Here is a 55,166-nt window from a genome sequence, read left to right on the forward strand (position 1 = left end):
AAAATTCTACACAACAGTTGGACTAGGAACAGGAACATTTCAAGTCCATTGTTTCCCAATCTCAACAACTTTTAAGATGTGTGAACTCAATTAATCTAAACAGAAATAAATCCTCAGCTACAATGTAAATCTGAACAAAAACTGTAGTGCTTTAAAGAGCACTTAAGAGCCAGTTTGGTACAGTGCTTAAGTCATCAGGCTAAAAACCAAGAAACCCTGAGGGGTCTAGTCCTGTCTTGGGCACAAAGCCACTAGGTGACCATGGGCCAGTCACTTTCTCTTGGCTCCAGAAAGAAAGAAATGGCAAATCGCTTCTGAAAAATGTTGCCCAAAAACTGCAGGGACTTGTCCAGATATCGGAACAGAAGGGGAAAAAAAACCCATGTGTAATTAAACTGTTTTTAATTAACCCAGTTGTCCACTTTTTAATCCAACATCTTGTTCTCTGGCTACAAGAAAAGCCCTATGCAGGGTATTTTTATACCCCTTGTTATGGCCACCAGGATTTTTATTGCATTAATCCCGCTGTCTCCATTAACACAAAGGAATCACTCAGGCTGGAAGTGTGTAATACCTAAACCTAAAAGCAGAGTTGGCTGGCCTGCGGGTCCCCGTCTCTTGCAAACGTTTTATGAAAGCTTTTCTTCCCATTCTTTGAAAAACCATTGTTTATATGGCTTATCACAAGACCCCAGGCAACGGCGGTTTGTTCGTGGCTTCCCGAAACGTCCGAATCCAGCTGACGCGTGCCTTTGGAAGCCTCCACACCCCCCCCCTCCCCAATCTTGCGGCAGAGGATCAGGATGGGACAACACACGCGGGGAATTTCCCTTATTCAATCTTCCCCAGATCCTCAAGAGAGCCAGGAGAGGAGAGAGAAAAAAATCCCCATCCAGTTTTCCCGTCATCTGGAAGAATGACAAGCCTAAGCGGGCTGCAAAAAAAAAAAAAAAAAGCCCTCCCCGCCCCTCCCCCACCCTCAAATCGGAAGAATTCAGGACCAGGACACGGGAACGGCCCATTCACACGCGATTCCTCCCCCTCGAAGCGTGTCGAGCGCAACCTCCCGGCCGCGAGGCGCGTGCGCGCTGCCTCCCTGTGAGGGAGGCGAGAACATGGCGGAAGCGGAGTGAAGGGTTCGTACGCCGAGCGGGTGCGTTTCTCTTTCGCGCGGGAGTGGGGGGGGCGCGAGGGGGGAGGGAGCGGCCGCCCGACGCGGGAGGGGCTCCTGGCCGGCGGGGAGAGTGGGCTGGCGCAAAGCGATCCTCAACGCGTCCGGGCTGTGGGGATGGCAGGAACGGGCAGTGGAAGCCGCTGGGCCCCGGGCTTCTCTCGTCTCTCTTTCCCCAACCTGGCGCCCTCCAGAGGTGCGCGCGCACTCCCTGGCTCGGGAGTTGTTACCCAGGTGCCGGTCTGGATGGAGAAGGTTGCATTGGCTCAGCCTTGCGTGAAGGGTGAACCCCAGGCCAGAGGTTGGCCCGGGTAAATCACCTGCGTAGAGAGAGCTATGCCTTGAGCCGCGTATTTTATTTTATTTTTTAATTCCCTTGTGGGGCTCAATCTCCTTTCTTAAAGGCGCTGACAATCCCTCCTGCTGTGCAAAGTCTATTATTGGGGACCAGAAATGAAAGTTGCCCCATGTTTGAACAGCCCCACGTGCAATGATTTAGCTAAGCAAAGCAGGATGCCCTGGGAGAGAGAGAGAGAGAGAGAGAAAGAGAGAGAAAAACCCTGCACACACCTATGTGCACCCCTTCATCTGAGTTGCTAGATGGATTGGTTTGATTTGATTCCTTTCCCTGGAATCAAAATGAAGTGTGCTGGTTAAAAATCAGAAATCCGTGTCAGGCTCATTCTCTAGATCTCACTGATGAGATAAAATAGCAGCTGTTAAATTTATATTTGCTGGGCTGGTGGTGAAGTGAAATCGTTCACTTGCTGGCTTTCCTACAATCCCGTTAGGTTTAGATTACTATTGGTGTAACGTGAATGACAAAGAATCTTGTGGCATCCGAAATACCATTCATTTATTACTGTTATTGTTTGTTAAAATTTGTAGGCTGCTGACTCTGACCATCTGAATAACACACATGTTTTAAGGTGCCACAGTGCTAGATTATGCTGTATTCATGAACATGACATACCTTCTCCTCAGTGCGTTTAATAATGTTTCCTCCCAGGTAAAGTATAGACCAGTGTTTCTCAATCTTGGCACCTTGAAGATGTGTCGAACTTCAGTTCCCAGAATTCCCTAGCCAGCAAAGATGACAATGCCACAAGTTGTTGAGATGGTAGGAGTCAGCAGCCTTCAGTTCTAGAGTTGAAGTCCACACATCTTCAAGCTGCCAAAGTTGAGACATTACCAGGATAAAGAATGCTGAGAGAGCAATCCAATACTGTATTTCTGGATTGCAAAATTTTGCATGGCCACTAAACGAAGGTAGAGAGAGTTTTGCAGAACAGATACAATCTGCTAGCAGCAGATAACCTGCAATGCTTCTGCTATTATTGGACTTAATTTCCTGTCATGCCTGATCATTTGATATGATGGCTAGGCTGGTGGAATTTGGAGTCTCACATTATCATCTGGATGGCTGTATGATGCTACTCTTGTATAGGGTTGCAACCTAATCCAGATTATTAAAAAATTTCAACCTCATTTTCTATCTGTAATGTGGGTGAAATACTTTTTACTCAAATGGTTTCAGTAGGGATAGAAAATACATAATGCAGGTGAAGTGTTTTTGAACCCTTAAAAATATCCAAATGCTAAATATGACTGTAAAAATGACTAGATAGGTGGCAGTTGAAAAATGACAATGATAACAACAGGTATCTCAATTGTTTTAACAAATAGCTGCTAATTTTTGCAATTCACAAGTCAAGCAGCATGTGCCACCTGCAATAAAAGTTGCATTTTCTCTAAAATGTTGTGGTTCCACAACATCTTTGATTCCATAAAGGTTATCTGAAAATATAACTGATTTATAAGATTCCTGTTTCAGGTAACTAGTTATATGTTCATTTTGCATAGTACAACACACAGGAGAAATGGATCAGCTAAACATTGATGATATATAGGTCAGAGTGATGCAGATACGATTGCTAGTCTTACATAGTAATCCCATGCAGACTTCTTTGAAAGTAAGCAATATTAAAAACAGAGGGATTTAATTCTGAGTGCATTTGCATATTTTGTGCTATTAAACTTGGAGATCTGAGTTCAAATCACATATCAAACATACATTTTAATTAACTTGCTAAAGGTGGGCCATTTGTTTTCGTTCCCTTGAAAATAAAACACTATATGTGCAGTCTTGAGTATGGTTTGTTCCCAAGGCAAAACGTATTTGCCATTTAAATTGTACTAATACGTCTGGCAGCCTTCTGTATCAGCTGTATAAAATTTTCAGGGGCAACATCAACAGCAGAGTATCTACAACAGGTACAGCTATTTAAAATAAAAGAAATATCACCGTTTCAGTCCTGAAACTCTTTATTTTTTAAATAAAGAACCTAATGCTGGGAAAGATTGAGGGCAAAAGAAGAAGGGGACGACAGAGAATGAAGTAGCTGGATGGAGTCACTGAACCAATAGGCATGAGCTTAAATAGACTCTAGAGGATGGTAGAGACCTGGAGGAACATTGTCCATGGGGTCACGATGGATTGGACACGACTTTGCAACTAACAACAACAACAAATTTTAAATGATATCTGCAACAGTATTTTGAGATAGACTATTATTCTGGTTCTCTAAGTATGAAACTTCAGGCATGAGATTTGGACTTGCATTATTGAATGTTGTGGAATTTGATCTTGTTTTCTATATAGAATCCTACCTACATGTGTGTTTCCTTTAGAGTCTATGTTGAAGAATATGGTATTCATTTGGTGTGTTTTTTTTAAATATTTTGTTCAGAGGCAGAATCATTCCACAGCTATGGAGAATGAATCAAGCACAACAACTTCTTCTACAGGCACAACAACCATTGCTACTACATCTTCCCCCTCCCGTACACAACCACCCCAGATATCTGTCTACAGTGGCTCAGATCGACATGCTGTGCAGGTATTTAACTGAGGAAACACTGTTAATATGTATTGCAATTGAAAACCATTGCTAAAAAGATTCTGATTAAGTGCAGCTTCTATGATTTCAATAATAATTCTTGATCAGCCCCTCCTATTGCTTTTCTTTTCTTTTTTTTTGCAACCAGTTTAGAGTTCTGGAGAGATTAAATGCTTGCAAACTATTTTGGGAAATGTGCAGCTTTAAGAATATTTATGTTCTGATCTATAGCAATCTAGGAACTGTTAGTTCATTTACTTAAAACCATAGACCAAATGAAGGTCTTTGCTATCCTTTGTTGGAGTCAACATTATTTCTGGATTTAGCAGCAGGGGCAACTATAGGGAGAAGTGAGGTAATTAAAAAAAAAGATAGTGACTGTGAATACACATGCAAAATAGGGTAGGTTTCTATTAGATGGTTGTGGCCATTGTCTTGACTTTTTTGACTCCATGTGGATGCCTCTGTTTACAGGGAAAATAAAGAATAATTAGCTTAGCTTTTAAAAACCTCATTCTACCTGTACTCTTTCATCCTTTTCTATCACATTCTTTCTTTCTCTCATTTTTAATGTTCCTCTTCTATCTCAGTGCTTCTCTTCTTGGTTCTTTAATTCTTTCCAGGCTCCTTCTAAACACCAATTTATCTTTGATCCTAATTTTGCTACTGGTAGCTTTATTTGGTTCATATAGAATCAAAGATTTTGAAAGTTATTTAATACAGTTCATTTCTATTTGGCAAGTAAATGCTTGATCGTTACAAAACTATGGTGTTGTGTGGAATGTTAGTAAAACAGCCCATTGCAACCTGATACCTTCCAGGTGGGTTAGATCAAGAATTCTTAACCAGGATAGCCTGAGGCTGAGAATTCTTGGAATGGCAACTCCCATGACTTAGTCATGAGGACTGGGGAAAAACCATTTAAAATATGCAGTTCAATTATTTGAGAGAAGCCATGTTTATAAAAGTTCAGTTGAGGGCACTGCCACCAAGAATTTGGCCCTTGTTGAGCAGTGGAGCTAATATTTTGTCTGAACTGCCCAAAATTTCAAATGGCAATTTTTTTTGCCAGTTCAGATGCTGAAGCTCCTTGAAAGCCTGGGGGTGGGCTAAAATCCTATTTGGCAGGAATTCCTACCAATCCTTGCTTCCCAACTGTTTGACATTCCCCAACCCCTAGAGCGTTGTTTTTCAGACTTGCTGCCTGGGGAATTCTTGGAGTTGAGACCCTCACTTCTTAAAGTTGCCAAGTTTGAAAAACACAGTCCTAGACACATCAGGCAAGCCACCATTGTGTTGTGGTAGCCTACAACACAGATTTGGGGGCTTCTAGTTGGCCAATGATAAGTCAGGCTACAGGGGAAGGACATAGAGCCTTCCAAAGGGAGACTGACTTTGGCATTCCATCGATGGTCCTGGAAGGAATATGTTTGGATGTAAGTAAAACACTTGCACTGCAGTGACTGTTTTGGAGATAAGCATGGGCTGTTAGAAAACTATACCTGAGGGTTTGGGGGAACATCAGATACAGAATAGAATAGAATTCTTATTGGCCAAGTGTGATTGGACACACAAGAAATTTGTCTCTAGTGCATAAACTCTCAGTGTACATACAAACAACAAAGTGATGAGTCACAGATCGGACATCATAGTTGCAATCATTAATCATAAGAGACAAACAAGTGATAAATCATAAAATACTAATAGGAGCAGATAGTAGGAAAGACGATAAAAGGTGAGAAATGAAAAGGTGAGAAAGATGATAAGGATAATAACAACTTAGCCTACTACATGGGTAAATATCTTTGGGCCTGAATTAGTGCTGTGGGAATTGGGTATTCAGCAGAGTGATGGCACGGGGGAGTGGGGGGAACTGTCTTTGTGTCTACTTGTTTTGGCATGCAATGCCCTATAGCAGCGTCCTGAGGGGAGAAGTTGAAACAGTTTATGACAAGGATGTGAAGGGTCTGTAGATATTTTCTCAGCCCTCTTTCTGGTTCGTGCAGTGTACAGTCAATATAGTTGGTTAACTTTAAGCATTGGCATCTGATAGGATAGTCCAGACTAAGACAAGATGTTCTTGGCCTTGTGGCATGGTGACTACGCAGTGACACACCACTTGTCTTGGACTGATGTCTTGTCAAGCTGAGCCCAAATACAACGTTGGACAATTCAAACCGAGTTCAGTTCTTTAATTGTTTACACCTACTGTAGCGAACAGAATTTTGCCAGACTAAACTCTTTACCTCTCCCAGCCTAACAAATACATCCTGAGAGATTCTAGAGAGTGGCTATTCTAATTCTCTTCCTCTGTTTCCTATCTAGACTGTGCTGCCTTTTGTCTCCCTTCCCTTTCTGGAATGTGCTTCCTCCTTCCTGTGAGAAATTGCCATTTCACTATCATTTATCACCTCAACTCCATGGACATCACCTCTCATGTGTCTTCCATATATTTTGATGCTGGACATGGAAGCCTGTGATCATAGAGCTAGCAGTGAACTTAGTGGTCAGATGAATTAATGTTCCTGGTTACAAAGGCAGTGACGCAGTTTCTTAGAAGTACAGGCTATGCTAATGCTTAAATGGCTGTTATGATAGGACTGATCTTTCTCCATCTCTTGTTCTTGCCATGGTTACCGCTACTCAAAACCCCACAGGTCATTCAACAGGCCTTGCATCGTCCCCCCAGCTCAGCTGCACAATACCTTCAGCAGATGTATGCAGCTCAGCAGCAGCATCTAATGTTACAAACTGCAGCTTTACAACAGCAACATTTGAGCAGTACTCCGTTCCAGAGTTTGGCCAATGTTCCACAGGTAAGACCGGGGTAGATTAGAAAATAAAGATCAGGAAGTTGACCTTAATTCTTCATATTATTATTATTATCTCTTTTATTAATTAAACATGAAAGTCAACTGAACATTTTTAAATGTGTCACAAATACAATTGACTGGTGCTAATGGTTGATACAGGTTGCTGCCAGCGTCCTAGGTATCAACCAAGTATCTTCTTAAAATATATGATGTTCTGAATAGTGCAGTTTTTTGCAATTCCACTGCAAGGAAGCAGTGGAGGAAGCTGCAATTTCTCGATGTGTTTTGTAAAATTCTTGGACATGGTACCAAGTGCCCCGATTACAATGGGTATCACCGTTACATGTTCCATTCATAGCCGCGTAGTTTCGATGGCCGGATTGCGATATTTCGTGATGTTTTTTTTCCAGTTCTTTTTCTTCGACTCTGGCGTCTCCTGGTACAGCGATATCAATAAACTGTACACTTCGGCCCTCGACAACCATGATATCTGGAGTGTTATGTTCCAAATTATAATCCTATTATTAATATTATTATTATTATTATTATCTAAGCTAGGATGCTGGCAGCAACCAGTATTAACCATCAGTGCCAGTCAATATTTGTGATACATTTTTAAATGTTCAGTTGACTGAGTTTCATGTTTAATGAATAAGTTATTTGTTTGTTTGTTTGTTTGTTTGTTTGTTTGTTCGATTTATATGCCGCCCTTCTCCAGAGACTCAGGGCAGCTTACAATGCGTTAAGCAATAGCCTTTATACTTTTTGTATATACCTGCTTAGTAGGGCTTTCGCCCCCCGCCAAGCGGTGTTCTTTTTTATACAAAGTCAGCTTATTGCCCCCCACAATCCAGGTCCTCATTTTACCTACCTCAGAAGGATGGAAGGCTGAGTCAACCTTGAGCCTGGTGAGATTTGAACTCGCAGTAATTGCAGGCAGATGGCAGCTAAGTGCTAATTAACAGCACTTTAGTCCGCTGCACCACTAAGGCTCTTTAATTAATAATAATAATAATAATAATAATAATAATAATAATAATAATAATACATCAAGAAATTACAGCTTCCTGCAATAACACCAGCGGAACTGCAAAAAACTGCGCTATTCGGAACATCATACATTTTAAGAAGATACTTGGTTGATACCTAGGATGCTGGCAGCAACCTGTATCAACCATCAGTACCAGTCAATAATATTTGTGATACATTTTTAAATGTTCAGTTGACTGAGTTTCATGTTTAATGAATAAAATTAAATAATAATAATATATTACAATACTTTGATTTTAAGGGAAAGTTTTCCAACCTTCTTCCAACCCCACAAATATTTGTCTGTAGCACTTAAAGCAGAATTTGGTACCTAACAGCAGTGGAACTTTAATACCCAATAGCATAGGCAATAGTGAGGCATGCTGGAAGCTCAAGTTTGGCAATATTAAAAGATCCCAAATTTCCTACCTCTGATATAAATAGATAAGAAAATCTTCATAAGTGGAAGAGGTCATTTTTTTAAAAAAGTAATATTTTAACCCAGTAACTTAATGGTCTGTTGATATAATAATAATAAAATAACTTACTATTAAGGAACAGAAGCCTGAGACTAGAGACTGAACCAATTTGATTTTCATTTTGAAACCGTGTAACAATTCAAAATCATTAGTCGTGAATATCTGACTATTTTAATCTCTTGTGTTATTGACACAGTGAATTTCATTTCGCTCTTTTCACATCAGAGAATGTATTCTGATATCATTTTTGTCTAGTATCTTTCTATAATAATTGCACGTACAAAGATTTCTAAGCTTCCAGCAATATTAAACAAAAGAATGAAAGTGACCTATCAAAATACAGTAAAAAGTTAGAGCTCATTGATTTTTTTATTTATTTGGAAAATATAATCCCATTTTCCCATTTATACCACCCAGAGATTTACTGCTTCATTTCTTCACCCTTACGATCCAAGCAAAGGAAGAGGAAAACAAAATAAGAGAGGGGACAAAAATTGTTCTCACTATTGCAGAAACCATCATTGGTTGGTTGAAGGAAATCACTACGGAATTCCTTACTGGGTGGATGGAGTGTTAGTTCAGGATAACATATGACTCTTTAAGCCAGAGGTCTTCAAACTTGGCAGTTTTAAGACTTGTGGACTTCAACTCCCAGAATTCTCCAGCCAGCTATGCTGGGAGTTGAAGTCCACAAGTCTTAAAGCTGCCAAGTTTGAAGACCTGTGCTTTAAGCTTTCAAAAGAGATAGCAAGCCGACTGGAATGAAAGAGAATGGAGACCACAAATAAAAGTGATTATGAGAATTGTGGCTTTGGGGCTGGCTGCCGTTGAGTTTAATGCGGGTACACTCTTGTTAGTCAAGCATTTTTTCTTGCAATGCAAATGACTCATTTGATAGATATGCTTGCTGTTTAGGCAAATCTTTCAGGTGGGAGGCAGTGTGCTTCTCCTAATGGCAGTGTCAGTCAGCAGTCCAGCATGTCAGAAACCTCGGTAAGTGTCTAGCAAAAGTATTTCTCTTAATCTATAAGGTTTCCATGTTTATTCTTTATATTCACATTGTTTATGCAAATGTTTGAGGAGCAACAACTGGAATTCTTAACCTATTAAAGCAGGGGTGTTAAACTCAAGGCCTGGGGGCCAAATCTGGTCCATGGAGTGCTTAGATCTAGCCAATGAGGCTGCCCTGGAAACAGCAAAGGACCGGCCTGCAGTGCCTCTGCCAGCGAAAACGGAACTCGGGAGGGCTGCATGCGGCCCTCCCAAGCTCCGTTTTCGCTGGCAGAGGGTTGCAGGAGGCTGTCGCAGCCAAAAACAGACCTCTGGTCTCCACAGGCGCCCCCGATACGAGTGACGTCAAGCTGGTCACGGCCACCCTGGCCACGCCCCCCCATCCGGCCCCCCCAAAGGTCCTCAATGAAATCAAGTTTGACACCCCTGTATTAAAGTCTCAGTGCCTTTATGCTGTAAATAGTAATATAGACATTTAAACATTATTTTGCTGTGAAAAAATGGTCTGGTTGAGTTCATTCTGAATGCAAGACTAAAAGAGGTTCAAACCTTTTGGGATGATATATATTGAACTTGCTAGATTTATTTGGAGAAAGAAATTACAAGAGTAATGGGAATCCACTAAGAGTCCTGATTTCACCTACTGAGAACCTGCTGACTTGATATTAGCTTATTTAGGCAACCTTTTCAGTGTTGAAGACTATATGACATTTACAATTTACCAAAAGTTGTTGGACTTTTATTGCAAGGGAGTGTTTCAAGTTTAGAACTGAACAGCAATTCCAGCTTCAGATTTAATAGCTGGCTAAAAAAAATGGGCAAAGCTTACATAAAAAACATATGGCTGTTAATTCCCATGTTTAAGCTTGGAAAATTCTCTTATTATTTGTTAGCAAATGTTAGCATGTAATAGACTGTGTCCAGTATTCTTTTTAACGAAGAAAAACTTCAGGCTAAAATACAGTTTTAAAAGCTGAGACTACTTAGCATTTTACCATATCCAAATTCTGTCCCACGGAGCATAATTTCAAAACAAAAATATTACCGTATTTTTTTGAGTATAACAACGCACCTTTTTCCCCCAAAAAAGAGGGTGAAAATCCGGGTGCGTCTTACATTCCGAATGTAGCCCGGCTCAGCTTCTCACACGGAGGTTTCAGAGGCTGAAAAAAGCATCAGAAAAGAAGCCCCCAACAGAGCTTTAGAGGCTTTTTTTCTGAAGCTCTGTTTCGGAGGCTTTCAGAGGCAGGAAAAAAAGTTTTTTCTGAACCAGAGTTTCAGAACTTTCAGAGGCAGAAAAAAAAGCAGGAAAAAAAAACAAAAAACAAGGCACAGAGCTCACAACCAAGGAACCTGTTGCTAAAATTCACCTCTGGGAAAAGCTGATTGGGGGTATTCCTGGAGCTGATCCACCTGCCAGTCAGCTTTTTTCTTATTTTCCTCCCCAAAAACTAAGGTGCGTCTTATACGCCAAAAAATATGGTATTTCACTGCATAATGTGAATGATACTTAGGCATTTTGTTGTCGTGTTTTCAGTATAATAGACAATTGAATAGAATTGTTGGGTGCACCTGCTTTTAGATGAGTGGACTAAAGATAGTTAATGATAATTTATTTTTCTTCCCTAGATTAATCTTTCTGCTTCTCCTACACCTGCACAGCTAATAAGCCGTTCACAGACCTCCAACACTAGTAGCAGCAGCCTTACGCAGCAGACCATGTTGTTAGGCAGCACTTCTCCTAATCTGACTGCCAGTCAGGCTCAGATGTATCTCCGAGCTCAGATGGTAAGTCTTGCCGATTGATTGTTACCATTTTTGGTGTTTTTGTCTTGTCCTGTCTCTTATGTATGGCTTTTGGCTGCGTGTTGTAAGTGCACTTGCGCTCTATATGGGGCTACCCTTGAAGGCAGTGGTGGAATTCAATTTTTTTTACTACCGGTTCTGTGGGCGTGGCTTGGTGGGCGTGGTGTGGCTTGGTGGGCGTGGCAGGGGAAGGAATATGCAAAATCTCCATTCCCACCCCACTCCAGGGGAAGGAAACTGCAAAATCCTCATTCCCTCCCCACTCCAGGGGAAGGATACTGCAAAATCTCCATTCCCATCCCACTCTGGGGCCAGACAGAGGTGGTATTTGCTGGTTCTCTGAACTACTCAAAATTTCCGCTACCAGTTCTCCAGAACCTGCTGAATAGCACCCCTGCTTGAAGGGTGTTCAGAGGCTCTAGTAGGGTAGTGGCGCAGCTGCACAGACAGTTCTTGGAGCTCCAAGAATAACCCATGTAACACCACTGCTCCATGAAATGCATTGGCTGCTGGTTTACTCCCAGATGCAATTCAAGGTGTTGATAATCATCTCTAAAGCCCTTATGTGTCCAGGTTACTTGAGGGACTGTCTCATCCCACTGGGATTGGTCTGCCCCCCCCCCTGCCAGCAGAGAAGACATACTGAGGGCCCCATCAGCCTGACTATTCCGACTGGTATGATCCAGGAGATGTCCTGCATCTGCTCTGTGGACTATCTTGGCCCCAGGGGTGAGGTCAGCCCCCATTCGCTGACCTTCCAGAAGAGCTTACTGGCTCTCCAGTTAGCTTGGGGTTCCAATTAGGGTATATCACAATGGGGGCGGTTGATTGATTAACAATGGATCCCACCTCCTCCCCCCATCCTGCTCTCTCCCCGCCCATTTTTTAATTGGCTGTAGTGTTTTGGATTTTACATTAACTTGTTTATGTTTTTAACCTGTATAGTTCTATTTTTTTATGATTGTAAGTTGCCCAGGGTTACCTTGAGATAAGATGGGCAGCCTATACATTTTATAAATAAATAAATAGTCTTTGACTCCAAACAGTGGCATCTCTAATTTTATAGTCTCTTATATTTGACATGTTTGGAGAGGTGTTTTCTATCATTCCTATTATTATAGGAATACTCCTATTCCTATTAGTAATGTCTTGGATAGGTATACAAGAAGCATCTGTGCCTCTTTTTGTAACTTTTAGATTGCTCTGTTCAGCCAGAGGTCTAAGGTTCCAAGAAGTAGGCATTCTCTTTCAACTCTGATTTTCTGATACAAACAGCAACTTGCTGAGGACTTTTTTCTCCCCAGCACAATGAAACGATTTTCATTTTTCTAAGTTTTAGTATGGCTTCCTTTATCCCTTACTAGAGCTACTGTTCACGCTTTTAAATTTTACATATTTGTTGCATTAACAGTTTATTTCTAATTTGGCCATAGCTAGGTTTTGAATTTAAAACGCTGAGATAGATACAAATCTAGGCTAAGATGAAATGGTAGATACCTTTAATCAAATTGATATTTGGTTTAATGGAGAATTTAGCCTCAACTTAAATGAGGAAAGTAAATTACGACTTAATGAAAAAACTCAGGGACGGAACAATTTCCATTCTTTCTTGATAATAATATGGAAGTGATTTGATCTTGTCTTCTTTTGGGAGATTTCTTTGATTTCCCATCCTAGTTCTGAACTCTGATACTTCGTAGTGGTGTCTCAACCAAGTACCTACTCCTAAGATCAGCCAAGGTTGGCCAGGTGTTTACGTCTATTTGACAGTTTCCTTTTTAGTAACTTTCAAATACCAATGAAGAACAGCATATAATTACGTTGTTTTGGGGAAAGCCTCAGGCTGCAGACATTCTTCTTCAAAGAAATGAAATAGCAAAGCGACTCAAAAAGTGTGAAGGTTCTTTTTAAGACATTAGAATAAGTATTTGTAGGTCTTGTGCTAAAGGAAAAGACACACCAATTTGTTTTCAGACTACAGGTAGTCCTCGACCACAATGGAGCCCAAATTTTCTGTTGCTAAGTGAAACATTTGTCAAGTGAGTTTTGCCCCTTTTTACGACCTTTGCCACAGTTCAGTGGTGAAATTCAATTTTTTTTACTACCAGTTCTGTGGGCGTGGCTTGGTGGGCGTGGTGTGGCTTGGTGGGCGTGGCAGGGGAAGGATACTGCAAAATCCCCATTCCCTCCCCACTCCTGGGGGGAAGGATATTACAAAATCTCCATTCCCACACCATTCTGGGGCCAGCCAGCAGTGGCATTTGCTGGTTCTCCGAACTACTCAAAATTTCCGCTACCGGTTCTCCAGAACCTGTCAGAACTTGCTGGATTTCACCCCTGCCAGTTGTTAAGTGAATTGCTGCAGTTGTTGTTGTTGTTAAGTGAATCTGGTTTCCCCATTGGCTTTGCTTGTCAGAAGGTGGCAAAGGGTGGTCCCATGACCCAGGGACACTGCAACCGTCATAAATATGAGTCAGTTGCTAAGCATCCGAATTTTGATCATGTGACCCTGGAGATGCCGCAACGGTCATAAGTGTGAAAAATGATAAGTCACTTTTTTCAGTGCCATTGTAACTTTGAACGGTTACTCAATGAACTGTTGTAAGCCAAGGACTGCCTCTATATACATGTGTGTGCTTTGTGTGGCTTTCAATTTTCTTTTTCCTGCCTTCACAGCTGATTTTTACGCCTGCTACCACTGTGGCGGCTGTCCAGTCTGACATTCCTGTTGTGTCCTCATCATCTTCGTTTCCCTGTCAGTCTGCAGCTACTCAGGTGAGGCTGCATGGATTGTGGGGAGTGTGTGTGTCTACCTGTAACCCAGAACCATTGTGAAGGACTGGGACGCGACTTTCCTCTTTGTGTTCATATGCATTGTTGTTGTTGTTGTTATTGCATTAGTGATTTTGTGTGTGCAATTTCTCACAAAAAGCCAGAGGTTCTAAATGCTAAAGAAGCTTCAAACTCTTGCAAACACACATACAACATCTTCTAGATGCGCATTCTTTTTTGATCTATTGTAAATAATTTATAGTATAAAGTTTGTGAATTTGTGTTTTCTAGAAGACAAAATTATTATTTATTTTCTTTTTTTACCATGGAAAGTAGGATGATCACCTTCACAGAACTGATGCATGTAGTCATACTTAGCTAGTACATACTGAGGGAGAAAAACAACTTGGAAAACAATGCATCAAATATTATGCTTTAACCTTTAACATTAATTCTTTAAGCACCCAGTTAATAAATGTATTTACACAGAGACTATGATCCTAACCGTACCTATACTCTGTTAACAGGATTAATTTCTAAAAATGCCCATTGTTTAATACTGTCAGCTGAGTATTCAAACTTCCTTTAGGATAGTTTCCTGGTATAAAATTTAAAGTTACACTGGTATTGTGGTGAAAGAAGAACTAACAGCAATCATTAATGTTCAGATTCTTAAACCTTCTTTAATTCATTGTTGAGCAAATAAGACATGCATTTAACAGTAATGGGATAGACTGCATACAGTGTGATATAATCATTCAGAGTAGCTCCCTTCAGATTCAAGAATTTGATAGAGCAAGTAGGTTGGGTGTCTTTTATACCTATGTGAAAAACTTCCTCGGTTACTTGTTTTTTTAAAAAAATTGACACAGTAGGAAGCATTGGCTAATCACCTGTAACACTTGAGCCATTCTCATGGTTCCTATATATTTGTGTCTTTAATCAAAGTAATAAAAATTGACAATAGAGAAATTTATTGTTCAAATAATCTAACTGTGAAAATGCCTGCTTTCTTGTGTTTGGTAAAATCCAGTTATTTATACAAGCATGAACACAACTTTGGATGAATTAATTATAACAAACAATAAACAACCCCATATCAGAAGGGATTTTATGGTTTAGTGACATGGCAAATTTTGCAGAAGTGTACATAAAATTCTGGGTGTGTAAAAACTTTTCAGAAGAAACAAATCATAACAATTTCTACTGTTGATTAAAATATCCCTCTATATTTGTTTTAGCACTACTATTATGGATTTTTTTAAAAAATGGCCATTATTTAATAAAACAACAAAGGGGAAAGGAATAAAAGTAAAATAAAATTTTAACAAAGACAAATCAGTACAGCAGTGTGTCTCTGTGTGTGTATTAAGAGAAGGGGACAGAGACAGAGTTTGCTTACATGTAAATACATATATGAAACTTTTCACAACAGTTCTAGATCATCAGCAAGAATGACCATATTTCATTAATTTTAGTACAATGGACTGATACCAATGGAGTGACTAAATATCAATAAATATAGTAGCATAATTATTTTCATAAAGATGTTAAAGTTTAATTGATTTTTATGAATACACAGTAAAAATTGGAAATATATATAAAAAAAGGTTTAGCAAGTACAATGTCAACATCCAACTTTGAATTATTTGCTAGAGTTAGTAATGAAAAGAAGAGAAAAGGAACTCTAATTAGACCTAAAGTAGAAGGATATTAACTATGTCCTTTAAACAAAAGAAAAATCAAAGATGATACCATCAGTATACCAACAGCTTTGATAACAATCCATTAAAAACATACTTTTAGGATTTATTTTTACTCTTATAACTTATTTATAATATCTACATAAAAAATAATAAACAAATTAGTAACAGTTGACATTTGTATTTTTTTATTGGTGATTTTACCCAGCTTGTGTGTGTCAGCCTGTGGAACCGCTGTCTCTGGAAAATGAGCTGTATTGTTGTTCCATCTTACAAGTAAGATGGCACTTTGCTGGGTGGAAGCAATGAGAGGGAGGTGGTGTTACTTATCTACAGATTAGCAAGCAACCAGTCAAGTAATCCGCAACGAGGCATATTTCCCACAGCGGCGTCAACCTGTTGTTTCTCGAAATACTTCATTACCTCCTGCAAAATATCCCCTACACTTGCACCTTTCTTGGCTGCTTTGTCAGCCAGCTGTGGAAGCTTCTTCAGCTCGTCATCATTCTCATTCATGAAAGTGAGATTGGGCACTTGGAAATGAGAAGCAGCCATCCACTGGAGGACAGCCTGGAGTTCTCTGTTTTGAGAGCTGGTGTTGGAGCTCTGGTTGTTTACTATCACCTCAGAACCAGCAGGCACAAGCGGTTTTCCAATATTAGTTCGTGGAGGTTTCTGGGATAACATTGAATCTGGAGTTGACATGCCTTTGTTTCTTGCTGTGATGTACGTGCCTTGCTCGTCAGAGTAATCTTCAACAACAAAATCAGGGCTTTTAGTCATGTACATACAGAGCTTCATCACAGATTCCATCAGCTGATCAATGAATTTCTTATTTATCTGCTCCATATTCTCACAATCCACATCTGAACTATTCTGTTTGGATGTAGGCTTTCTACTAGATCTATCATCATACGAGTTTGATTTGGTATTCTTGCTTATTTCACACTCATCTACATTGAAACCAGCCTCTTGTAGGACCTTCTGGATGATTGACAGAAGGGCACTTTGTATTTCCCCCCTCTGGTATTCTTGCTGCTGTGGATCACTCCTGGAATTGAAACTATGAGATTTAGAACCATGTTTGCCTCCTTTTTCATAAAATCCAAATGAAGATGTATTTGACTCACAAACAGGCTCTTTGTACTGAGTTAAGAGATGTTGTTGTATCAACATTAAAGCTGTCAAAATGAGGTCTTTTGCTAGAAACTCAGTGGTAGAGTTACTTTTTTCTGGCCTCTTATCATGACATCCCCTGTCTGAACCTTTGCCTCCTGCTCTTGATCTCAACATGCTAATTCCATCCTTAATTATTGTTTCACCTACTTTTTGTGCTGATGACTGTCCATCTTGCCTTACCTTTTCCCTCATATGGACCCCACCCTTCAAAGATGCAAAGTGCATATTTGGAGAATTGGGGTCTAACGAACATCCTGTTTTCAATAAAGAGTATACAAGACTATGCCCTCTGTCCTTAGTATCCGACATCAAAGCGTTATACATTCTTAATACCATTGCTTCTAAAATCTCAGTTGACTTCTGGGTTCCCGCATTGAAGAGGTTTTTCTTCACCATAGTAACAAAATCGGAGTCTGTCATGAGGACTCCAGTGACATTATGCAGATTTTTCATGGTAGAGTCAATTAAGTCCGATATGACATCCTTTGTGTGTTTGAGAAACACTCTCTTCAGAATCACACAGGCTGGGAGTGGTGGCCTTTTGTGTATCTTGGTGGCATTCACAAATGAAAATGTCATATCCTTAGCATTTTTGTTTGCATATACCATTAGCCCTTTGTTGAAAGAACTAGTACCATCATTGCAAGACATCTGTTTTCTTGGATGTATCAAGTGGGCATGTGTTGGTCTTCCTTCTTCCTCTGGGCATGATTCGCTTTGGTTGGAACATAACTCACCATAAAAAAGTGATGTTTTCTTGGGGAGTCCTTTACCCTCCTCTTTCTTATCTTTATTGGCATCCTGAGCATTTTCCATAACATCATTCACCATCTTGGATGCAACCTTACTTACCGAACCAGAGGGATTAAGAGCTTTCCCATCTTTACTAGCATAAATTGCCTGGCGTATACATTTGCTGGCGGCGTCTTCCAAATTTTCAGAGATCTCTTTACTTGCCATTTGCATAACCAAAGCACACAGCTTTTGGACAGTGCATGCTACTTCATCTGATGGTGTTTTTTGACCTTCCGAAGGTTTGAAAGCTGTATTGTTGTTATTCTGGGACATCTTGTCCGCTGCTGATGGCTTTTGTGCAGGAGGGGCAGTTGAAGGGGACAGTGCATGCTGAAATCCACATGCATATTTTTGCAGGTCATCAAAAAGCCAGGACACAACATTAAGCTCTTCGGTTGAACCTTGTTTGAACAGACAAACTGCTCCTTCTGTCTTAGACTGTTCTGGTGTGTCACTGTCCTTGATTACTATGACCTCTTTGTCCTGCATTTTCCCCAGATCAAGTCCTGTGGCAGATTCACTGCTTTTAGACTGGCCAGCAGCATCTTTATCCGTATCATCTGTTTGCTTAATGTTCAGGCTGGAAACATCGACAAAACAAATCACTTTGCGTTCCTGATCCTTTCCTCCTCCAGGATTATAGAGATCGACCTTACACACACCTGCTTGGCTGTGTAACCAGTCAACTTCCTGAGACATCTTCTGAGGCTTGGAAGTGGAAATGTACCTAAGACTATAAAGTTGTTCCTTATCAGCTGAACTGCTTTGATGACCCTGCCAGACCGAAGATGTTGCCTCCTCTCTCAACTTTCCATGCTCTTCTGCTGCCAGATGTCATTTTCACTTGTGTGCACACATAGTTTCTATGGCAGCAATGACATCACAAAGAAGCATCTTATCACCCTCTGATAATATATATTTCAGCTACTTTTTCTCATTCACCTACCCAGTTTATGAGAAATTTGTCTAGATTAGGAAAAAGTAATGTTGCATTCCTTGAAATAATAGTGGAGAATCAAGAGTAGTTAACTTATTTCTATACCAAACCTTACGGGACCTTTTAATTACAATGTCCTTCAGAGCATCACTGCAAAAGTAGTGTGACAAATTACAGGTAGTTGGAGAAGCACTTACAGTACATTTAGGGAATTCTTACGTTGTTTTCTGCGTGCTCAGCTGCCATATCCATAAAAAAAAGAATCTGCCATCTTTAGCTGCAGATCTGCTTGCAGTGGGTAAGAGCTGGCAGCAAACACTGAGCTGCATTTGGCACATTGTGGACGTGCAAGAAGCAATAAAATTCAGAGAAGACATCCGTGGGAAAGTTTTGACACTCCCTATATGGCATAAAAGCAGTTTAAGGTAGTTTGTCTAGTAGCCCTTGATAGATTTGGAAATTGACTGGTAAAGGATTTGCATTGCAAGTACAGCTTCATTCAAGATGAAGGTGGAGAATCCTTCATTAGAAAGCTTGGACAACTTTCATCAAACGATGCTGACAGTATTGGAATGGCTTCCCATGTTTCTATTATTGATTGTCCAATAGCCTGTGTACATTGTACCTATATTTTTATTTCTGAACAACCTGCAACTGTTACTCTACCAATAATTATTAAGCTCCGTGGAAGCATTCAGAAGTATGGAAAAGTCTAGTGTTACTTTCTTTGTAGGGCATGGAACAGCCATTCTTTGGAAGAACAGCAATAAAGCAATCACTCAGGAGCAGCCACAATCAAGGTTCCAAAGGGAGCCCCTGTCAATCAACAGAGAATAACAACTAGTTGTATTACAGCCACAGAGGTGGGGAAAGAAAAGATTCCCAGGCATCTGACACAACTAACACAAGGGGCAATATGCACACGCAGATTCAACTTTTTGTGTGCGTGTGTGTGTGTGTGTGTGTGTGTGTGTGTGTCTTACTATAGAAAAATGACTGAGTTCTGCAGCTACTTATTAAATAATACTATGAGTTGCTGTTTATTTAAGGAAGAAGTCACGAATATATTTTTTTTAAAACCACCAAAATAAACAGAGCCCTGAAAGTTCAGAGGAAAGAAAGATAGATGACCTGATAAGTAAAACTCAGCGTGGAAAGTAGTTCCTTTTCTCCAATATAATGTTCGAAATTTGAGATCTGATACTGTCTCAAGTTTCTTTTAGGTTAAGTGCTGTTGGCATTTCAAAAATATCACTTGCCTGGAAATAAGTTCCATAAAATTTGGAAATTTGGGGTATGGAGCTTTCACAAGATCAAGAAACACAGCTTTTGATGATATGGTGGAGGACAGATTTTAAAAGGAACAATGCCAAAATGAAGAGAGAAATAGAACTGGCAGAGCAAAAAAAAAAAAAAAATAGAATTAAATATTCATGTTACAATTAATTTATTTAAAATTTTAATGGGTGCACACTTATGATTCTCCCAATTCTCTTGCACTCCAATTGACTCAAACAAATTAAAACTATATGAGTAGAAAAATATGCCATAGGAACATGTCAAAGACTGCATCCATATGTTTGACAGGTTCACATCCATTCTTATCCCTTTAGGGTGACAGGCTAAGTTATTCCATCTCAACCAGAGGTGCCTCACAGTTGTTTTGGGGATGAAATGAATTCCCATGGAAGCAATTTTGAACATTTTGAAGAAAGATAGGAAATCTAACAAATCAATAATTAATGTAGAGGATTTCACTTAAGCTTTTTATTCTCACTGAAGAAATTCACAGTAGTATAAATACCGTTTGTGGGTTTTTCTACAGCAAAAATTGGTGGTAATAAATTGTTTTAGCTTGACTTCCTTATGTGTGCTACTATGTTTTCTGAAGCTAGCACAAAAAATAACATTTCGTACCGGCAGAGAATAGATAAGCTTTATACATCTCATTATGTGAAATTTGGAAACAGAATGTAAAGGAATCTAATAAAAGTTGGAGTGATGTTGGCACATAATTTATTTGCTCAATCAAATCTCCCTATCCTTCCAATGACAACACCATTCAGCTTTAATTTAAATTTGAATATAGGACTGAAAGTAATGGCCTTGTGGTTTCATATTTTTAACAAGGCTTCTTAATTGTTTCCCTTTCTCTTGTGTTTTAAGTGTACATCCCATCCATTCTGTGTATTGATAATTGTCCACTGAGGTGAATTCACAGTATGTCTGATTTATTAGTTATTTAAAGATTAGGTCTGTCAATCTATCTAACATTTTTGTGACTCAGTAGTAATCCTTTATTTACATTAATTTTGCAGAGGATGATAGAAATATTTCAAAAATAAAATTACATGATTCAAAATATGTACTCTTCTACTCAAAACTTTATACTCACTTTTCAATAGATTTCAGCTAGCTTCTAGGCATACAGTATCTTTGGTTTAGCCCAGGGGTCAGCAACTTGCGGCTCTGGAGCCACATGTGGCTCTTTCACCCCTCTGCTGCGGCTCCCTGTCACTCAAAATAGGTATCACAACCGCCAACGTGCGACACCCGCTGGCACACGATTTATTGAGCTTTTCAACCCCCGGTAGGCCAACCATGGATAAATCCAAGAAAAGAAAAGTTTCAGAAGAAAACAGAAAATTTAATTCAACTACATATGCTAGTTTTGTGGCTGCTCAAGAAACAGTCAGGCACAGGAAGGGTTTTGTGGCTCCCAGTGTTTTCTTTTCTGTGGGAAACGGGTCCAAATGGCTCTTTGAGTGTTTAAGGTTGCAGACCCCTGGTTTAGCCCAAAGGTGCTTTTTTCAGAGGCAACTGGACTTTCTTGTTTTTCCGTGAAGACCTTTTGCTTCTCATCCAGGAAGCTTCTTCAGCTCTGACTGGACGGTGGGAGTGTAAAATTGGAACAATCAAGGGAGATAAACTTCCAAGTATATATTTTCCTTAAGATCAAGCCGCCGTGTTGCCCATGTTCATCCAACACAACCCCTAGGTACATTTTATATGGATATAAGCAGAACCAGAAAAGAAGTGTGGCTTGTCAAATTGTGCTTTTAAGATAAACAAACAAACAAAAAAACAGCATCTCAAATAAAAGTGTGTATAAAGGAAAGGAAGGAGACACTTGTGAGTTTTTCTTATTGTTTGTCTTGAAAAGTCTGCATTTTCATAGAATCATGGAGTTGAAAAGGGTCATTCAGGCTATCCTGATTATTCCTAAGTCAATACAGGTAGTCCTCTACTTATAACAATTCATTTAGTGACCATTCAAAGTTACAACGGCATTGAAAAAAATGTGACTTATGACCGTTTTTCCACAGTTACGACCGTTGCAGCATCCCCACACTCACGTGATCAAAACTCAGATGCTTGGCAACTGGTTCATATTTATGACGGTTGCGGTGTCCCAAGGTCATGGGATCCCCTTTTGCGAACTGCTGACGAGCAAACTCAATGGGGAAGCCAGATTCACTTAACAACCAGGTTACTAACTTATCAACTGCAGCGATTCACTTAACAACCAGGGCAAGAAAAGTTGTAAAATGGGGCAAAACTCAACTTAACAAATGTCTCACTGAACAACAGAAATTTTGGACTCTATTGTGGTCGTAAGTCAAGGACTCCCTGTATAGTAATCCAGGTTCAAAGTTTCCGGACAGGTAGTTCTCCAGCCAAGAGTTTGATGCCTTTGGAGAAATGTTTAGCTGTTGTTACCTAGGTAATTGGTAGTGCTGTAAAATTCCTCTCACTGTTAGGAAGCCGTTTCCTTACATTCAAACAGAATCTGCTTTTCTTTAGCTTTCTGTGTCCTGCTCTCTGGAGCAAGAGGAAACAAACTGTTCTGTTGTTCTTGTTCTGTTCTTCATTCTGCCAGGTTCTTTAAGTATCACGAAAAATACTTCTATAATTGCAAAATCTTTAAAACCAATGTTATTATAAAATCTTGGCCTTTCCAAGATTCCAGGGCTTTTCTATATAAATGTTGAGATGCATTATGACAAATCCTTGGCTTACTGGGTGATTTTACAGAAGAGAAGCACTTTTCCTCCCCTGTTAAGTGTTAAACTCTTCCAGCTGGTAATGTTTTCTGTGTTTTCTCTTCCCTTCAAAAAAATAATTAGGGTGTAGGTCCCACTGCTAATTGTACTAACCCAAATGCAAAATTTGTGTTAAGCTAAAAACGGCATTCAAATTACTATGTTCCGGTTTAGCGTTAACATAGTGCTAGTCACAGCACATGGTAGCTAGTCACGTAATCTTAATTTAACTCATTATATTGTTATTGCTGAGTTCCAGAAATGGAAGGTACCCACCAGTTTTGTGTTACATGCTAAATTACTCTAAAATGGGGTTGGGTAGTTTTCAGATCATATATTCCACTAATCCAGATCCGTAGGGATGCAGTGGCTCAGTGGCTAAGACGCTGAGTTTGTCGATCAGAAGGTTGGCAGTTCAGCGGTTCTAATCCCTAGAGCTGTGTAACAGAGTGAGCTCCTGTTACTTGTCCCAGCTTCTGCCAACCTAGCAGTTCGAAAGCACATAAAAATGCAAGTAGAAAAATAGGGACCACTTTGGTGATAAGGTAACAGTGCTCCGTGCACCTTCGGTATTTAGTCATGCCGGCCACATGACCATGGAGACGTCTTCAGACAGCGCTGGCTCTTCAGCTTTGAAACGGAAATGAGCACACACCCCCCAGAGCCGGAAAACGACTAGCATGCATGTGCGGGGGACCTTTACCTTAATCCAGATTCAGAGTATACAGTGTTGTATAAACCTAACCATCGAGTCCTTATTTTACCTGGTAAGCCTGTAGTAAAATCTAATTCATGTTATTTACACTTGAAACTAATGCTTAAAAGCAGGATGCCATGATTGATGGAAGCCAGGTCCATGATTCTCATGATGAGGAAGTCCCATTCTCTTTCTTCTTCTTCTCAGGTTGTTCATGATTGAGATTTTTCTTACTAATTTGTATTTGTTAATGAGCAATAACCTCTGTGATTGAATAAAAGCTACAAGTATGTGACAGGATCTGATGATTCCATCTTTTCCATTATAGCTTGATTGCAGCCAAACTATTTGCTTCTGGTTAAAGAGGAGAATAAATTTCCCCTAAATATCGGAATGAACAGCTTTCCTAATGGTTTGTTAAATTCTTAAGCAACTGGCGGTGTGGGGGGTGAGGCCTAAACAGGATTTGGTTCTAGCCTGTTTCTGTTGGACGACCTGAAATCAGAATGGAGTCAAATGCCTAAACCCAATGAAAGTGCTTGGAAATAAACGCTTCAAAAGCCAAGATGGCTTGAAGGGACTCTTTTCTGAGGATCATGTTTGGCTGTCCTGTGTTCCCTCCCATCATGGAAAGTATGAGGCAACCAATGAATAATAGTCGAAGGACGACACGTCCTACTTTAGATGAGTGCAGGTTACTGAAAGATTTTTTTTTTTTTTTACTATTGGGAGGAATGAAAGATCTTGCGGGCTGCCCTGACCCATTAATTTGGAACCCAAGGGAGAGCTTCTCTATCTCTCTACATTTCAACACAATCTGTTAAATGATTGGCACCATTATTATATTGACTCAAGTGCTGTGGTGGAGATATGGATACTTTCAGATGTTTTCTGATTAAAACCATTAAAGTATAGAAAACCTATTATGGATTTATCTTGAAATGCCACGATCTGCTGTTACGCCCTCTGCCATAACTCTGTAGTAGAAGTGAGTTTTCTGTTGCCCACTGTTTGGAGCTAGAAAGGGTTGTATAAACAAGATTATTGTTAGGAAAATCACATTCCAAATTATATGCTAGAGCTAAGTGGCATTTCAGTCAGTAGATTATGAAAGATGCCAAGAAAAAAATTAAGGAAGTTTATAGCAAAAAGATGTATCGGAATAATCAAAAGGTGCATATTGCAAAAAGATGTCTTATTATACTACTGCAGATTTTCAAACTCTTTTTTTTAAAAAAAAAAAGTTTGCCAAAAATTAAATTGAATGTAATACCATTTGAATACCTTTAGTATTAGCATCTGGTAGATTTATAAACCGTACCTCCCTCCCAAAAAAAATCATCCCAAATTCCCCCCTTCCCCCCCCCCTTCTTTGTTCTTTGCTTTTTCTCATTAGTTTTCAATACCCTTTTATGGGGATGGTAGAAATCTGAACGGCTATAACCATGCCGCACTTCCTTTTTTTTTTTTTGCATAGTTGTTTATTTATTGTGCTTTTTTTTTTTTTTTTCAATCCTTGGATAATAGGATGGTAAAGCTAACTGGGACTTGGCTATCTGTAACGGTTTGTTTGAAGTGATCAATAAACAGCCTGTCTCCCCCCTCACTTTTTTTTATTCTTTTTTTTATTGATGAGCTTGCCCAGCTACCCTGCTTCAATTCAGTGCGTTATTGCTTGCAGTTGGGTTGCAATGGTGGTGTCTGATGCGCCAGAAAAGAATGGTTTAGGCGCCTACGCTGGGGACATGAGAGTAACATGAGAGGGAAGAGTTGGTTCTTACAGGTTACAAAGCAGCCAGTCGACCAGTCCACATTGAGGCCTGCATCCTGACATGGCATCCATCTGTTGTTTCTCGTAATACTTCATTACTTCCTGAACAATATCTCCCACACTGTAGCCTTTCTTGACTGCTTTATCAGCCAGCTGTGGAAGTCTGTTTAGTTCTCCATTGTGCTCGTTCATGAAAGTCAGGTTTGGCACGTTGAATTGTGAAGCAACCAACCACTGGAGCACAGCTTGCAGTTCTCTGTTTTGTGTACTGTTGTTGCAGTTCTGATTGTTCACAATCACCTCGGATCCTGTACCTACTAATGGTCTCCCGTTGCATCTTCCATCAGAGTCATTGCCTTTAGCCATCAGCATGCACAACTTCATCACAGATTCCACCAGCTGGTCAATAAATTGTCTGTTGATCTGTTCCATGTTGTCATACATCTCAGGGCATCCATTTGGTTTTGACAATGCCCTTTGTGGTCTGCTCTCAGCGAAAGAAGGTTGTTTGTAGCCTTTGTCAAAACTCTCGTCTGAACAGCCAGCTTCTCTCAGTACTTTCTGGATGATTGACAAAAGGATACTTGAGATATCACATTTTTGTGATTCAAGGCTATCCTGCCTTCCTCCACTTGGCCTTGAACCATATTTGGAGCCACCAGTTCTGTCATGGACATAGCCAAACGATGTAGTATTTGACTCCCGGCATCCCTGGTCTTTGTTTTTTTCTAATAGATGTTGCTGTATTAACATTAATGCTGTTACAATAAGGTCTTTAGCATACACATCCATTGAACAGTGCTTATCTGAACCCTTGCTTCCGGATGGAAGAGGTCTCATCTGTCCATTTCCTCTGCCACCCATAGGGCCATGCATCTCACCCTTAAGTGATGCGAACTGCAGTCCTTGACCTCTGGAGTCACAATGAGCACCAGCTTTCAGTGCTGCAAAAGCTAAGCTTTGAGATTTCTTATCGTCCCCTGAAAGTGCTTTAAATAAGCGTTTCACCATTGCTTCCAGAATCTCCGTTGATTTCTGGGTCCCAGCGTTGAAAAGGTTCTTTTTCACAGTATTAATGAAATCCGAATCTGTCATGAGCACTCCTGTCACATTGTGTAAGTTTTTCATGGTGGAATCGATTAAGTCCGATATGACATCTCTGGTATGCTTGAGGAGAACTTTCTTTAATACCACACAGGCTGGTGGAGGATGCTTTCCCTTTTGGACTTTCATTGTTTTCATGAACGAGAACATCATATCGGAAGCAACCTGGTTTGCATACACCATCAGTCCCTTGCTACAAGAACCATCATCTTGGGCTGATTGTTTCCTTTCCAACATTTGTCTGTCTGCTCCCTGATTGTAGCCATTTTGCTTGCTCTGATTAGACATCTCACCGTAAAAGAGTGAGGTCTTTCTGGGGTCTTCCTGAGCTGATGGTTTGGGAGACAGCTTGCCATAGTCTTCCCCATTCTTGCCATTAGATCCTCTGATGGACTGACGAATGCATCTTCCACTGCTTTCAAGTTTATCCTTCATTTCTTTGTGCGCCATTTGAACCACTAAGGAACAAAGTTTGTTAACGTAATATGAAAGGTCATCTCCTCTCTGGCTACAAGAGCCTCTGAAAGACGTGTCGCTTCCCTGGGACATCTTTTCAATTGCAGGCGATTCGTAAGCTGATTTACGAGGGCCTGAGGGCCTTAGTGCATGCTTGAATCCAATTGCGTATTTCTGAAGATCGTTGCTGAGCCAGCTCACAACGTTAACTTCTTCAGAGGAGCCTTGTTTGAAAAGGCAGACTGCTCCTTCGGTATTGCTGTGCTGATTGTGTTCGTTGTCCTTAATTACAATGACTTCTTTTTCTTCAAGGTTAGTTAGGTCAAGGCAAGGGTCAGCGGCACTTCTTTTACGTCTGTCTCTATCCTTTATGTTAAGGTTAGCAACATCAACAAAACAGATAACTTTACGATCTTGATCCCTTTCTCCTTCAGAGCTGTATAGGTTTACTTTGCAAAGGCCAGATTGACTGTGTAACCAGTCAATCTCATGAGCCATACTATTTAAACGGAACCAGAATTGAAACCCGGGTCATTGACCGCTCTTCTTTCAGTTTTTGTTGACCTTGACCCTGCCCCACTCAAGATGTTGCCTCCTCTCTTAGCTTTCCATGCTCTTGTGCTGGCTGGTAGCATATTCATTTGTGTGCACAGATTGTTTCTATGACAGCAGTGACATCATAAAGCAGGAATATCATCCAGCAGCCAATCATCCCTTGGTCATGGTTAACACTCAATTGTTTTGCAGTTCCCATTGCCCAACCTGCACTAAAGTAAAACCAACGGATTAAACTCATCTTGTTAAGGATAGGGGACTTACATGAAAAAGTATTCTTTGCTGCTTAAATAAACCAATGTTTAGAACGTTATCCACAAAACAAATAACATTGATCCAAAAGTCGTTTTGTTTCCCCCCAAAAATATATTTTATTACATTTCATGAAGCTTGATAAATACTGCTTGATTTGAATGTTTTTGAAAAGTGAAGCGTAATCTTTGACATCTGTTCTTATCACAGAAAAGGACACTTTATTTTGTCCATTATTATTCCTTTTTTTAAAAATCTGCTCACTTATTCCTGAACCACTTTCCATTATGGTATTACAGTCTTCATTTTTCTTATCTATTATTTTTGTATGATTCGCATTTGCAGTTTCATCATATCATCTTGGTTTGGTTTTGTATAATATATACCCGGAAATAAATGGTACGTGAAATGAATGAGAAAAGAGCCTAAGATGGATGGGATTCTTACCAAAAAAAAAAAAAAGACATAAAGAATATAATAATAAAACATGACAGTATTACAATAAATCATAAGAATAATAGCCAATATTGTTACACAGAATGAGTGAAAATAAAAAGACAGTTACAGGAGTTAATAAGAGGGACCAATCATCAAAGAATTGTATATACAAGCCATTCGGATTTGTAAAAATGGTGTTAATAAAAAAGCGAAAACTTGGTATCAGTTGAGGTGTCCAAGGTGCTCAAAACAGCAATTGGTTTCTTCAATTATGATGCAACGATGGCTGTGAGTCAGCATGAATTTATCAAAAACTCAACTCATTTCATTTTTTGATCCAGTACAAATTGTGGAGGATGCTAAATAGAATATATTTTGACATAGGATATGTAATGATTAGCAATTAGTTAAATAGGGTCTGGATATTATGTCTGATCACTGGATTAGACATAATATTTGAAAAATGGTACTCAAAAGTTTTTATCGATGATTTCTAATCAAACTGAAGTTCAGTATCAAATGGCAACGTAGTTGGACCGTGGGGGCAGTATTCCTCACTATTTTAATTAAAGATTTGGACAAAGAGGTAAAAAAAAAAAAGCTTATCATATTTGTAGATGATCCAAAAGGGGACGAGATCACTAACATTCCAGAAGAAAGACAAAAATGATACAATATAGAATATAGCAGTAAGCTGAAAATAATAGCCAGGAATTTAAACGCAAAGGAACTGGATATATTTAGCCTTAAGAAAAGATTACGGTGGGACAACATTTTCAAATACATGGAGGTCAAAACCATATAAGATTAAGTTAGAAGAAGGCAAATTTACATTGAAAAACTTCCTAACATCAGAAGTTCAATACTGGCAAGAGTAGCCGCCCCTTCCCCTTCCCAAAAATGTGGTTATCCTTCACTGCCTGTATTAAAGTAAGTCGAATTAGTCAACTACGGTATCAGGCCTAATTTAATTATGCTGCTTCATAGAAAGTTGCACTATATACCATAATAGGTTGTAGCTACTCTGAAAAATAAAGAGTCACCTGTTCAATATTTGGAATATTTGGAAATCCCAAAGCCATCAGATTAGACACTGTCCCTGGCAAATATCATTAAAAGTACAAACAAACCCTAGCTGTAATCTCAATGTGGAAGAATCTTACTTTTTTTCTGAATGGGGATTGTTGTCTGAAGTTTTTAAGTAATATATTATAATTAAATAAATGAATAAACAAGATTTTGACCTAAACCAAATTAGTTTCAGGAACACATCTACATGGGTCTGCATTAGATAACATATAGCCAATGGCACCAAGGCAACAGTCACTTCAAAATACAAATCTGAAAGGCAGAAAAAGAGCTTTTTAAAATAAGTTTAATGTTTTAAAATGAAGAAAATAGTTTGCGGAGTCCTTCGTTATTTGCTTACAGGCGTTTCATTCCCCATATAGGTAACATTTTCAGTTCTAGAAGGAAGTGGAGTTTGCTCTCTGTTTATTGGTTTGCCTTTTTTGGGGGGACGAATTTCAATACCCTGCAAATAATAGCGAAAACACTGAAAATGTATTAAGCTCTTTTGAGATAACTTTAAACTTAGGAGATTTTGATAAATGTGGAGAGAGATGAGTGGCGCCAATGGAGTGACTAGACAGTATTTAGGTCACTTCTGCAGCTTGATCTATTAACCCTGACGAAGTCCTGAGAAAAACAAACTGGGAGTTTTTTCCAAAAAATAATAATTAAAAAAACCCTCTTGTAAACATGACACAGAGAATTACCAAGTAGGGAATATGCTAAAGTTTCCATTACACAATATTTTGGTTTGGAAGTTATCCAGTCTCAAAACAAGCCTGTTCTGAGATTGCCCTGTTTATGGACCACTTCAAACTGCCTGATTGGAACAGTTCATGAGGGAACTTTTGTTCTTCCTTGCTACCATTAGCTCTTCCAGTGAGCCAAGAAGTTCCCAAACTACAGGCATACCTCGACTTACATCAGTTCATTCAGTGACTGTTCGAAGTTCCAACAGCACTGAAAAAAGTGACTTATGACCATTTTTCACACTTATGACCGTCACAGCATCCCCAGGGTCACGTGATCAAAAATCAGATGCTTGACAATTGGTTCATATTTATGACGGTTGCCGTGTCCCAAGGTGTTGTGGCTCTGTTACCTGAGCCTCTGTCATCGGCAGGCGAGGACTCCGAGAGTGAAGGAGAGGATTTGGCAAGGCCTCCCTCTCCAGGACCCTCCTCTTTGGCAATGCCTTCGGTGTCCGCCAAAGGGCAAGAGATAGGGCCGGGGCCAAGCACGTCCACGCAGCCACAGGTGGACAGTGATGAGAGTAATGAGTCTTGGCTGGATCCATGCCAGCGTCGCAGAGATAAGCACGCACAACAGAAGAAAAGGTGTGTCCGAGATTAGGCTGAGTCACTGGACCACACCCCACAGGGTATAAAAGGGAGCGTGGTGGCCAGTCAAGCCTTGTGACAAACACAGCTGAAAGTTTCCACGCCATTCTGCATTGCTGGACTTTTGCTATAGACTTTGCTGGATTATCTTTGGACTTGATTTACTCTGTAATTATTGAGCATTTTACTTTGTTGTACCAGAAGCGGAGAGAAGTTATCTCTTTCCGTCGTAAGTAATAAACTCTTGGCAGGCAGCCACTAGGTTGCTGCCAAGTTCCGTTATCATAAGGAAAAGGATTTTGTCGGCTGGTTTGGTCTTTAACTCTTGGACGTCTGTTGGTGTGTGTGCGTGTGGGACGGGGACAGAACACAAGGTCACGTGATCATCTCTTGCGACTTCTGACAAGCAAAGTCAATGGGGAAACCAGATTCACTTAACATGTTACTAACTTAACAAAGGCAATGATTCACTTAACAACTGCAGCAAGAAAAGTCGTAAAATGGGGCAAACTCGCTTCACAAATGTTTCACTTAGCAACATAAATTTTGGGCTCAATTCTGGTCAACTTGAGAACTACCTGTATTTGAAATCTATTCTTCACTGCCAATGCAAGGCTTCTCAGTTTAATTTAGACTATATTCTTTTTCTCATTGTTAAAACAATGCTTTTGTTATTTTCAATGTTTGGCATATCACTGACATGGTGCATATTAAATTCTTGTTATTGTGAAACTTGATCCTGGTTTGTTTTTCTGTCATGTATTAAAAATAGCCAAATTTCTTCAATATTAGAAAAAAAAATCTATCCTGTTTCCCCAAAAATAAGACATCCCCTGATAATAAGCCCAATTGGGATTTTGAGCGCATGCGCTAAAATAAGCTTCTCCCCCGAAAATAAGCCCTCCCCAAAAATATTTAAATGCAGAGCTGGAAATCAGGTAAGATGGCAAGAGGAGACCCATCTTGCTCCATGGGCCCCAAAATAATAAGACCTCGCTGAAAATAAGGCCAAGCTCTTATTTCAGGGTTGAAAAAAATATAAGACAGGGTCTTATTTTCGGGAAAACACGGTAGTGTGTGTCTGTGTATTTAAACCATTTATAGAGCTTCCCATCTCACAACAGCAACTCTGGGAAGCGTACAAAGATTAAATCCATCTAATAATATGTTCCCCATGATGCCCAGATTAAAACAATAACCCTCAAAACAAAACAAAACCCATCACAACAAAACTCACTTAACTTCCTAGCCTAAATGACTGCCAGTACTTAAAACTTACGAAAAGTGAAAAGTAGTGTATATGGGAGGTGATGACCCTTTGGGAGCGGTATGCAATGAAATTTCATTTTAATGTATGCCAATTAGTGTACAATCAAAGTGACAATAAAGTTATTCTATGTCTATGTCTAAGTCTAAAAGCTAAAAGAAAGAAAACCATCTAAATCTCTGCGAGGGATTGATGTTCCTCAGTGCAGGCACAGCTCTAGAGAATGCATGTATTTACACGAAAATATACCTTTAAAAATATTTATTTGCCCTTTTTTATATATATATAGGTCCAGAATTTGACTTTGCGGAGTCAGAAGCTGGGTGTATTATCTACTTCTCAAAATGGAACGCCCAAAAGCTCTAGTCAACCCCAGACATTAGCTGTGTGTCCTAGCAAATCTGTAACCGGTGCCAAAGCCAGCCAATCGGATCTAGAAAGCAAAAGGAAGGGAGACAGCCCAAATGCTGAGCCTCGAAGTCCAGCTGTTACCCGTACATCAAGTATTCATCAGTTAATGGCACCAGGTAAGACAACCCAATTACATTTTTAAGGATGCTCTTTTATAGTTAAGACTTTTGTTTAAATATTTGTCCATTTGTTGCCACCTCAGTCACCAAGTACCAAAAACACTTGATCTGTAGGCATTATTATGTCAGTTGGTTTGCATCCAATAATATGTCGGCTAGGCTACAAAACCTGAATCTCTACGGAACTAAAGGATGCTCTTCATTGGTGGGAACTTATTTCATGTGAAGCCCTTGGACTAAGGGAGCTGAAGTCTCTGCTCTTTTCTCTGTCTCTCCTGTATCCCAGATGTTGTTATTGACTAGATAGCTATGATGTTAGGCGCATTGATCACATTTTTCCAAAGAAGAAATCTGATGTTCCTGAATAATTAGATATGGGAAGTCAGCATATACAATATTTTAATTTATTTAAAAAAGCTAAGAAAGAAAAGAAATGAATCCCCTGTGTGTAAACATTTGAAAAGGTTTTGCCACTTAACAGAACTAGTGGAATTTATTAGAAGAAATTTAGTACTTCAGTACAGAATTCAGTAAATTCAGAAATCAGTAGGCATCAAATGTTAGATGCAGAGTTCTAGCTGAAAACTATGAGCCACGGTGGCGCAATGGTTAGAGTGCAGTACTGCAGGCTACTTCTGCTGACTGCAATTTGGCAGTTCAAATCTCACCAGGCTCAAGGTTGACTCAGTCTTCCATATTTCCGAGGTCGGTAAAATGAGGATCCAGATTGTTGGGGGCAATATGTTGACTCTGTAAACTGCTTAGAGAGGGCTGTAAAGCACTGTGAAGCAGTATATAACTCTAAGTGCTATTGCTATTGCTATCCTTGAATTACTTGTAGAGATTAGGCAGCATAAATAATCCAGTACATATATTTTCCTTGCATTGGATCCAATAATCCAGAAAATCGTACTCATTGCTTTCTTTTATTGTTTAATAAAATAAAGATAAAGTGGGATTTATTTAGTTATTGCTGTTAAAGTTCAAAGCGAGACATCTATTCTAAGTCAGTTAAGGTATAAGATTTTTTCTCTTGCTTTGAATGTGTTTTTTTTCATAGAAATTCAGTTGTATAAATCCTTAGATAAAGCTGTTCATGTTAAAGATTTCTAAAATTATTTTTTTAAAAAACCAAATCAAAACATCTTGGGGATTAATTTATACAAACTTACCATAAATTTAATTGTACATGATCACAAATGTCTTTCTCTTAAGGCTTTGTGAAATTCAAGTATCATATTAAATGCAATGGATATTAAGCAGCAAACAGTAGGTAAACCTACCTACAAATATTGGTATTTATCTGAAAATAAGCATATTTTAATGGCTTTATATGCTCTTAAAATAAATATTAATTGTAAATCTTCCCATTTTTATTGTGTAGCCTCATATTCTCCGATGCAACCTCATTCCCTGTTAAAACATCAGCACCCCTCTCTCCACTCACCACCTTCCAAGCTCTCTCACCATCAGCTAATCTTTCAGCAGCAGCAAGTCCAACCAATCACACTCCAGCTGCCTCCCAGCCACGAAGCCACTCCGTCCCAGCACTGTGCCCCACTTCAGGGCCATCCTCTGACTCCAGATCCCGCCATTACCCCATCCCAGCACTGTACTCCTGTCCATGTCCACCCTCCTCCACTTTCTCCAACCCCATCCCCATCCCCACAACAATCCGTTGTAGTATCTCCACCGCCACCTATTTCGCCCAGCCAGTCCCCCAGTATAATTATCCACCCCCAGACTCTTATTCAGTCCCATCCACTGACATCGTCGGCGCACCAGTCTGAACATAACTCGGTGCAAGCTGACGAGAGTTCAACAGAATCGACCTCACAGTCCGCCGCTCATCCTCCCCAGTTGTCCCCTTCCCCGCTAGTCCATGGGGGCCCAGCAGATCGCCCTTCCATGCTGTCCCCCAGCCAACAGATGTCATCGCCATCATCTCATCAACCGTACCCAACTTTGCAGCCAGCGCCAGCTCCACTTGCAACCTCTCCACAGCTGTCATCAACTCCAGCCCACCCTCAACAGATGAGCCTTCCTCCTGTTCCGTCTTTGCAAGTCCAGCCTGAACTTTTGTCCCAAGATCAGATGTTGGTACAAAATACCTTAGTTTCTGAAGAGGAGCTTCCCGCTGCTGAAGCTTTGGTCCAGCTGCCACTTCAGACTCTTCCGCCTCCCCAAACAGTTGCAGTAAACCTCCAAGTGCAACAAGCAGTACCTATTGAAACCCCAGTGGTAAGCCTCTGGTGAATGACTTCCTTTCTAGTTTTAAAACTATATGAAAGATGGATTTATTGGCATTAGGTTCCTGCTGAGGAAGCAGAATTTTGAAGCAATGTAAGCACTGTTGTAATATGGATTGTGCAGAGCTGTTGAAGGCAGACCTAGGTAGAGCATTTTGTATAGAAGAAGCAAATCCATTCCTCGGAGCATTAAAATGACTGTCTTTCAGAAAGCTCATGGTAATTGTTTTAGCTGTGCTGAGCGTTCTGAAGAGAGTAGCTATTTTAATGCTCGAAGGAGAGGGACTTTACCTGCCCCAGGGTGCTTGGCAATGCTCCTTTACTAATGCTTTGCAAAGCTCTAATAAAACTTGGTAAGGACTGACTTGTTTGAGAGGTAGTTGATGATGTCATAATTTATTTTGTCCATGTTTCCTTCGTAAAATGTCAATGGATTTTATCAGGGATGATTCCCAATTTCAAATTTAACATATTGTAGTTTTGTAAGTTTTAGGCATTTTCTCTTTACAGAAATAATGTGTTTATATTCCGTATTCTCCATCTTTTTGAAAACTGCATGCTTGCTCCATGATTTGCAATATATGCTTCTTCATCTCCTAAACCAGGTTCTCAGAATAATTCCACTTAAAGTAGCTAATTTTAAAAAGCATCAGATTTCTGATTAATTTGTTTATCCCAAGAAATATGTTTAGGCAAGACAGGTTTACAGCAAAAACATCTTCTAAATTAATTTCTTCCTGGTGTATGTATGTATGTATGTATATATGTATGTTTGTATATGTGTGTCTATACACATACATATACATATGCAGTATATACATATACATATTCGGGTCTTTTCCCGTGTAAGATTGAGAGTATCTTGGCGATGTTTCGACGAGGTCTCACTCGTCGAAACGTCGCCAAGATACTCTCAATCTTACCCAGGAAAAGACCCGAATACACCAAAACTTACATACTTCTACCCGTGAAAATCTACGAAAACATATATATGTAGGTCTTTGGTTATTCGGGTCTTCTCCCACGTAAAATTGGAAGTGTCTTGGCGACGTTTCGACGAAGTCTCATTCGTCATCTTCAGGCTGGTGTTCTCGGCTTCGTGCTTCCAGGAGGAAGCACGAAGCTGAGAACACCAGCCTGAAGATGACGAATGAGACTTCGTCGAAACGTCGCCAAGACACTTCCAATTTTACATGGGAGAAGACCCGAATAACCAAAGACCTACATACAAACACCCGCAAAAACCTGAGAAAACAAACATATATATGTATATATACATATACATATATAATATACATACATATACATACTGTGTTTCCCCGAAAATAAGACCCTGTCTTATATTTTTTTGAGCCCTGAAATAAGCGCTTGGCCTTATTTTTGGGGAGGTCTTATTATTTTGAGGCGCGTGAAGCAAGATGAAGCTCCTCTTGTCATCTTACCTGATTTCTAGCTCTACATTTCAGTATTTTTGGGGAGGGCTTATTTTCGGGGGGAGGCTTATTTTAGTGCATGCGGTCAAAAGCCCAATTGGGCTTATTATCAGGGGATGTCTTATTTTTGGGGAAACGGTATATATATATGTTCTTTTGTAAATAATAATTTGTTTAATAATTTGATTCAGCCTGCTATCTAATCTGTTTTTAAGGTTTTGCCTTTAAAAATTTAATACATTTCTTGAGAATTGATTTTAATAATAAATTGACAGTAGTTGCACTTACAATGTAATAATTTTTCAAATTGTTGACAAAATACCCACAAAGCTTGACTCTAAAGTGGGTTGCTTTGTTCAATGCAGCTTTACCAGGAGGAAGATATCTGTGAAGATGAGATGCCTGAGGACTCAGATGTTGCTCGTATGGCTAGGACTCCCACCCCACCAACGCTGTCACCACCAGCTATCACTTTAAGAAGCCGAGAAGAGCTTTCTTATGAAGACACTTTTCCAGGTGAGAAAAAGAACACATTGTGGTATTTTAACTGAGCCCAGTTTCTGGTTCGGATTTCTTGTTTCATGGTATCACCTGTAAGTCCCAAAGGTGCTTTTTTTCAACAGGCAACTGGACTCTTTGGTTTTTCTTTGAAGACGTTTCGCCTCTCATCCAAGAAGCTTCTTCAGCTCTGACTGGATAGCGGAGAATGGAAGGATTTATAGTCCTTGCAGACAGCTGATCATTTGCATCCTTTTAGTGGATCGATAAGGTCACCTGGAGGTTTATGTGTGTCATTGGGGTCACCTGAGTGGTGCAAACGGGTGTGGGGCCTTCTTGGAACTGTTGAAAGGACTGTGTTGTAGATTGGAGATAGATGATGTTGTATCCCTCCTACTCTGTTGAGAGAGGGCTGTTCAATTTTGACATAGATGGCCTCTTTAACACGGTCCTTTCCACAGTTCCAAGAAGGCTCCACACCAATTTGCACCACTCAGGTGACCCTTATGATTTAGATAAACCTCCAGGTGGCCTTAACAACCTGCTAAAAGAACAGAAATGACCAGCTGTCTGCAAGGAGTATAAATCTTTCCATTCCCCACCATCCAGTCAGAGCTGAAGAAGCTTCTTGGATGAGAAGCAAAATGAAAAACCAGAAAGTCCAGTTGCCACTTGAAAAAAGTACCTTGGGGACAACCATGACCTGGATGACTGAGCATTTCCATAGACATATCACCTTTAAGGTTTAAGGACTGGGCAGTAACGCTGAAGGCATTTTGAAAGTCAGGCTTGTTGCTTTGTTGTTGTAAATTGAAAGCAAGAATGTGGAAGCTCATAGATTGGATTGGATTGGATTGGATTGGATTGCCTTGTCTTAAGAACATAAAGTCATCCTTGGTGCAAGGCAGAAAGAAGAGGAGGAATATCATCAACGTGATCTCTCTTAATCTTGGCACCTCAGGCTTAGGGCTTAAAATAAACCTTCTCCTTTTCGGGCTTGTAGTTTTGCAGCTCAAAAATATTGGAGGCAATGGAGAGAGCTAGTTGTATTGTGGGAACAAGTATATGGGGGCTACAGAGCTGACTGTCAGCGTTCCAGAAAACCCCAACCCCGAGTAAAGACGTGGAAGCAAGCATTTTCCAAAGTTCTCTTTACTAGAATAGGTAAACTGGCACATCTGGGAAAACCTGAATCTGAAAGGTCCGGGTTTTCCCTCAGTTAATCAAAACCCCCAAAACCATCCCCTCACTCCTCAGTCGATCACATGCTCCAATCAACGTCCGTCCCATCTCGACTCAGCACTCCGACCACTCCTTCTCCAGATGCAGGATCGGCCTGACCTTGACCAACAGGAAGAATGCTATTATGTCTAAAGACAACCCCTCTACTAAATCCCCCCTCCTACTTTCCCACACATGAGAAGGTGGCAGCATGGAAGCTTCTGGCCTAATATGGCTTCCAAAGCTGTCACTGGCAAGGAATCCCAACATCCATATAATCAGGTGAAGAAACTAGTAAGAGGCAAGCCTGACAGAGAAGACAACATAAAGCCCCCAGTAACTGACAGTAGGGTGTTGCTGAGCTGTAGGAATTAGAGAAAATAATGAGACTATATATATTGCCTAAGGTGGGTTTTTCCCTATCTGGTGAAAGAGAACTATTAGGAAACCGAAACTTCCAAACTTTCTAGAGCTACAAAACTCTGTGATCCTCTGCAAGCCAGGTGTCGGTAATCGATAAAAAAATATATTGTGTCTATATTGTGTTCGTCATTGCATGCTAAATTCCCACAATGAACATTGCATTTCAACCCCATTTTAGTCCACTGATTCATTTGGTTAGCTAAGTAATCTTCCATTATTGCACTTATTTGCACAGGACAATTACATAACATTAAAATTGAAGCAGGATTCAGGCAAATTAGAACAGCATCAGAGATAGGCGGGCTAACCAGAGAGCTAGAAATGAAGTCCTATGAAGAGAGAAAAAGAAAAGGGACTGGGAATGGTCAGATTTGAGAAGAGAAGACTAAAAGGGGACACAGTGGATCTCTTCTTATACTTGAAGAAATATCAGAGGGGCCCCTGGTGCTAGCTTGGTTGTTTTTTTGCAGGCATTTCATTACCGAAACTAGGTAACATTCAGACAAAAGAGCCTTGGTAGTACAGTGGTCTAAATCACCCTGTTATTAAGACCAGCTGCCTGCAATTACTGCAGGTTCGAATCTCACCAGGCTCAAGATTGACTCAGCCTTCCATCCTTTCTAAGGTAGGTAAATTGAGGACCCAGTTGTGGGGGCAATAAGCTGACTTTGTATAAATATACAAAAGGATGAAGGCTATTGCTTAGCACATTGTAAGCCGCCCTGAGTCTCCGGAGAAGGGTGGCATATAAATCAAATTAAAAAAAAAAAAGCACTGATGATGTTACTTAGTTTGGGTAATGAAACATCTGCAAGAAAACAAACAAGCTCAGAGATCACCAAGGACCCCTCATTTCAGCCCTGAGCTACAAATATTCTCCTTTATTGAAAGAAATGTCAGAGGAAAGAAAGGCAAGAGCTGTTATCTTAGAATGCAACACAAGGAATAATTAAGTTACAGGGAGGAAAAAAGCTAACAGCCGTGCAGGTTAACAGAGCATGGTTGAGCCGCAAATTGTTTCACTTAAGATGTCTGCAAACCTCAGAAGAGCAGTAGATAAAAGTGCTACTTGAGTTATTCCTTGTGCGTTTTAAAAGCAAGCAGGGATGGATGCTTTCAAAGATAGAACATTGGTGGTGGGATATTGTCCACATGGGCTGTATGCAGAGTTTTGGTGGTAGGCTGGACATTGTCAAGAATATATTCACAAGGGGAGCCTTGTTACAACTGAGATTACTAGAAGGAAGAGGATTAAACCATTCTGCTCTTTATCCATTGGCCTCTCCCTTACTAGCTTGTCAATCTTGAAGCCACTGATGGTTTTCTGATTTGTTGAAGACCTCTTTTGCAAAGCCCCAACAACCATAGAGTTCTTTTAGTCCAAAACCAGAGCCTTGATATGTCAAAAGAAGTCTAATTTAGGCATTGGGTCTTGCAGAAGTAGAGCCATCCAGAAATCTAGGGGTGGCTGCAAATGGGTAAATAAATTTGCTGGAGCAGGAGGAATCTGGAGATACGATCAATCTCATGAGGGCAGCAAAGCCCCAGTAGAACCATAGTCCGCCTGCTCCAGAAGAAATTAATGTGTGGAAGTTCTATATGGTCCCCAGTTCTGCTTCATTTTCCAAAGGTCCATGTCAGTTGATGCAATAAATATTGGAAGAGACTTCTGTAGTAGCCAAGTTATGAATAAAAGTATTGCTTTCTATAATTATGAAGATATTTGAGTTATTTAAAAATACATACATTACTTTTCTTCCAGAACAAGAGGGACATTCTTCAATGGCCTCATCAGTCAGCGCATCTGTAATTAAATCACCATCAGACCCTTCACATGCCTCTATTCCACAGCCACCTCTTTTGCTCCCAGCAATTGCAACAAGGACTAACAGCGCATCAGTGTCCAATAGAAACCCTAGTATAGAAAACAAACTTCCACAGGCTATCGTTAAACCACAAATCCTGACTCATGTCATTGAGGGCTTTGTGATCCAAGAGGGTTTAGAACCATTTCCTGTAAGTGTAAAAAAATACATCGTTGCACCTTGTATGTGTGATATTTTCCTTTTAAAAGGCAATGTGCTGTGGTTATTTGGGGCTTCTGTTTCTTTAATCTTTGTTATTCTGAATAATTTAGACTAATTGTCTTATTAGTAATTATCTGTTCTTCATGAAGTCAGTGAAGTTTTAAGTTTTCTGCCCAACAATGTTCTGAACTTTGGTGACTGCAATCAGAATGATCTCTGCCAGAAAGAATCAGACAACTCACAAAAATGTATGCCTTTTAGTAAAATTTGTTGTTTAGTTTAGTTTAGTTTACTTTATTGTCATTGCACATCGTACAACGAAATTAAATGCCATCTTCAGTGTACATTATAACTATAAAAATAAAAACACCAACACATCCTTCACATTCTATATAATTGAAATTGAAACCCTGATATTGCATTAATATTGCACTATACCGTAGAATTCAATATAGTTACTGCCCTGGGGTAGAAGCTGTTTTTCAGCCTATTTGTCCTTGTTTTTATTATCCTGTACCATCTGCCAGATGGTAGTAGTTCAAAAAAAAGGGTACCCAGGATGAGATGGATCGTTAAGAATTTTTTGAACTTTCTTAAGTCAGCGGGAGCTATAAAGTTCTTCCAAGGAGGGGAGAGAGCAACCAGTGATCCTCTGGGCAATAACATTGACCCTCTGGAGTGCTGTCCTATCTGCCACTGTGCAATTGGCAAACCATACACAGGTACAGTAAGTTAAAGTACTCTCTATGGTGCAGCGGTAGAAGGTCACCAGTTGGTTGGAAAAGGTGGGCCAGAATATTTGCCACCAGACACTCTTCCTACAATCTCTGCCTCAAAGGTTCATGTTCCTACCCACCAAATTTTGTAAGTTAATCATAAAATATATGTTGAGTGTTATCAAGAGTAAGCATAAAAGCAAAATGACCAACATCAACAGCATTCTCACCAGAGTCACTTCTGGTGAACTGTGTAGCTAAATATATTTGATAAATATAATTCTGATGAACCGGTAAGTCTTAGTAATGATTGTATTTGCTCCCTGCAAATCTCTGTAAACCACGTTGACTCTGGGAAGGAAAAAGCATAACCTGAACATAGATGTCAGGGATCAATCCATCAATAATTTTGGATTGGGGATTTTAAAAAACAAAACAATGTCTCTTTAAAGTTACATTTAAACTATATTTAAAACTGATTTGTTTTAAGTTATTTTTGTTTGGATTTTTTTTTAAAAAAATACTTATGCTGGGGGCAGGGGTTCAAGAGAAACAAGATCCCTAGTTGAGGAATAATCAGTGTATGGTTGAGAAGTGTGATTCCTTGTCTTGATTTTTGTTTGTCCTTCCCATTGTCTTTTTGAGTGAAAACAGTTCTTTCCCAAGGGTAGGTTGCTTCTCAAAGAAGATAAGCCATCAGGGTAGAAGTAAGGTGACATTTTCCATTGGGCAGGAAGCATGGACTCTTCTGCCTTTTTGTTGAAGACAGTTTTTAAATACAACTAAAGCTCAATACTTTTCTATTTCATAAATGCAATTATTTGTACTCCTTTATTATTAAATGTATTGTTAAATTTAAATGTACTGTTAGCATTCAGCGCAGCTTGCAAAATTGCACATAAGAGCTGCGTATTCAAAGGCAAATGGAAAATACCAGCACACACATACACACACAGAGAGTAAATATAAATGTGTGTTTTCAACTTACGGCCTTTCACCCTAAAGTTGGTTACTCTCATTCATAACAAAAAAAAGTTATATTTCTCAGTCTGTTTTCCTGTGCATGGAAAACAGGATTATAATAATCCTGTTATATAATAATCCATTTCCTCTGAAAAGAATAGAACAGTAGCTCAGAATGTGTTCAGAAGATGACATTTTTGTTTTTCTGTGGCATCTCATTCCAAAGCCACAAATGGAAGATTCAAACAAAGGTTTTTTCATTTTAAAAATCTGATTTTTCCTCTTCATATCTCCATGTTTCATTTCCCATTTTCTTCCATATGTTGGTTCACCCATAGCCTCTGGACCCCAAACGGCTACACTAGTGCCTATCTTTGAAATTGACGGAAGCATCTAATCTATGGCTCTGTATGTCCTTGTAGCAGTAACTAGACTATAAGATCAGCAAAGCCCTGAAATCTTCAGACACTTGATATGAGAAACCAAACTTCTTTTTTTTTTCTTTTTTTTTTTTGGTTAATGATTTCATCTTTCTCTCTTAACAGGTAAGTTGTTCATCTCTTCTGATTGACGAGCCTGCAAAAAAGAGACTCTTGTTGGAAGAACAAGTTGTGAATGTTCTGTGTGTCGAACCAGAGCTTCAGAACAATGCCAAACATGCAGACAACTCCTCGGACACAGAGATGGAGGACATAATTACTGAAGGTTTTTGTATTTCACTTAATCTGAATATTTAGCCCTCTATTTTACCAGGAGATTTAAATATCATCCAGAGTCACCTTCCCACCTTTGAGATACCAGATTCTTAAAAGAGTTCGTTGCAATGAAGTTACAAATCAACTGTAAGGTGTCAGTACTGAAAATTGCAAGGGAACACCCTGTACCTGGCTTTAGGTTTTCATGTTAGATTAATTTAAGAGCTCTGGAAGAAGATATGGAAGCACTGTTGTAACTAAACGGGAATAAAAGTTGCATTGGCTGCATGAATGGGTCACTTGAATCCATCTTTAAATTCCTGCTGGTGGTAATCTGGTGAATGCTTCAGCTCATCCAAGGTTTATTGAATATTAACAGTGAATTTAAATACAGCAATTTGCACTGCACAGAATAAGGTGGAAAATTCAAATGTTTATACCGGTAGGTTAAAATGTGTATTGTTATTATTACCATGGGCAAGCAATATTCATTCTTTCAGGGAATACAGGTAGTCCTCGACTTACAACCACGATTGAGCCCAACATTTCTGTTGTGAAGTGAGGCATTTGTCTCTTTCTTCCCACAGTTGTTAAGTGAATCACTTAATGTTGATGTTTAGTTAATAATATGGTTGTTAAGTAAAACTGGCTTCCCCATTTATTTTGTTAGAAGGTCACAAAAGAGGCCTTGGGACAAATGCAACTATCATAAATATAAGTCAGTTGCCAAGCATCTGAATTTTGATCACATGAGCATGGGGATGCTGCAACAATCGTATGTGTGAAAAACAGTCATAAGTCACTTTTTCAGTGCTGTTGCAACTTTGAACAGTCACTAAATGAACCGTTGTAAGTTGAGGACTACCTTTAATTCTGTGAATTAAAGGTTTAAGTTTTGAATATTTTGAATTTTAAAATTGCATGTGGGATATAATATAGTTAAACTTGGCACACCAGGATATTATTGGAGGCTTTTTTCCTCACTATATAAAAGTCAGAGGTTTGATTGACATATGACTGAGCAGTGCGAGTGATGGAAATTGATATTAGATACTGTTTATGGGCTTTTTTAAAAAAAAGATAAGAATTTACTTGGAAAATACCATGTCTCTTTCATTAGTCCTAAATTTATTAACTTGGGAGGACAAGCCATATTGTTATCAATCTTTTTTTTTTTTAATTTTAATGAGCCTTGATCTCAGAAACTCTATGCAGGACTGGAGTTTTGAATGCTGACACTTGTAAACCTGTGTATGTAGGAACTCTTATTTGCTAAAGTATGTATGGTTTTACAGGCTCAAAAGTCATACAATTTCAAGCCAAAATGCACAGGACAACACAATGTGCCTGTTTTTGTGTACTAGACACTAGAAAGTAAAATCGAATCACATATACCCATGATGGCGAACCTGTGGCATGCGTGCCACAGGTGGCACGTGGAGCCATATCGGTGGGCATGCAAGTGTTGCCCTAGCTCAGCTTTCTGGGCCCACCGGAAGTCAGGAAACAGGCTGTTTCCGGCCTCTGGAGGGCCTCCGGGGTGGGTCGGGAAGGCCCTTTTTTTGCTCTCCCCAGGCTCCAGAGGCTTTCTAGGAGCCTGTGGAGGGCAAAAACGGCCGCCCCCCACCCCCCTGGAGCTCTCAGAAGGCCGGAAATGGCCCCACGGGGGGGGGGGGTTCGCATGTGCATGCACATTGAATTATGGGTGTGGGCACGTGCACATGTGACACCCCCGCACTCCCCCCACTTTTGGCACGCGATGGCAAAAAGGTTAGCCATCACTGACATATACCGTGATGGCGCAGTGGTTAGAATGCAGTACTGCAGGCTACTTCTGCTGACTGCCTGTGGCCAGCAATTTGGCAGTTCAAATCTCACCAGGCTCAAGGTTGACTCAGCCTTCCATCCTTCTGAGGTGGGTAAAATGAGGACCCAGATTGTTGGGGGGCAATATGCTGACTCTGTAAACCGCTTAGAGAGGGCTGTGAAGTAGTATATAAGTTTAAGTGCTATTGCTATATATGTGGATGGTCTTGGTATTAAAAACTCTGGTGTTCAGTTTAAAAGAATTTGGTTACTGAATAGAAGTTACAGGTAGTCCTTGCTGAACAATGTCAGTTGTCAGTAGTTGCTATCTTTAAATGAGGACTGCACAAGTTGTTGAATTGAGGATGTCATGTGACCATGACTTCTGCCTCTTCTCCATTGATTTTACTTGTGAGAAGCTGGAAAGAAAAGTCTCAAACATGATCATGGGATTGTTACAGCAGCTGGAATTTAGAGAAGCAGTTGTCAGTACCACTTGTTCAGTGGTATTGCAAGTTCCAACACTTGTTAGAGTGTCATTAATTAAGTACGCCTGTCATTAACTAAGTATTACTAAGTATTACAGAAGCCCCTGTATTTCTGATGGTGAGCCCTGATATTTTAAGAAGTTGGAACTAGGCAGGCTGGACATATAATTTAATTGCAGAAAAACATTTTCAATTTCTAATTTTATTTGTGAATCTATTCACAATTAATGAGGTTAATTGTAATAATATATGAGGTTCCTAGGGTGAGTTGGTCCATGGATAGATTTTTAAAAATTTGATCTTAATCTGGCAGAACTAATGATGCGTTCTTGATTTACTTCATTTTTCCCTTGTTTAAAAAAAATCTTGTCTTTAAATCAAGGAAGGTTCAATCATGAGGAAAGGCCTTCCTCATGACCACTAGCTTTTCAGAGTCGCTGCCAAACACCAGGTCATTTTGGCATACAATTCCCCAAGACATGGGCGTTTCAAAGACTTCTGCTGCAATGGAATGGTTCAAACTAACTTCATTTATTCTGCTCTTTCCTTTAGAGGGATTGGATGAGATGGAGACAGATCTCCTCAAGTGTGAATTTTGTGGGAAAATGGGGTACGCGAACAAGTTCCTGAGGTCGAAACGGTTCTGCACCATGTCCTGCGCTAAGAGGTATTCTTCATTAGTTATCATTTTAGAGTTTGTAAAAACCATGAATACATCGCACGATTTGGAATCAAATTCTTATGTACTAGATCAGATGAGTCCCAAACATACCGTGTTTCCCCGAAAATAAGACCCTGTCTTATATTTTTTTGAACCCTGAAATAAGCGCTTGGCCTTATTGCCATGCGCTCAAAAGCCCGATTGGGTTTATTATCAGGGGATGTCTTATTTTGGGGGAAACAGGGTAGGTACTCGCTGTGATGATCCTAAGTAAAGGATTTGCTGGTTCCATCCATAAGGATATGGTATTAAATGGTTGGGTAGTATATATATATTTAAAAGACAAGCTTGGAAATCAGAAATATTATTTATACACTGGAACAGACTAATACCTGTCCTTGTATCAAAGGAATATAAGCTCGAAGAAAAAGTTGTACATTATATAAACTAGTTCATTAATCTTTCTTTCTCCCTCTCTCTCTTTCTATAAATCAAGTTTCTGCCTCCAAAGTTTTACTGAGGTAAATTTGCAAACTTTCATCCCTTCAAATGGATTTTTTTCTTTTCTTTTTTCAGTTTTCTTCTTCTATCCCTTCAGGTTTTTAAGATTCTTAAAAATCTTTAAGAAAGATTGTATTTAATCAGAAACTTGTAACACCATAAACAACTTTAGAGAACAATAATATTTTGAAAATAGAGATCAAGTTCATTGGAAAAATTATTTTTTGTAAGTTAAAAGCAATTAAAACAAAAAAGGAAATAGGTTTTCAACCTAAGCAATATTAAAGGGAAACGACAAAGCTCATTTTAAATTGTAGTAGTATTCAGTTGGTACATTTTAAAAATCATTGAAGAATCGTTAAGGTATGTAAAAAATCAAAAGTGATAAATCTCCACCAAGTACAGAGGAGGAATGGAGAAATACAGTTTATAGCCTGTCCTCAGCCAAGTTTTTGAACCAATCACTCTCTCATCCCAATCTATCTCATGGGTGGGAATTGCAGGAATAAAATAAAAAAACCACTGTATTAGCCACAGTGAACCTTTGGGGGAAATGCAAGCTATAAAAGAAATGCACACACACACACACACACACACACACAGCACTTAATGTAAACATTTCAAATCAAATCTTTACTTCTTTAAAATTTGTGAATATATTTTGCAATGAAGTGACTACATCAGTTAAAGCCATAATAGGTAGTGAGTAAATTACTTCCAGTGTGTACATGGTTGTATGTATTTCATCCAGAGTATTGAAATAAACATTATTTATTTGAATTACAAGTTGTAGTGACTGAATCTTAACATCTTTTTTGCGATGAGACTAAAGGCACTCTGCCATCAATTCTAACCCCATTTTAGAAGAATAGAATAGAATGGAATAGGAATAGGAATAGGAATAGGAATAGGAATAGGAATAGAATAGAATAGAATAGAATAGAATAGAATAGAATAGAATAGAATAGAATAGAATAGAATAGTTGGAAGGGACCTTGGAGGTCTTCTAGACCAACCCCCTGTTCAGGCAGGAAACCCTATACCATTTCAGACAAATGGTTGTCCAGTCTCTTCTTAAAAACTTCCAGTGTTGCAGCCTTCACAACTTCTGGAGGCAAGTCGTTCCGCTGGTTAATTGTTGGATCTGTTTACCTCAACTGAAATTTTTGATGGTTTTCATTGTAGAAGCATTATAATAATGATTACATACCTTTTCGTCATTTGCATCTAGGTATAATGTGAGCTGTGGTAAGAAATTTGGATTATACTCATCAGACAAGAGCAGCCGTTGGAGCCGTAGTCCAGATAACCCAGCTCTTGGGCGGCGAGGGCGGCGTCCCAGTGGCTCTGATGGAGCTCCAAGGGAGCACTTCCTTCGACAGGTCTGTAGAATACTAATTGAACTCCACGGTGTCCTTTTAACAAGAGTTGCAAAGGAAAATGGTTATACTCTGGTTTGTCTGTACTGCATTTTCCAGCTACCAATTACTTATCCATCTGCAGAAGAAGACTTGGCCTCTCAAGAAGACAGCGTGCCAGTTGCCATGACCACTCGCCTGCGAAGGCAAAGCGAGAGAGAAAGGGAGCGGGAACTTAGGGAACTGAGAATTCGGAAAACAGCCGACAACATGGATTTGTCGCCAGCCATGCCGTCGGTCCCATCGGGCTGGACCGTTGAAGATGTCTGGGCCTTCATCCGTTCGTTACCTGGTACGCAGCGGAAATCTGTGTCAATTTGCTAAGACAGTTTCGCTGGGAGGGAAATACAGGTAGTCCTCGACTTACGGCCGCCTTTGAGCCCAACATTTTTGTTGCTAAGTGAAACGTTTGCTAAATTGCATTTTGCCCCATTTTACGACTTTTCATGCCGCAGTTGTTAAGTGAATCCCTGCAGTTGCTACGTTAGTAACACAGTTGTTAAATGAATCTGGCTTCCCCATTGACTCTGCTTGTAAGGAGGTCGCAAAAGGGGAACACATGACCGCGGGACACTGCAACCGTCATAAATACGAGTTAGTTGCCAAGCATCTGCATTTTGATCATCTGACCATGGAGAGGCTGTAACAGTCGTTAAGTGTGAAAAAAAACAGTCACAAGTCACTTTTTTCAGTGCTGTTGTAACTTTGAACGGTCACTAAATGAATTGTGTAAGTCGAGGACTACTTGTATATGAGGTCCATACATCGTTGCAAAAACATTGAGAAAATGTCAGATGTACAGCCTATTGCATGTGATATATCTAGAAATTACTTTCAGAATATTTTGAGAAGACTTGCTTGTGTGTGAAAACTCTTTTTCTGGTTCTTTTCTCAGATTCCACAAGAATAATTTGCATGTGTGACAGGTGACATAACAGGATGGCAGACAGTCTGTATCTTCTGCATTCTGTCTTAACTCATCTGCCATACAGTAAGGCTATCAAAAATCCTGGAATGTATTCCCACACCATTTTAAAAGAATGACTCCGTGATCCATGTAAAGGGGTTGCATATTAATATAGGGTGTTCGTTTTTATATAATAATTTATAATAACAAAACTCTGTTAAAGTTTAGAAACACAAAGATGAAAAACTAATACAAGCTAAGAAGAATATAAGAAGGAAAAGAAAAAGTATAGAAAATATATATATATATACTAGCTGTACCCGGCCACGCGTTGCCGTGGCTCAGTCTTGTGGCTATACAATATTTTTTGTCCAAGTGCCAATAATTTCCCTCTGTGAACATTGAAATGGAATCGTAAAATATTTAGTATAGCGTGTGTTGCTTTTACTCCAACAGATGGTGCTGTTTTTCAAAAAAGCATGTTTTTACCTGTCAGAGGTGTGACATCTATATAATATAGGTATATAAAAACACGTGCGTATTCGAATGCAACGTTGTGTCAAAATTTCAAAGCAATCAGTGAACTTTCGGAGATTTAAGATTTTGAACAAACGAACATTTACATTTTTATTTATATAGATTATATTTATATATAAATATACATAGTTCTTGAGGTTAGTGGTTTTCTTTGCAGCACACAAGGTTCTGGTTTTTTTTAAAGTGAATATTAGGTACACCTAGAGAGTTTGATAATCAGCAGGAAATATGTGATGAACAGTACTTCTAATTGCCTATTTCAGCCCTTCTTTAAATTATAAATTTAATTATAATATTGTGGACCTATTTTCTTTTGCGTTTAGATACCTTAGCATTCTTTATAAACAAACATATGTCAGTATTTCTCCACCTTCCTCTAGTTAAGTTTCCACTTTAGGTTGATTCAGCCCTCCATCCTTCCGATGTCAGTAAAATGAGGACCCAGATGGTTGGGGGCCATATGCTGACTATGTAAACTGCTTAGAGTGGGTTACACAGTTATCTCCCATAACACCTAAATAGCTGCACTAAAAACCCGGTTACTCCAAAGCAGAGGACAGCCTGTTCATACTATTTGAGTAAGAAAATAGGTCTTCAATATCATTCCTGTCCTCTGCAGAATCTCTTCAGAAGATCATTAAACAGATATCCAAGAGAGCTTTAAGCCTGTCGTTTTTATGACGGGAAAAAATAGTTTGTTACTCTTATCGTTCTATTGTAACTCTAGCCTTAATCAACATTCAGCCAATACCGTAAAAGATAATGTAAAACTTGAAAGGTAGCCAGCTGTAGTGTTTCACCATCCAGCAAATTTGTTGAATTCTTGATTACTCAGAAGCCCTCAAAGGTGTAATTGTACATACTAGAGTTTCACCCTGCCGACATTCAGATTGCTTACCCAGTTGTTAAGGGGAAAAAAAAGAATACTTCACACCTGTAACATAGTGTGTAGATTAAATTCAGTCTCCTCATGTATTGGATAAATATGTTGATAAAAGTTGTGACTAGAACAAAATATCAGGATAGCAACATTGATTAAAATGCAACAGAATGCATTTTAGAACTGGTGAATCTTTATCTGTATACATCATCACTGTAGATCTAACGCAACACTAGAATCAAGATTACGTGAAGTGTTAATACCACTTTATAATGCCTTGGTAAGGCCACACTTGGAATACTGCCTTCAGTTTTGGTTGCCACGATGTAAAAAAGATGTTGAGACTCTAGAAAGAGTGCAGAGAAGAGCAACAAAGATGATTAGGGGACGAGGCTAAAACATATGAAGAACGGTTGCAGGAACTGGGTATGTCTAGTCTAATGAAAAGAAGGACTAGGGGAGACATGATAGCAGTGTTTCAATATCTCAAGGGCTACCAAAAAGAAGACGGAGTCAAGCTATTTTCCAAAGCAACTGAGGGTAGGACAAGAAGCAATGGGTGGAAACTAATCAAGGAGAGAAGCAACTTAGAATTAAGGAGAAGTTTCCTGACAGTTAGAACAATTGGAACAAGTGGAACAACTTGCCTCCAGAAGTTGTGAAAGCTCCAACATTGGAAGTTTTAAAAAGATGTTGAATAACCATTTGTCTGAAGTGGTGCAGGGTTTCCTGCCTAAGCAGGGGGTTGGACTAGAAGACCTCCAAGGTCTTTTCCAGCTCTGTTATTCTATTCTATTCTATTCTATTCTATTCTATTCTATTCTATTCTATTCTATTCTATTCTATTCTATTCTATTCTATTCTATTCTATACTTGGGTGATTCTAGGAGAGGCTTCCCCAGCCCTGGCCTTCCACAGATGTATTGGACATTCTAGGAATTACAGTCTAATAAAACTGGAGAGCCTCAAAATAGAAGTTAGTTCTACACTGATAGAAATAGAAGCATAATAATAGCAATAGCACTTAGACTTATATACTGCTTCACAGTGCTTTACAGCCCTCTCTAAGCGGTTTTCAGAGTCAGCATATTTCCCCCAATAATCTGGGTCCCCATTTTACGAATCTCAGAAGGATGGAAGACTGAGTCAACCTTGAGCTGGTGAGATTTGAACTGCCGAACTGCTGGCAGCTCACAGTCAGCAGAAGTAGCCTGCAGTACTGCATTCCAATCACCGCACCACCACGGCTCTTATATAGTTCATAAAAGAATGGAAATCCCTGAGAATTAAAAGCAATTTATTCTATAAAATGCAAACGTGACTAACTAAATTCAGCGCAATTACTAAATTCAGATTAGACTCTGATAAATACGATCCTTTTAATGTACCAAAAAGTTACTGAACAAAGCTGGAAAATCCCTAATTTCAAGGCAACCATGCCTTCTTTTCTTAGTAATGTTTGTTATTTGTTGCAGGTTGTCAAGATATTGCTGATGAATTTCGAGCCCAAGAGATTGATGGGCAGGCTCTTCTCTTATTAAAAGAGGATCATCTCATGAGTGCAATGAATATTAAGCTAGGACCTGCACTAAAAATCTGTGCACGGATCAACTCTCTGAAGGAATTGTAGTGGAAAACCAAGGTTTAAACCACAGTTTTAAATTGACTTGTAAAGTAATAAGCCAACATCTCAGTGTTTGATGCAATTATTACTGCTTTGCTTTGCTAAGCATTTTTTTTCCACATAAAAACTGTTGGAGGAACATTTTTAATATGAACTTTCAAAACTTTCCAGCTATTCAGGAAGCATAAGCTGTGCTGGTTTAAAAAAAAAATTAGTCAAAACCTGAGTGAGGTAGAGTCAGTGGGAAGCTCTAAGAAGTGTATGTAAAATGTTATGGGTGATGCTTATTCCAAAAAAAAAAAGGCTATTACAAGAATTAAGCTTCTTTTGAATATATAATCTCGATTACAGTTTTACATTGTGTTTCTATACACTTTTTTCCTTTATAGAAAGCTTTTACAAATATGGATTAACAGAAGAGTCCACAGAGTCTGTGGAAGCATTGACTATGGTAAAATGCTATGCATTTAATTGTGCTCATTGGATTTCAGTTAATCTTGAGCCTATGGTTTGAAGAGAACCTGTAGTTCACCTTCTCTTCTCTCTTAATCCTACAGCTCAATCACCATGATACCATTTCCTTTAAGCGTGGAAGCTTTTCTGTAAACGTGTATCATATTTTGGGAATCCTGCAAGCCTTCCACCATTACCGTAGAAATTTTGATCTTACAGATCACGTGTGCCCTCCTTGCCAGTTTAAGCAGAACCCCCATCGATGTTTAGATTTTTTTCCCCCTTAGTCAATGGGGAGGTATGAATGGGTGGAGCTTCAGAGTGAGTATGATGCATGCAGTAGTATAGCTGCAGAGCACGGTTAACAAAAGCACATACATTATCTCTTTGTATGATGCTATGTATTGAAGAGGGCATTATGTTACTGTCTTTTTGCCTTTGCTGCTGGTTCATGTAGACCAAAGGAGTTGACACTCATCTGTCCAATCCCTAGAATAGAGGCACCCTTCATCCATATGCTAGTATGCAGCTCTGATAGAGTAGTTTTTAAAGAAGTAAAATGGCTACTGTGCTTTGTTTACATCTGTCTTTTGTATCCTTCCTTCCTTCCCTCCCTCCCTCCCTCCCTCCCTGAATGCTGTTAGGGATGTTATTGGAAGAAGCACAGGTTGAAATTACATTGGTTTCAGCTCTTAACGTTTTCTCACAACTCAGTGTTATCTGCAGAAACTGCAAGGATCCTAAATCAATGGCACCGAAGTATTATTAGCAAGTGGTCAGATGTTCGCCCTCTGCATCTGCTTAATATTTTGCACTATAAACCAAAAGATCTTGTTGCCATGATAGGGCTTGATCAGCCATGCACATCGATGATTTTTCTTGTGTAGGATAACACTTGAGAAGGGTGACCTTTATGGTAGAAAAGAAATTTCTTGTAGCAGATTTCTTCCAATTCAGAACTCCCCAGGGAACTACAGTTTCCGTCAGCCCTAGCTAGGATGACCAGGTTAGGGGAAGCCTCCATGTAATTGAATGTAAATCATAGGGTCTCATAAGGTCTGTATTCATTTCCGACATAGGTAGACTTCAGTATAATATAATTAATACCGATTTGTTTCTTGGGAAGAAGTTAAAGAAAGCTACTGTAGTTAATTCCTCGGTACTAGCAAAGATACCTGGTTATTGTTATTCCACTGAAGGAATCTGTCAAAATAGATAAAAGGGTGATTTTTCATTTATTTCCTTCCTGTCTATCGGAGGTCCTAAAATTGCAAAACTGGAAGACTCCCAAAATCAGTCTGAATGGGGAGCAAATAATCACTCTGCTCACACGTCTTTCACTGACGGATAGAAGGTTAGTCATTAGGAACTACATGGGTATCATCGTGTATATGATAAGTGATAAATAGTATTACAGTTACAAATCTCGTTTAAAAAATTCTCTATTTGATTAGAGAATTATTAGATAATAATGCTTATTATCTCTATTTATTGATTGACAGTTATTTAGAGCTAGCAAGAGCACTTAAGGCTTAAACGGCGTTTTACTGATTTCATATCTGGTATTTTGGAATATTTTCAAAAGGATTCCTAGCTGTTTATCTATTGACAGATGAATATTGAAGGTTATTGGAAACTCAAAGCAATCCATTTCTATATAAGTTGAGAAAGTTAACTGCTGTTGTGGAAACGTGCCCATGGGGAAAAAAATCAAAGATAGTATTGCATTATTCTCCAATTCTCAACTTTTACTGTGATTATATTATTCATACAGCAAGGCTTTGTGGCTATAGAGCAAAAATCTGACAATTTGTTTTTAGCCAAGCAAAGATTATGAGCAACTATTGGAAATAAAGATAGCTTTGTGAAGGGAACTTATGCCAAAGCAGAATTACAAATTTGGCCCCATTTCTTGAACTTCCAAACAAAAATAGCACTTCAGTCCCATTCACCTGAAATAATTTAAGAGTGGGGTCCCTTAAAGGACTAAATTAAAGAGTACACACACATGCTGATTTATAAATCACTTTTAGCAAACGATTTCAATTTTACCGAGTTGAATATCAGGTTGATTTAGTTTTGTGAATGACTTTTCTTTGAAAGTTTATATTTTAAATATCTAAATGCTACAGCATTATTATTATTATTTTTGCATATTCTGTAGTTGTTGGCAGAGCACAATTTCATATTCATAATAGTGTGATAAGTATTATATATTTTAACACAAATGCACACTTGACTTTCATTAGCTGCACAATGTTATAACCTTAACAGTAATTTTCTAAAGAGGATTATGGTATTACTCTTACGTAATCAGTAGTGGTATTGTTCCTCTGAAGAACACAGGATATGAAGAGAAGCACAAAGGATTCTGTCTGTGAGAGGAAAAATGTATTTTGTTTTAGCTTAATCCCCAACAAAACGATTTGACATGTGGAGTGTCTGTGCTTGCAAACAAGAGCTGAAAGAAAATGCAAGCATTGCTATTCGGGTGATTGGCATCTGGATAATTTGACAGACATGCTTCCTTCCTCTTGCATTGAGGAGGTGATAAATGTTTTTATCAGATTGAATTGTCAGGCTACTGTGGACCCCACAGGTAGTCCTCGATTTAAAACCATCAACGGCACTGAAAAAAAGTTAACTTATGACCATTTTTCACAATTAACAACTGTCGCAACCTCCCCATGGTCATGTGATCATCAGACCCTTAGCGATCGGCATGTATTTATGACACTTGTAATGACCCTGGGTCATGTGATGAACTTTTGCAACCTTCTGAAAAGCAAAATTAATGGGGAAGCCAGATCCATTTAACAGCAGCGGTGATTCGCTTACAACTCTGTCAATCAAGGCCGAAATCTATGACAAATTGAGCAATTAACAATTGCCTTGCCGAGCAACGCAAATTTTGTGCTCCGTTGTGGTCATAAGTCAAGGACTACCTATGTTTGCATACAATCCCTTTCTGTCCCCATGTGCCCACTTGCCATCCACGGAGGAGGAGTTAGTTTTTTTAGCTCAAAAGAAAAAAAAATCCAGTCCCATTTTCCCTTGGATGCAGAGTTTAGTCCTGGGTTAGTAAAAGGGCAGAATTTGCTGTCCTCTCTCTAGGCAGCTTCCTGCTTGGGAGGGAGTTGTCTTGAAGAAAGCTTTTTAGATTACCTGCAATTAGGATGCTCTCGTGTTTGCTTTCAGCATTTTTCACTGCCTTGGGTGCTGATGTTGGAAGCTGCATAGAAATAATTGTGCAAGTTGAACTCCCAGTGGCTTGCCTGAACACAGTCATACAGTGAGAACACTTATTTGGAAGGTTATTGATTTTCTTTAGGTCAGGGGTCTCCAACCTTGGCAACTTTTAAGACTTGTGGACTTCAACTCCCAGAGTTCTTCAGCCAACTCTGGGAGTTGAAGTCCACAAGTCTTAAAAGTTGCCAAGGTTGGAGACCCCTGCTTTAGGTGATTTATCAAACAAAAAGCAAGGAGTTAATTGCAGGAGGAACCATTTTGCCTGAGGGATTTCTCTCCTCCCCGCCTCTGCATTCTC

At 39.4% G+C, this 55,166-nt stretch overlaps 2 protein-coding genes and 1 pseudogene across 26 annotated transcripts; 1 reads left to right on the forward strand and 2 right to left on the reverse strand.

The window, feature by feature from the left end:
- The first annotated feature begins 996 nt into the window (after positions 1-996).
- Positions 997-51,329, forward strand: PHC3 (polyhomeotic homolog 3). Of its 24 annotated transcripts, none has more exons than XR_015728424.1 (15): positions 997-1,153; positions 3,922-4,071; positions 6,729-6,887; positions 9,308-9,385; positions 11,033-11,191; positions 13,886-13,984; positions 31,879-32,116; positions 33,504-34,360; positions 36,167-36,317; positions 39,706-39,959; positions 42,195-42,354; positions 45,191-45,305; positions 47,032-47,182; positions 47,304-47,510; positions 51,018-51,329. XR_015728424.1 is itself a non-coding variant. In XM_060683173.2 (15 exons), the coding sequence occupies exons 2-15, from the start codon at positions 3,943-3,945 to the stop codon at positions 51,170-51,172; spliced, it is 2,937 nt and encodes a 978-aa protein (XP_060539156.2). In that variant the 5' UTR covers positions 997-1,153; positions 3,922-3,942; the 3' UTR covers positions 51,173-51,329. The 24 variants fall into 24 exon arrangements, 18 of the variants coding, with proteins under 18 accessions (XP_060539156.2, XP_060539158.2, XP_087728186.1 ...); XM_060683173.2 differs by having other exon boundaries at positions 47,279-47,510; XR_015728425.1 differs by having other exon boundaries at positions 1,057-1,136.
- Positions 15,850-18,463, reverse strand: LOC117678199 (A-kinase anchor protein 4 pseudogene; annotated as a pseudogene). Its single transcript, XR_015728429.1, has one exon. The product of XR_015728429.1 is annotated as an A-kinase anchor protein 4 pseudogene (transcript).
- Positions 24,794-27,263, reverse strand: LOC117678200 (A-kinase anchor protein 4-like). The gene has a single exon (XM_034439004.3). It carries the CDS (start codon positions 27,162-27,164, stop codon positions 25,113-25,115), a length of 2,052 nt encoding a protein of 683 aa, XP_034294895.1. The 5' UTR covers positions 27,165-27,263; the 3' UTR covers positions 24,794-25,112.
- Positions 51,330-55,166: the final 3,837 nt, after the last annotated feature.

The sequence above is a fragment of the Pantherophis guttatus genome, chromosome 6 (assembly GCF_059756535.1).
Source record: "Pantherophis guttatus breed Tessera chromosome 6, ASM5975653v1, whole genome shotgun sequence".
Taxonomy (NCBI): Eukaryota; Metazoa; Chordata; class Lepidosauria; order Squamata; family Colubridae; genus Pantherophis; species Pantherophis guttatus.

Excerpts from the sequence above, each read along its gene's own strand:
- PHC3 (XM_087872057.1), top strand. The coding sequence starts at position 3,868 with ATGTTGAAGAATATGGTATTCATTTGGTGTGTTTTTTTTAAATATTTT. Across the intron at positions 13,985-31,878 it reads GTCAGTCTGCAGCTACTCAG|GTCCAGAATTTGACTTTGCG; the intron begins GTGAGGCTGCAT and ends ATATATATATAG. Across the intron at positions 47,183-47,278 it reads GGGAGCACTTCCTTCGACAG|CTACCAATTACTTATCCATC; the intron begins GTCTGTAGAATA and ends TGCATTTTCCAG.
- LOC117678200 (XM_034439004.3), bottom strand. The coding sequence starts at position 27,164 with ATGGCTCATGAGATTGACTGGTTACACAGTCAATCTGGCCTTTGCAAA.